Raw genomic sequence first — 60,948 nt, 5'->3', positions numbered from 1 at the left:
TCTCACTAAGTATAAAAATGACTTGAGAATTAATTTATAGTTTTTTGAATTATTAATTAATTAATTAATTGAAGTTTGAAAATGAATTTAAATTAATTGGTCATTTTGAATCTACTGAATGTAGAAAAATTAAATATATTTTCTCATAGATTCTTTTACGATAAAAGTTTCATGATTTTAACAAGACTAGAATTAGGCTGAGAAAATTATTTAATTGTGAAAATAATATTTATTTAAGGAAATAGAAAAGTCATGTACTCGGGTTGGATTAAATTATAAAGTTTTGGGTTAAAAGTTTAAGAAACACATATAATTAGACCCGGTAATGGAAAGGCTCAATTCCCTCTTGATGAAAATAAGGGGACGACAAACCTAGTATTTTTACCTAGAGTTGCCACCCCTCTCTCCTAAATATTAGGGAGTTAGGGTTTTTTCTATTAAATAAATATTATTTGGGTTCTACGAGTCCAATCAAGATTCTCCCAACTCACTATAAATAGATGACACTAATAGGTTTCAAAACACATCTCAAAAAAGAGAGAAACACAAGTCTCTCATAAGTTTTCAATTTTGTTATTCTGCTAGAAAGTAGTGGAAATTTATTTTATAGAATAAATTTTATTTTTTTGGGAATTACAATTCTACCTGTTTCTATTTTAGAGAAAGTTTTACTTTCCCACTAAAAGTACAAAAAATAATTTTTGATTTTGTGTTTGATTTAAAAGTGTTCGAGCCCACACTTGAAATAATTCATGGTACGAGAATAGCGGAGAAGGTAGTTAAGTTGAAAGTCGGGAATGTCTAGGATCTGTCTAGCCCAAAATGCAAGTGCGATTTTTGGAATAAAATTATTATTATAAATATCACAAACCAACTCAATTTTCAAAATTTTAATTTTTCGCTATGTAAGAAAACCATTTTCGAACTAGTTTTTTTTTTTCAACAATTTGTATTAGAGTCAAGTTGTGTTATGTTTTATAGTATAAACTAATGTCAAAATTTTCTATCTTCTTCATGTGTGATTACTTTTTGATAAGATATGATATTCTTGTAATTATCAACATGTTTAAGGATATGTATGTAAATGAATGTATGTTATTATTTTATTATTTATATAATAAAGTAATTTTGTCAATTCCTATAAATTTAGATGTAATTTTGCAAAAGTCATTATAAGTTTAATAGAATTAGAATGGGGTTGAGAAAATAATTTAATTAGGAAAATCAATGAAAATTATTTTAAATAAATAATATTTTAGGAAATAGAAAATTATTTATTGGGTTGGTTAAATTATATGAGTTGGTTAAAATTTCAGATAACACATATAATTGTACCCAATACATGAGACAGACTTGAGAACCCTTGGCAACTTTAGCTCTCGGAGAAAGGGTGTCGCCGCCCATACATATTTCCAATAAGGAATTATGTGTATTTTTTCTATAAAAATATTATTTTTGGCTTTTTCTTGTTCAATCAAGATTCTTGTGATTTTCTCTATAAATAGAGACCATAGACTCGGTCAAATATAGACGACACTGAGCGTCAGCATTATGTCAAAATTTAGTGAAATTTATTCTTCAAATAAATTCTAACTGTTGAAAAAGTTTCTTTTTGGTTTCTAGCAAAGAAAGATATTAATTTTCCCCACTAGAATATCAATCAAGTTTTCATTGATTTCTGAATTAGAACCCACACTCTAAGCGAGCCGAGGTTCAAGAATAGTGAAGAAGATCATATTGGTAGAAAATCAAGAAATGAGTTAGACCGCCTATTCCAAAACACAGGTATAAAATTTTGTAAAAAAATTATTATTATAAATATCACAATCATTTGTTTGTTTGTTTTAATTTTTGACTTTCCATTATGCAACAAAACTATTTTCTAAACTAAAATTTCCAACACATGCCCCAATAAAGAACAAAGGCCCTCCTTACGAGTTACCTTTTAAGGAACAAATGACTAAATGTAGTGGACGCGGGCCTATTTTGTTCGAACTCCCAGAAAAAGATATTCAACATATTTTTTAGGAATGTTAATTCATGAAACATTTCTAGGGTAGTATGCACTTCATATCTCAGTGTATGTTATTGGGCTTTTATTAGTTAGGAAGAGTAGGTTTTCTCAAATCTCTCTTAAAAACTTCAATCTAATAGTCCCAAACTACCTTGACGTGTTTTTTTATTTTACTTTATGAGAGATATGGCTATGTCAAAACTCATTGATATTTGGTAAGGTTCAACTAAATGAGAAGTTTGTAGAATGAGTTCTCTCAGTTGCAGGAGAACTTGTTACTCTTTCCCCTTTGTAAAAGGGAGAACTCTTATTTCATTTGTCGTTATAGCCTGGAAACCACCCATGAGAGATTGGTTTAAGCTCAATGTGGATGGATAGTCTATAGGTAATTCAAGGAAAGTGAGGGCAGGAGCTTTCATCCAAGGGCACGAGAGCAACTAGTGTGGAAACTGAGCTATGGGCTTTTAGGGACGAATTTTTGATGGCTAGAGATTTAAACATAGAGAACCTTGAGATTGGAGTTGGTGCTACCATTTTTATCCATGTTATGTTTAATGTTAATACTTCTAATTGATAGCAAAAATAAAGGTTTAAACATTAATATGCAATGGAAAAGATCGAACATAAATACCTTCGGTCATTGTCTGAATCAAATGTCAAAATCCTGACGTCGTAACACCATTGATCGAGCACGTCGAAGAATAGATGAGGGTGTTGAGTTTAGCTATACAAAAACACGAAAATCAAAAAACAAAAAAATTGTCAAGTCTTCTAAGCACTCGAAAACCTCACTAGATGGAACTGTTTTCAGAATTTGTTTTTGGTGCTTAGGGATTTTATGCTAGGGGATATTTATAATGGTGGTTCCCCATGAAAAAAATCACCAATTTATGCCCCACTATCACACAAACAACATGGAAGTGGTTGGCAACAAAAAGAGGAAACGTGAGAACAACCCACGAACCATGCACGTCCAACACTAATCACATTTTATCTCCTTTGATTGACAAGCGCATGAGTTGTAGATCCTTGCAGCATATTTTTTAGGAAGGAAACAAATAGGCTGATGCTTTAGCATGATTAGGAGCAATTTTCAATCTCTTCCTCCCTCGGATGTTAGTAATTTTTAAGACTTATTTTTATATTTGTTCTACTCTTTCTAGTTGTTTAAACCCCCTTGTTGTTGGATGATGCCTAGGAAGTTAGTTCTCTTTTCGACTAAAAAGAGAAAAACTTCATTTGCAATGGTAATTTTTGTGTTAGACATTCAACCGCACTATTTATTTCGTATTATTTTGATAAATAATTCTTAAGAACTAATTTATTTATAATTTAAATAAAAACCCATATAAATATTTATATAAAATAAAATTTTGATTTTTTTTCTTAAATAATAAAATTTGAATTCATTCAAATCTTAAAACTAGCCGGATCCAATAGGTTCAACTCATGAGTAATCTCTAAAATAAAAGAGGGGGAAAAAAAAAAAAGCTTCACGTGAGGCCTTAGATTAGCCAACCAACCCAAGAGCGAGAGGTGAGAACCAACCTAGCCTACGCCGCCAATGGCAATTTGTCTAAACCCAAAACCCACTTCCCCTTTCCGTCTTCCCCTTCGCTGTATCAATAACACCACCGCTTCCTTTACTTCTATTGCTGTCAACCACTTCTTAGATTGAAAGACACCGAGAGATAGAGAGAGAGAGAGAGAGAGGATTGGTAGTCTTGCGATACAACAATCACCTTATGTATCCTCGATGACCCTTTGCATAAAAAGAGCTTCAAAATCTTTGGCCACCATCGCCCCTCTCTCTCTCACTTGCAAGGTACGCTTCCTCTTTCCTTCCTCTTTCTCTCTTCTCCACAGTTTACCTTCCCCTTCCTCTCCCCCTGAACCCGACTCTTCTTCTTCCTCCTCCTCCTCCTCCGAAACCCATTACAAACAACTCATCTTTAACACCATTGATGAAAAGCCCTGGGCCTTTTGTAACAACAAGTGGGTTTCCAATAAATTCCATGCTATCATTGTTGATCCTCATTTGTTTATCAAAGTTCTTAATTTGATGAGAGAAAGACCCAGAATTGCTTTGAGGTTTTTTAGGTGGGTTGAGATGCAACCTGGTGTTAAAAGATCCGAGCTTGTGTTTTCCGTTATGCTCGATATTTTGGTTGAGAATAATTTGCTGAGATCAGCTTATTGGGTCATGGAAAGGGTCATTAAGTTTCATATGCATGGTATTGTCGATGTGTTGATTTGTGGCTACCTGAAATTTGAGGCTTCAGTTAAGTTGCTTGATCTTTTATTGTTGGTTTGTTCTAAGAAATTGATGGTTGATCATTGTTTGTGGATATTTGATAAAATGGTCCGGACGGGGTTGTTGCCAGATGTGAAGAACTGTAATAGGATTCTTACTATGCTTAGGGATAAATCTCTTGTAGCTAAAGCAAGCCAAGTGTATAGGATGATGAAGGAATTTGGGATTAAGCCAACTATTATTACCTATAATACCATGTTGGATTCTTTTTGCAAGGAAGGGGAAGTACAACAAGCTATTGAACTCTTATCAGAAATGCGCTGTTTTCCAAATGATGTGACCTATAATGTTTTAATTAATGGTTTAACAAAGAATTGCAAATTAGAGCAAGCCGAGGGACTTATTAGGGAGATGTTGAAATTGGGGATTAAAGTTTCTGCATACACATATAATCCTTTGATTTGTGGGTATTTCAAGAAAGGGTTGCTTGTTGAGGCCTTAAACCTTGGGGAACAGATGGTAAGTAATGGAGTTGTTCATACGGTGGCAACATATAATACATTCATGTATGGCCTTTGCAGGTGGGGGAGATTGGATGATGCCAGACAGCAGTTTAATGATATGCTGAAGAGGAATATGATACCAGATATTGTTTCGTATAATACTCTAATATATTGGTATTGTAGGATAGGGAACATTTCGGAGGCTTTTCTCTTGTTCAATGAGTTAAGATGTCGTCGCCTTGTTCCTACTGTTGTCACGTATAATACTCTCATTGATGGTCTATGCAGAGTGGGCGACCTGGACCTTGCTCGGTATCTTAAGGATACCATGATCACTCAGGGAATTTTCCCTGATGTTTATACCTATACGATTTTGGTAAATGGATCCTACAAGTTGGGCAATCTATCTGCAGCAAGGGATCTTTTCGATGAGATGTTGCATAATGGTTTGGAGCCTGATGGTTTTGCATATGCAACTCAAGTAGTAGGTGAATTGAAGCATGGTGATCCTGCAAGAGCATTTAGTATGGAAGAACAAATGATAGCAAAGGAATTACCTCCTGATTTGATCATCTATAATGTTTTTGTTCATTGGCATTCTAAATTGCGTGATTTCAAAGAAGCATGTAATTTGTTGCACAAGATGATTAGCATTGGTCTTATTCCAGATCATGTAACGTACACCACCATCATTCACGCTTACCTGGAAAATGGACATCTGAGGAAAGCTAGAGAAATGTTCCACGAGATGCTGAGCAAAGGCTTATCCCCATCAGTGGTAACTTACACTATATTAGTTCATGGACATGCAGCTAAGGGGTTTCTATCATTGGCATTTATGTATTTCTCAGAGATGCAGGAGAAAGGTGTTCAGCCAAATGTTATTACCTACAATGCTATGATAAATGGTCTTTGCAAAGTGAGGAGAATAGGTCAAGCTTACAAGTTTTTTGCTGAGATGGAAGCAAAAGGAATACTTCCTAATAAGTATAGCTACACAATTTTAATAAATGAGAACTGCGACGTGGGGAATTGGGAAGAGTCCTTGAGATTGTACCAAGAAATGCTAGATAGAGAAATTCTGCCTGATTCTTGTACACACAATGCACTCTTGAAGCAACTGAACAATGACTGTAATTTGAATGCAGTTCGTCAGCTAGAGACTTTAATTCTAGAATGTAAAGAATCTTGCGGTGCTGAGACTTGATATAGCCTTCAAGGGAGTTTTGGATTTCCCATGTAGATAGTGAGATTGACACATACTTGGTTTTGGAGAATTGTCACATTCAAATTAAAGCGACTCCAATGATCATAATCTAAATACCATTGGACAGTAAGCTTCATTTGCTTCTCTCTCATTATTATAATTGTTGTGATTTTTTTTTTTTGGTTTTGGGGGGGGGGGGGTTGGTTGTCGGCATATGATATGCCTTGGACATTTGCTGAGTTATTATTAAATTTACAATTTTACTTATGTTTATAGGTGGATTATGGAGCAGAGCTACGTCTTGTCAGTCAGCTGAGTATACAGATCTCCTTGCTATCCTCTTCTTGCGAATGCTTGGACCAGTCTTTGGATCTAATATTACACAGAGTCAACAACAGGTATACAGATGAAATTTGGTACTGTATAAAGTTGTTTCAAATAAAATCTCTGACTAAATGTATTTATTCATTCTTTCAACATTTTTGAGATAGGAGAAAAGTGTGATTGGAAATTTGGGGTGGGGGGCTCTTTTTTCTGTAATATTGTGATGGTTATTATATATGTTCGGGTCAAATTTTAGTAGTCACTTTTTTGCCCCAAATTTTCTACGGTTATGAATCATTAATAAGAAGTTTCTACATAGCCTTTATATTATACAACTTCCATTGTTTGATAGGTAAAAGCGGGATGAACAGGGTTGGGTTGAGGAACAGATACTAAAAATAATCAAAATTCTTATAAAATAAATAACAAGAAAGTAATGATGACAGCAATATTTATGCAAACCTGTTTCCACTTTCCACCTGTGTAACCATCCATGTAGTGCGTCTCACTTCTGTTTGCATTGATTGATTACCGGGAGCCCCTAGTGGAGCCCTTTTCATGTTCAATCTGGAGCTTCTCCGCTGAGGCCACCAAGGTATCCCCTGTTCTGAATTCTGGCATCCAGTCATGATGTGCTGAGTCTGACTAGCATTGCATTCCAATTTAAATGGAATGACACCTTACAGTAGTATTCTAGGAAACCCTTACGAGTTTCTGTTAATAGGTTGCATGGAAATAAGTTGGTTTGACTTTCATCTTTGTTAATTTAATGTGTTTTTATTCAACAGGAATCTTCGATACTAACTGTTAGTTTGTGTTGTTTTGTTTCAAAGTTAGTTTATATTTCCTACCATATTTCTAGCCATCTATCACAAGATCCAGACCCTAGAAGGATAACGTATTAATTAGAAGTATTGTCAATGCATGTGCCTAGTGCAAGGCGGAAAAAGCGCTTCAGTTTTTTTCTTTCTTTCTTCGGGCTGAGTTGTATTTGATTAGGCACAGGTTTGGGGTGCGTAAGTGTGTTATCCTTAAGGTGAAAGCTGCAAAACAAGGTTGCCTGATTGAAATTCAAGGAAAAGGTTTGCATGTTTAAATTGGATCGATCTTTAAGTTTATTATCATAGTTATATATCTTAAGCTTTCTTTTTCCTTTTTTTTTTATGTATAGACACGTAAGATAAGGGTATACACCTTGCATTTTACATTAGCATATAAGTGCACCTTCCGTCATTAACAGCATTAATAGTTAGAGCTGAAAGACTTAATCATGTTGATCTACAGTCTGATTCATCTTACGAAACTCAGATTTATGGAATGGTGGAAGCTGGTCTCTCATTGTTAGGCCAATATCATATGTAAAAATAAATAAAGACATCCCTAGCTCTCATTTCATAAAATTGATCATATGAGAAGTCTTCTAATGGAAACCTCCTAGCATTACAGTCAAACCATATTTTTAGAAGATGTTCTCAGCTCATATGCTTCGGTGGTGGCTCTAAAAGCAGCATTTTATTCGTTGACCTCGCCATTTCCTAATCTTTACAAGAGCAGAGCACAGTTACAGTAGCTTCAATTGTATGTATGTAATATACTAGCATTGTCAATAATGGGACCACCTTCTGAATGGTGACTGCAGCTGAAAATCTGTCCCCATTCACCAATGTTATGATAGTTTTGATATTTGGATGTGACGCAGATTCCATTCTTGCAGTAGAATGGACTGCCAAATCCAGCTACTAGATTCATGCAGCGTTGAAGTTTGAGATTGTGAAAGATATACATCTATACTAAGCTTTGTGGTGATGTTTATGCTGATGAAGGGCGGAGTCATGGGTATAGGATCCATATACAGATCAACTGGAAAAATGGTAGGATAGTTGCTAAGTTTCCCCCTTAATGCAGTTTTGTGAAAGCTGTTGCCTATATGTGAATAGAGAAATTATTAATTCCAGAAAAAAGTCTACCTTTCTTTCTTTAAAGAACAACGTGGAGCCTTGGCATTGCCCTTTGCTTTTGCAAGTTGCTTGTAGTGGAACTTAGAAGATCCACTAACCTTCCCTTCTCTCCTCCCCTTCTTTTTAACTGAATCATTTTAGAACTTAGTTATCATTTTCCCTTAGCAGCAAGTGGAGGCAGCATAGCTAGGTCGCTGTCATCAGTTTCCGAGTTGTTAGTGTAGGAGCACAAGCATTCATTGTCACCGTTGTTTATACAGGAAGCCAATCCATATCTGCTATGCCCTTTCACCCGCACCGTACAATTTGTGGATTGTTGCTGCCTTCAGTTCCAGTTTATCCTCTTTGAAGGACCGTCGCAAAGGGGATTTGCCACTCCGTTAGAACAAACTTTGTTTCGCTGGAGCCACATGCACCATAAATTGCTTGCAAGGTTGCTCACATGTCGCTCTTCCTCACCCAAGTGTATCATTGAGGGAGATCAGTAACTCTCAACAAAGCCTTTGTACAATGTAAATTGAATGTGTTTTGGATTTTCAATTTATCCTCGCTCAATTGTTCTTTTTTTTCCCCTATTAACCGGCCTTAGCTGTCATAAGAAAATCTTAAAGGATAAAAATATTTGGATTGATTCAGTTGTTCTCTTACGAGTAAATTAAGATTTTTTTTTATAAGTGAATGTATATCATAATGTACAATTTTTAATAATCTTATTTAAATTTTGATTAAGTTTGATGTTAGTTATTTTAAAAGAAAATTGAAAACAATTCTTTAAATAAAACTACCTATACTTTAACCACTTACCTTGTTAACCACCAGCTATAGCTTTTTCCTTTTCTAAGTATTTTAATAATTTTTTTATTTATTTTCACCAGTATGCCATTTCTGATTGAATTACTGATTGAAAAATATAATTAGAAATATTGAGGAATTCAATTAAATTTGTTGTTTTAAAACTACATAACCAAATCAATGGATAATCAAAATATTCTCCGATTATATTCCTAGAATTGATAGAAATAGTTTTGGAATACCCACCTATTAATGAAAGCCAAATAGGTATACCAATAAGTAACAAGTCCCTCACAAGTTGCATAGAAAATGTCAAACATTTGGTGCTGTTGATAATTGCTGAGAACCAGTATCATTGGTCTCGTAGTCGAAAGTTCCCCTCATTTGTTGTTTATTGTCTACTTAGCAATAATGGCATCAGAGTGTTGCTTGGCATTATTTGCTCCCTCGACACAAACCAGAACCACAATACTTGGCGTACTCGAAAACAACGGTACAGCCTTTTTTTTTTTAGTTAGTAGCATAAGAGCATAGAATGGCATGCCAAGTATAGTGTGTATCACTCCAAAAAACAATTCCAACATTTTCTCCTATCGAGCCATTCTAGGATGCATTGGTTATATAATTTTGTTGTACCTAAACCGCCCCATGTGATCAACAGAGAGAGACAAAGGTTGGTTTGTAATGAAAGTCACTATAACAAAGCTTCCTCGATATTGTCCACTGCAAGGAATTAACTGCCTTGGACAGGTCCGCCATGAAATCGCTATAAAAAATACCAATGATACTTACTTTGTTCCAAAATTTCCAGACCTACACTAGACTAGACTAGACTAGACTAGAGAAAGCAATGGCAGCTGCTTTCTCCTGTCCAGTCTTTCTTCCCTCTACATTTTCTTATAATGGAAATCGATATCATGGCAGAATCAAGATCAAAATCAATGCCACTAGTTCTACTAAGGTAAAGACGTTGAATGAAATTGCTGGAGCTGGAAAAGGTTCCTCTTCACTTGCTACTTCCACTGAAATCGGCCACTTAAGCCAAGAGCAGATTCGTCAGAGGATCCCCACGAAGAAGCAGCTAGTTGATCCTTACCGTCAAGGTCTCATCATCGAAAGGGGAGTTGGCTATAGACAGACGGTTGTGGTCCGCTCCTATGAAGTTGGCCCTTATAAAACAGCAACCCTGGAAAGCCTCCTTAATCTTTTCCAGGTTATAAAGCTTAGCCTCTTTCAGTGTAATTCTTGGGAATAATTAGTTTGTCACATATATGCAGACAAGTTTGTAATGTTGAACTACTCATGACCATGTAGGAAACAGCATTAAATCATGTATGGATGTCAGGACTTTTAAGCAATGGATTTGGAGCCACACATGGAATGGTGAGGAACAATCTCATATGGGTCGTCTCAAGAATGCAAGTCCAAGTGGATCACTATCCCATATGGTCAGTCTCGATCTCTTCAAATATAAAGCCTATTAGCTTATCATCAGACAATTTTAACAATCAAATAACCATCCGCTTCAAGGTTTTTTCAATTGCATAGTATCTCTAAGCATCTTAATGATCTGATCAACATATCGGAGAATCCAAGTGTCATTACGTCTTAGGCCCTTGGCCTACACTCCACAGTCTACAGTCTACACATATATGACATGAGTTGCAGCTGATTGCAGGGGCGAGGTACTGGAAATCGACACATGGGTTGGAGCATCAGGGAAGAATGGGATGAGACGAGACTGGCTAATCCGTAGCCAAGCCACAGGCATCACTTACACACGTGCAACTAGGTATTGTATTATGAATACCATCCCTTCTGTTTAAGTTTGTATCATATATTTCTCAGTTAATGAATCATGCATGAAACAGCACTTGGGTAATGATGAATGAGAAAACAAGGCGACTGTCAAAGATGCCGGAGGAAGTGAGAGATGAGATTTCTCCTTGGTTTATAGACAAACGAGCAATCAATGAAGATGTTCCCGAAAAGATCGTCAAGTTGGACGATAACGCAAGATATGTCAACTCTGACTTGAAGGTACTATGTTATAACAGCTAGATAATGGAATTAATGGCTGAAACAGCACAGACAAACTAATCTCCGATTTACCTTGTAGCCAAAGAGGAGTGATTTGGATATGAACCACCATGTGAATAATGTCAAGTATGTAAGATGGATGCTCGAGGTGAAAATCAAAGCTCTGCCATCAATCTATATTAACTCCCTCAAATTCCATATCAACCTTAAAATCATCACTTCTTTTTTTCTGCAGACAATCCCTGACAAATTTTTGGAGTCTCATCAGCTATCTGGTATTGTACTAGAATATAGAAGGGAATGTGGGAGTTCAGATAGAGTTCAATCACTTTGCCAACCAGATGAAGATGAAACTTTAACAAATGGAGTGGAACAAAGTCTACTTAAAAATATGATTTTGACTCCTGGAATCATGGAAGGAAATGGATACCTAGGCCCCCTGGATGTGAAGTCATACGGATATACTCATCTCCTCCAAATCAAAGGGGATAGTAAAAATGAAGAGATAGTTCGAGGAAGGACCAGATGGAGGAAAAAGCTTTCTACATTGCCATATTCCTCTTAGTAACATGTATTTGACAAGCACAAGGGATTGAACAAGCAGATCCTCTTTGAACATAAGTGAAAACAACCAGAAAATAATACCTGCACATGCTGCCATTAAGGAAAATAATTGAGTAAAAAGGCATAACACTTGGATTTGCTGTCCTATATCCTAGATGTTTGATTGTTGTGGCAATGTGATCATGGGATTTGGGAATTTGAATGTAGACCATGTTAATAACATGTCAGGAGCACTGACATGGTATATATTGAATACATGCAAAACTGAGAGACGACTGGAAGGCATCAAGCCCTGGGGAAGGTGTTGTATACAGTACCAGAGAATTTTTAGAAGGGTTGTGAATGATATAGTTTGTATACAGTACAAAGGTTCGAAATCATATAGTTTGCATTTGTATTGAAAATGAAGTTGTGCGATGACTAATAAGCCTTGTGAAATCATAAAACTGTATTTTATTACAATTTTGCCTAAAAGATGATAACACTTGAGGAAAGAATTTAAATCTATTGTAGGATAATTGTATTCACAATAGCTCTTATTTGCTATTAAGCTCTTATTTTACAACAGCATGTACGCTTTTGAAAGTAGGTTAATATAGTGGATTGTACTGTGTTCTCTCACTTCAGTGACTTAAGTTCAGATCCTAAACATATAATAGATTAATAGTACCAAAAAAAAAAAAAAAAAGTGGTAATGGGCCAAGATAAAAGGACTCATTACTAGAGATGAGCATAACCTGCCTAAGGAAGCCATTGACCTTGAAAGAGTTGCATTACTGTCTTCCCCATGATCCATTCTACCTCAGAAGATGACAAAGATGCCTGTCTGGCAATAAGACACGCGGCTTCTTTTGCTCCTTTATAACCACTTTCGGGAACAACATATGGGAAATCGCTGCAATCATACATTCAAAATCTCCATTATCTATACCCCACTCCAATCAACAAACCATCCTCCACCACTCTTTTAACCATTCTTGCAGAGTTACAAAACTCCACTTCTTGTGAGAATGTGTCAAAGATGAACCCTTTGAATGCTTAAACTTTAGGCTGAAACTTGGAAGTATGAAATAAAAACAATGATAGATTGACAGTTACCTTCCCCACATGACACGATTTGCTCCAAAGTTTGAGACAACTTCAGCTAGAAGTGGAACTAAATCCAGGTACGGGGATGACATTCTTGAAACCCTGAACAATGCACTGAATTTGACATATACCTGTACATTTAAAGTTACATCTGAATAAATCACAGTAAATCATACTTTAAATTGGGGTGGCTAACAACCTTGTGATCTATTGAAGAATGTAGGGCTTTTAGTTGTAGTGACCATTGTTCAATTCCTAGAAATCTCAAATACCAAAGGGAACAATCATCCACCATATAAGTGCAGATGATTAAAAAAACTTTTGAAACAAGGGTAAAGGAGCTGAAAAGCAGCAAGGTCATATTTTTGGAAATTGAGGAAATCTGATGCTCTCTCCACCATTGTTTAGACTAAAAAATCTTTGCAATAGCCATTGCATCTTCATGATGCCAGAATTGCTAAAAAGAAAAGGAATATCATTATGAATTGAGTAATATTGATGGTTATGTTATGCATAGCTCTTTATACCTGAGGGAATCTGGAAAGCTTTAAGAGCTCAGAGAAGGCAAGCTTTTCCTCATCATTTCTGCAAGTTAAATTGAAAATAATATTAAATAATAAACATGGTATTACCCAGCTAATGATTGAAATATTTCACAAAGGCTACAATGGTGGTTTGCAGAAAGCCAAATGATCAAGCAAAACTGCTGTTGAAGGAAATTCTGTGCATAGTTCCGTAATCTCTGAAATATGAAGATTGAGACCCTGAAAAAGTCCAATTTCATGAAGATGATGTAATCCTTATCAACCAAATATAGACTCAGACTTCAGAATAGCACTTCGCCACTGGAACAAAATAGATTATGGAAATTATCTAGTATAATTTTCAGTTTCAGAGTAGAACAATCCTTCCTTTAGAAAGAAAGACCGTATACCCCTATTCAGATAAAATAAAAACTACAAGAGCTTCTTCATTTCTGTTTGAGAGCCTAGGGGAACAGCAATACCTTCATGCACATGAAACCCACTGGTACTCCAAGCTCTCCTGCCCTAGAAAACATTGCCTTTCCAACTTCATTTGTCATCTGGGTATCATTAAGAATAATTGAAGTGTCAGCATAAGAAGGGTAAATATTAGGAATATATGATTCACATCAAAGAAAAAAAGAAGTAAAAACCCACCGCTTTATAGGAATACATGATTCATGTCTGAAGTTTACATGTCTATTTATGATAAGATATTTAGTTCATATGGACAGTCCACCTAAGATAATTCCCCTTGAAGTGTCACTACCATTTATGAACGAAATACTGAAAGAATAATTAACGAGGCAAAAGAAGAAAGAGAGAATGAAATTCTATTTATCATTCATCATCAAACAATACATATATATATACAAGTATGAGTCTACTCTCTCAGGAAAGTAAATAAAATCAAATCCTAATAATCAACTATATTATTCTATTTACATATCTTAACAAACCTTTCCTAACATTTTCAGTAAATACTTTAAGAAGGGGTTTGATGTAAAGAATTTTCTCAGCTAATTCGGCGAAAGCTCTGTTTCTTCAATCAGTTGTTTACCTGGCTTTATTCTACGGACAGAACAGTTACTCCAATTTAAACCACATATATGGATTGAATTTTTAATGAACACAGCTTAGATTTTAATAATTCAAATAGAAGAGACATCTTGTGGCCTAATAGCTGAAAAAGATTTTGCGATTGATACCTGTTGGCCAGAAGGCCATAGATAAGGATTAAAGCGAACAGCTCGATAACCATCCTAGCATGAAAAATCAGATCGTAAGCATGGTTCTCCCAATAAAATAGAACAAAAATAGAGTTATCTAATAAAAGAAAATAAATCAAAAACCTTCAAAATGAGATCTTCAAGCTGCTTAACTCCAGTTCCATTTTCTGCAGGATTTGCAAGGCAGCAACCAACAAATTTGGTAGGGTGTTTCTTTAGGACACTATCAATCATTCAAAATATTAGTATTCAGCATGCAATGCTTTCCTGATTTGTTCAAGAAATTAGGTAGTACAGAAAGTACATGAACCTTCGATAGCAATTGGATCATCCATTCATTTCTACCATGATATGAGGGCCAGTTCTTATAAGGAACTCAGCTAAAAAGGTGTAATTAAATGCTAAAATTTCTCAATCATCGGCTTCTCTATCTAAGAGAATTTATAGTTTTATGTATATATAACCAAAATGGTAACTTCTTAACCAAAATACTAGTCAACACCCTGAATGATTTATCCATTTCACACCAATACTTTCATATGGTTTTATAGCTTAATTCACAAAATGATAGTTACAGAAATGATCAGAAATTGGCAAATGTTAGTAATTTATCCTCAAACTCGAAGCAGACCTGGTCACCAATGAATGATCAAACTTGTGATTGATGGGCTGGACAATGAGTGCACCTTCTACACTTGCTTCTTCCATACACTGCGGGGAGAAAAAAAAATCAAGAATAGTTTATCAGAGAATAAATAAGCAAAAGCATAGTCTCTCTCTATCTCTCTCAGAGGCTACATCTTACCTGGAGCAAGAAATCCAAGTGTCCAGGCAAAGTAGGTTCTTGGCCAGGAAAGTAAGGATATTTATCAGCAGCCTGTACACCCAAACACAAAAAGGAAAAGGCGTGATTTGTGTTACTGTTTGTCCAATCCCATCCCCTAAACTTGGTTTTGCAAAGAAACAGTGGTGCAAGGAAGAGAGGATTTTACCTCTTGAGGGGATGCCCATATGTGCAAATGTGAATCGATAGTCTTGGGTCTGCCTTGGGCATTAGCTGACGCCATTTTTGTTGTAGAAGCTTTGTATTGTGTTCTCCTGTATAGGACAGAGGGGGCAGCGAAGGAGTATAGTCGAGCGTGGCAGCAATCCCCTAAGAAGATGGAACCTGATATCACTGACCTCACTGGCAATGCCATCACTAAATTAAAAGATAATGGGATTGGACAAACCAGAAGAAAGCCCACCAAAAGGTTAAAATATGTGATATTTACTTATAATCTTGGAATTTAATTTTCATATTTTTATTTTTTTAAAATTTAAAATTTGTGACATTTTGAAATAAAACAAAATTTTACTTGTAACTAAAAAGTAATGTTGTAATAAACCTAAATCTAATAAAATATATTTACAATGCTACTAATCTAAATCTAAAAAGTAGACAAATTAAATTCTTAAAAATAAAAGTAGAATCACTAAATTTTAAATATATTAAAATTACAGCCACTTATGGCAGGTTTTAACTTTTTAATTTTATATAAAATTAAAATTTAAATATATTAAAATATTTTATTCTCTTGTGTGATGGTTTAATCTGATTTAACTTTAAATTTAATTGAAATTAAAAGAATTTAGAGAAAAAACAATTATAGATCATTTGAAGATAAAGTAAAAATAAGTAATAAGTAAATGTTTGAACTTTTTTACATAGTCAAGTATGGATCCTAAATTAACCCAAAATGTTTAACACATCATTTAAAAATAAAGTGTCATCAACTTTTTTTCCATATCTTTGAGTGAATAGGATATATATACTGACAATTACAAAATGGTACATATTGTATGAAGTTATGAAGATTAATTGGTTTGGTCCAAAAATAATTATATTATCTTACTTTAGTAAATACTATACCAAAATATACACCGATGCACATGATTTGAACTTTATTTTTCTAAAATAATTGAAAACACAATAATAGTTCTGATTAAAAATTGTAATCAAATTAAATTTGGAGACACTCATAATATAGGGCATTTTGTTAAAAACTAAAAATAAAATGTATAAAACGAAACATTCTTATTCTTATTTCACGTTCTACCTAAAATGAGAAGACAAGAAATGGCTAACTATAAACATAAAGCTATTTGTAATTATTTAGTAAACCTATGGCTTAACTCGAATGCTTCTCACAGCCAAAATCCATCTCTTGATTACATTTGATTTCCATACAGACAGCAATGCTAATTCAGCCACCCTATTTGATACAATATATATGCCTCGTAAAGATCCAAAAAATGGTCAGCACTCTTGCTTGGAAATAGCAACGTTAGAGATGTAAAACCCTTACTGCTCTATATCAAGGTCACCCCACCGAACATTGTATCTCGCTGCAAGATAATGAGCACCGACAGGGCCACGGCTTCCATAAGGGTAGCTTTCGGGTATAATTTTTTTCTCTTCCAGCTCCTTCAATACTGGAGTGAAGAGTGCCCACGCCGCATCCAGCTCATCACTTCGGATAAACAGCCTCCTCTCACCCTCGATCGCATCCAGCAGTAGCCTCTCATATGCATCTGGGATCTCTTTTGAATATCTACAACCAACATCCCGATAAGTTCAGTTTGGAACTAAATCTATTAATCACTAAATTTATTGATGTAAGGACAGTTTGGTTTTGCTAAAATTGTGTTGTCAAATTAAATAATAAGAAATGTACAAACATCTTTAAACAGTAAAGAGCAACTTCAGAAACAGTGAAAACATGGTTCATTTTAAAGTTTACCTAGCAGCATAATGAAGGTTTAGATTGCTGCGGTCCAACCTCATACCCAATCCAGGAACCTTGTTATTGATCTTCAAAAAAATAGCTTCATCTGGCTGCACTCGAATGACAAGCTCATTTGTAGCACGATCAAGATCAGTCCCAAAATTTCGGTTATATAAATTGCCAGGCACATGCCTGAACTGCACCCTTATCTCTGCCCTGGAAAGGTGAAAGAGATTATAGCGGCATGCATTTATTAAATAACCAACGCTATATAAATCTACTATATGAATTCAAATTTCTTTATAGATTTCATTTACCCCTTATTATGTAATGCTTTTCCTGCTTTCATTAGAAAAGGCACCCCATCCCATCTTGCATTGTCTATGAACAAAGCAGCAGCTGCAAAAGTTGGGGTCAAGCTATCTTTGGGCACAGTCTTGTCATCAGTGTAGGAGGGGTAAGTAACCCCTCCTTTACTGTGGCTCTTGTACTGTCCTATAACTACATCTTCAAGTCGCAATGGCCTCATTGACCGCAATACTTTAACCTGGCACACAGAAAGCAGTTTAGTCTATACAAGCACATATACAAGATCATACTAAAGCATCCTAAAATAGCCAACATCAGTTTACCACTTTACCTTCTCATTCCTTATATCCTCGGCATCCAAACTTACAGGTGTTTCCATAGCAAAGAGAGCAAGTATTTGAAGTAGATGATTCTGCATTATATCTCTAATTATTCCGTAATTGTCAAAATACCTAGATAGTCAAAAAACAGAAGCAAAAAGTTGTAAGTGTTACACAGAGTTTTAGCTAAATAGTACAAACCATAAAAGAAGGAAAATTACCCTCCACGTCCTTCAGTTCCAAAATCTTCAGAGAATATTATCTGTACATTTCTAATATACTGTCTTGTCCACAAGGGTTCAAAAATAAGATTGGCAAACCGAAGAACAGAAAGATTTTCCACAAGTTCCTTTCCCAGATAGTGATCTATCCTGTAGAAAGAATATCATCTGATCAGATTGCAGTTCACAAACACAAGTACCAACATGAGCGGCAAAACTCCACCTAAATATTTGATCCTCCGTTAGGTACTGCTTCAGAGATTTTGTCAGCACAGCCGAAGATTCTGAATCTCGACCAAAAGGTTTCTCAACAATTACCCTGGTCCAGCCATTACCAGATGAAGCTGATGAGCTGGCACATTTGACAGCCTCAACAAAAATATTTGGAGGGATAGACAGATAAAAGAGGCGATTAGAAACCCTCCCACCCTGCATGAGCAATTTCATATCATCAAACACAAGTGAATTCTCAATTTATGAGAAAAGTTAAAGGGAATTCTATCCACCATCAAACACAAATGAATTCTCAATTTATGAGAACAGTTAAGGGAATTCTATCCACCAAAAGTAAAAGTACACTAAGGAACAAGAAAATCCTTCCACACTACAAGATCTTAAAGAAGACAAAAATAAATAAATGAAACATGTAAAAGGGTTTACGTGATTCCATGCTTGGAGTGCGTTAACTAAATAGTCTCTGGTGATAATCTTACAATGACACCATTTTCACAAGCCTAGATAAGATAATGATTCTCCGGTCATTGATTCCCAGATAAAGATTAGTGATAGATCATGAATAGTTATTAATCAAATATGGATACCGACTTATGTAAACATACAATCCTTAAATCATTCAATTCACAAAATAAACTTAAATTTGAGAAAGTGTTGATTGCTTTGCCACAAATCCAACTCGTCTGTATAAATATGGAGAAATAGGTGAAGATTGTGTCCAATCTCCAATGCATAAAAAAATTTGGTCAAAACTAGCAATATCTCAGCAACACATTCAGCCGAGCAAAGATCACAAACAAGCAGCCACAAATTACTCACCAGCCCCACCCTAGCCACCCCTAAAAATGGTAGGAAATTCTAATAAAATGGATCACAAATCACAAACTCATTACCTCATGCCTCTTAAGCTTCTTGTCTAGCTGAGCAAAATTTTCCTCGGAATCATACTGGCCAGAGTGGTAAAAACATCTTTTAAGAAATTGATCCATTTTTTCACTGCAGTTCTCCCTGGATTTGCATATCACATAACCTTAAGTTGAAGCAATTAAAAGCCACAATCCAATCCACTTGTGGCTGCATTCAAGCTTCAAATGACAAACAGAAGGTAAAAAAAAAAATAGTTCACCTTTTATCAATTCTGCAGGTAAGGGTCTTGCTTACCATATTCCTTAGTTCTGCATCGGTCATCTTACTCCTCGCATAACCATAGATAGTAAAGTGCTAAAACAAATATAAATGCACACTCAGACATTAATGATTAACCAGATTAGGTTGCAAGCAGTTTAGAAGGCAATAGTAAAGTGAAACTTTCAAAGAAAAATCTAAACCTTAGGAAGACAATCTTCATAATAAAGTGCAAAAAGTGCAGGAAATATCTTCTTTTTGGCAAGGTCCCCAGAAGCTCCGACCACTGTGATACTAACAGTTGACTCATTTTCGTTGCTATCAAAGCCTGCTTTCTCATCCCATTCCTTTGTAGATGTAACTGACAACAACTCATCTTTCAATTTCTCCTTAGGTGTTTCTTTTTCCACAGGGGTCACTTTTGTGGCCACTACACCTATGCATCAAAAACCATTCATAAATTATAAATATGTTTATATATCAACCATGTATTTGTATTAAGCAAATTGATAGTCAAGGATTTTTCCCAATTCCAAACAGAATAAAGATTTCCCAGAATTGAAAATTCTTTTCTCCAATATCTTTGCTTGTATTCCCTTGCAACAAGAAAAAAACAACAAACTGAAAATGTACTGAAACTAAAAGAACTGAGAAATTAGAAATAATAAATAAACAAACAAAAACTAACCATCTTGCATGAGAACAACAGTTTGATGGGAATTTCTTATAGCTTTAGCTGGAACAGACAATCTCGAAAAAGAAGAGAAAGAAAAGCGTTGATTTTGGCCTCCATTTATCGATGAAGAATGAGAGTATGAATATGAACGGCAATGCGTTGCGGAAAAGGCTGCCATCTCTCTATTAAAAAGTTAAAAGCTCTTTCCTCTGTTGAATCAAGGAAAACCAAAACGACAGCGAAAGAATGAGAATTTATGTAAAAGGAGAAAGGGGAGGAGTAGGGTGCTTGAAGAAGAAAAGAAACAGAGAGGTTAAGACAGCTTCGGAAACATCGAAGGGTCAGACCCTTGAGATCTCCGAAAGGGTACTTTCCATTTTGCCTAATACTTCTCCCCTGAGTGAGTCTCACACCAAGACAAGTGAGAATTTGCCCGCTGTCACTAAATTTTGATTAAAATAATATTTGAATAAATAAATTTTTAAAAATATATGAAAAAGTAATAAATTGATTGTCCGAGTAAATTTTTGCTTATTAGGGTGCCAAGTTAGACATGATCGAATGTCTATATCAGATCATTTTATCAATTTATAAGGATTATTGGCTAAATAGAAGAACTCTAACTAGAAGAAGAAAAAGAAGAAAAGAGATAAAAAAAATAGAGATACCTATTATGATTTTGTTGTGCTACTTTGGAACCTAGCCAATTTAAGGATTTTTTTATCCAATGAGAACCCAGGTAAGAGGTTTTTGGGGTTTAAGAAATATGGGAGTGAATTTCAAAATGCATGTTATATTTTTACCTGATTTGATCCACCAATGAAGTTGTTGGGTCTAATGATAATCCCGTTCACGAATTGTGTTGATGAGTGTTTTGAAAGAAGTAAGGACAATGGAGGATGCAAGAAGGAGGGAGAGAAAAATATGGTTGATGGAGTTGTTATTTATAATTTTGTTGTGGTTGTTGAAATGAAAAACCAACTTATGATTTTATTTTTTTTTATCAATGGTACGAGGGACATTGGTGGAGGCAATGTTAAATGTAAAAAGGTTTATGATTTGAGTTAAAAGTATGTTATCTATAATTTGTTTTATGTAATAGATGTTGGAAAGTTTAATTTATGGAATCTTTGATTTTGCTTTATGGGATGGACTAAAAATAGCAAAGATATTTTATTCAGACGAAATATAAGCATAAAACATTGTAATTCATTTATTAATTAAGGTAAACTGTTTACCAAAAAACAATATCATCCTATATGACTTGTAGTATATGCTAAGAAGGTCAAGTTGTTTCAAAATATAAGCATAAACCAACTTGTTTTCCGCTCTCCAGTTTCTTCTCATGTTTTAATTGGTTTTTTTTAGCACATTAAGTTAATTTTTTTCTAGGGCACACAGTGGAAATTGATTACCATTAAATGGATCTTCGGTCATGTCCAACGTGACACCCTAACAAGCCATATCAGCTATCCCGTTAGGTTTGTTACGGAAAATGGGTTCGAATGATTGCTTTGTCACTTTTCATAAACATTAGTGACTGATTTATTACTTTTCATAAATTTAATAACTGAAGTATCATTTTAATAAAAATTTAGTGATTACTAGTCTAATTTTCCCTTTGCAATTTGATTTATTCTTTTTCTTTTTAATTTCATTTAACTTTGGTTGGGTTGTGTTTACCAACGCATTATTTTGATTACATAAACATTTTAATAACTTAGAGTGGATTATTTTTTATATTTTAAAAAAATTAATTTATTGCTAATGATATATAATAATTTTTCATATGATGTCTGTCGAAACCATTTTTCTGAAAACAAAAATTTAGTTGTCGACTTTAAAAAAATAAAAATTGGGAGTCGCCACCAATCTTTTATTAAGGTGTGATTGAATCACCTAAAAAAATGACTTTGGTCTACAAGTTTCAGAAAAACGGATTCGGGAGTCAGTTACGTACGAGGAAGAATTAGCACCCTCGTAACGCCCAAAAATTGGTACCAAATTGATTAATTAATGTCTTAAAGTCAAGAGTTAAAAAAATGTGATCCTTAATTAAATTAAATTATTTATTAAGACTTTCTCATTTAAAAAAAGAAAAACATCACACCCAATGCGTTAGGGCACAACATTTTATTCTCTTCAAGATGAGTTAGTCCAAAAAACTTGTGTAATAAAATTTAAGAAAATCTGATTGTTTAAAATTTATGAAGAAATCGCAGCCCAATACGTTAGTGCACAATTTCCTAAAATCCCAAACATTCAATATTTCCTTTATTTTTTAAAAAATCTTTGTCTCGAGAAATCAACGTGTCCCATTTAATATGTTAGGACACAACATATTGAATTCCCGATGACAAGTTTTATTTTGTTTGATTAAAGAGCAATCCTCGATTGTTAGATTTTACGAAGAAAATCGGAACCCAATACGTTAGGGCTCAATTTTCTTGAAAATCCTAAATATGAGTATTATCTATTTTGAAAAACTCTATTTTTAAATTCGAGTAAAAAGATGACGTAATGTTATATTGTATGTATGAATGTCACAATAATAAGTACAACAATGGCATATAAATAATATAAAATAAATAAACGAAATGAATATATAAAAAATAATCCATGACATGCAAAATATCAATTAAATAAAGAATATAAATGTAAACACAATTAAATAGCGAATGAAAAAAGCAAGCAAAATAAATGAAGAAAGCAAACACATAAAAATTATGAAGATTAAAATATACATGTGATTTATAAAACTTTGGATTATAAAAATTATATAACTAAATATATAATGCAAAGAAAAATATAAACGTATAAAACATGTGTTAAAAATATATGTATTTGAGCATTTTAAAAAAGAATAAATATACACATTTATATATATAAATGTAAAAAAACATTCGTTAAAAAATATAAATATATACACACGTACATATATACAAATATATAAAAAATCAAAATTAATAAAAATAAATACGTATATATATATAAGAGAAAAATGTACATAAAAGAAAAATAAGTACACATATATATGGATAAAAAAATAATTACATATAAAAAAATAATTAAATTATTGAGATTAATTAAAAAATGAAATAAAATAAAAAAAACTAAATTGAACTGTAGGTGACAAATCTGGGGTAAATCCGCAAATAAATAAATCCTAAAGGACTGTATTGAACGCGCATATAATCATGGAGGGACTGGAATGGAAATTTTCCCTTTCCATCTAAACAGCATCATTCAATAGGGACCAATTTGAAATTTAAAATAAATTAAAAGCGAATTTAAAAAAATAAAATAAACTTAATTGCAAAAATATTAAAAGGCGGAAGGGCTAAAAGCGCAATTTACCCCTCCACTCAAAACACGCGGATCCTAGGCCGGGTCGGGTCGGATTTGGGTCGGCCTCCCCAAAACGACGCCGTTTTGGGCGTCTGGGGGCTCTCCAAAACGGTACCGTTTTAGTACCCTATATAAGCCCCTATTCTTCCAAAAAAAATCACTTCAAACCATTTTTTTAAAAAAAAAAACCAAAATCCTTTCAAAAAACTCTCAGCCCCCTGTTCTCCGGCCAGGCACGGTCATCGGTCCACACCGCCACCGCGCCACCGCCGATCTCGAGATCTCAAGCACCGCTTCATGCGGTGGCCGAAAAAGGAGAAAATCTCCTATTAAAACCTTTTGAAGCCTCTGAGCCCAAATCTGGGTTTAAATTTTCCAAAAAACGACAAAAGCACCATCAAAAAACCTAGAAACCTTTCGGCTTCTAACCGTCTGTCCTCGGAGACGAACCTCGACCATGCCAACGGTGTTCTGGAGGTAAGCGAAAGTAAGTTCTTTCCTTTTTGTTTTATTGTATTTTAGCAAAGTAAAAAATAAAAAAAGAAAAGAAAATATAGAAGAGGACGATGCTAAAATATCAACCTTTTGATTTCTTGATAGATTTTGTGCACTCTTGGTATTCTGTTGTTTGTGAAAATACTCGTGTTTTTTTTTATTGCTTTTCTTCCTATTACAATATGTTTAATGGCTTTTTATAGCCATTCTCAAAATATATGAAGAAACGAATCTGCTTGTATTGATTTGATTTGCAAATCTTCGATTTTGCTTTCTATATATTGTTTGTTTCTTTTTTTCCTTGCAGGTGAAGATTCGGCTCTTGGCTGCGGCACGAACGGGCTACGACGCTGATGAACTCCATAGAAACCTTAGGGTTTCTTCCTTTGTTTTGGGCCACTGTATTTGGGTCATTATTGGGCTATGTATTTTTGTCTTATTAATTAGGCCATACAGGCCTGCTTGTAATTCAGGCCTTTTAGACCCGGGCAAAATTGGGTATTTACAGCTGCCCCTCTTTGCTCGTTATTGTGTAACAGGAACAGAGCAAAGATTTTAAAAATGCCCAATTTTGCCCGGTCGTGCTGGACCTTAGAACTTTTCTTCTTCAAGTAGCCTCATTCCTTCCTACTGCATCTTCAGATGTGTAGGAACTAGTGCTTCAATCTACCCCACTACAATGCCAGAGAGATAGAATTTGTACATCGTAGTTTCTCAAGAGAACAATATTTGCTATCTTTTATCTGCTCCACTGCAATTTCAGGGAGATAAGACTTATAGCTTCAACTTGTTACAACCTAAAGATGAATTTGATGCAATCTGCTCCACTGTAATTTCGGAGAGACAAGATCCATCATTCTAATCCACTCCACTACAACTTTAGGAAGATAGGATTTGTTTATTTAATTTGCCCCACTGCAACTTCAGAGGGATAAGAATTTCTTACTCAATCTGCCTCACTGCCAATATAAGAAGACAGGATCTACTATTTTCGATCCACTTTACGCCAATACATGAAGACAAGATATGCTTTCTTCGATCTACTCCGCCACCAATATGGGAAGACAAGATATGCATCTTCGATCCACTTCGCTACCAATATAGGAAGACAGGATCTGTTATCTTCGATCCACTTCATGACAATACATGAAGACAAGATCTGCTTTCTTCGATCTACTTTGCCACTAGTATGGGAAGACAAGATCTGCATCTTCGATCCACTTCACTACCAATATAGGAAGACAGAATCTGTTATCTTCGATCTACTTCACGCCAAGACATGAAGACAAGATCTGCTTTCTTCAATCTACTTCGCCACCAATATGGGAAGACAAGATCTGCATATTCGATTCACTTCGCTACCAATATAGAAAGACAGGATCTGCTATCTGTGAAACATGACCATTATAATGAACCCAATTATGCCTAAGATGAGGATAGCATGATCAAAATGCATCAAATGCTCTTAATCAGACATGTGTGAATAGTGTTTGCATGAGTGTAGAATGCTTATTTTTTTGTGAGAATGTTCCTTATTTATCACTTAGGTTATCATTGTTCGAATTTTATTAAGGCTTTATCACTGACGTGCTACCACGCCTTCCTATTCAGTTGGTGTTTTCAAAGAAACACTTAGTCATATTGCCCCCACTATAAACCTCGAGGTTCGATCCACTGGGATACAAAATTGGTACCATTTTTCTTTCGTTGTAACTCAAAGGTAAAAAGATCTGTCCCTTTTCTCAATCCTCTGCTATCACAATTCAAGGATACAGCATGCGAAATTTCTTTTGGTCTTTTACACCATTCCCAGGCTGTCATACCCAATTATCTTGCATAAACGAAAAATTTTCTTTCTTAAAGGGAAATTCTTCTTATCCATTGGTGATTAAAACTTTGTCACCAACAAGATATCTCGACAAAATTTTAAACTTGACGTGTTCTAAACAATAGACCTGTTTCAGGTTACTGTATTATTTAGAATCTTCCAGAGTAATATTCAAAACTTCCTTTGTGAAAGTTTATTAGTCCATTAATCATTATTCTAACGCAACATGCTCACATCAAGATAATACTGACCCGGAAATGAATTATCAAATATGAATAAAAGAAAAGGAATTTATTGAGAGCTAGTTTCTTGAAAAGAAAAAGATATTCAAGAACAACAAAGAATGAAGTATTACAAGAACAAACAAATTCGGTACAAGTAATATGAAGGCTAGGTGCTTTGGATATCACAGCTTGAACTTCTCCGTACAAACTAATGACCATTTTGAATTTAACATATGTTTAGAAGATCTACAGTACATTGCCGATGCCCTAAGATGTCGCATACCCTTTCCCTATTGATTTAGGTATAGCAAGATCACCATATGCCCCAATCTGATCAATGTTTGAGCTGCCCTTTTTGGGTTTTCAACTCAAATCCCCTTTGGTCTAAAGGCGCTCTTTGCGGGTTTTCACCTTGGCCTCTCCTTTTTTTTTTATTCAAAGCGCCTTTTGCGGGTTTTCACTTTGATTCCTTCTTTTCCTTCAAGTGAAATATTTCTTGACTGAATCTGAATTTACAAGATTCGGTAAGTTTTTACAATCCATTTCACCCAAAATCAAAGCACCTCCAGAAAAAAGCCTTTTTTACAACATAAGGTCCTTCCCAGTTTGGCATCCATTTCCCTCTGAAATCCTTTTGTAAAGGGAGGATCTTTTTCAACACCAAGTCCTCATCATAAAATTCTCTGGGACGAACCTTTTTGTTATAAGCTCGCAACATTCGCTGCTGATACATTTGCCCATAACAAATAGCTTTCAGTCTTTTCTCTTCTATCAGGTTCAATTGGTCATACCGAGATTGGAGCCATTCAGCCTCGTCGAATTTTAATTCAGCTAATACCCGGAGAGAAGGAATTTCGACTTCAATGGGTAGGACTGCTTCCATCCCATAAACCAAAGAAAAAGGTGTTGCTCCAGTAGAAGTCCTAATAGATGTTCGGTAAGCAAGAAGAGCGAATGGTAACTTCTCATGCCAATCCTTGTAAGTTTCAACCATTTTCGCCACAATTTTCTTAATATTTTTGTTGGCCGCCTCCACTGCACCATTCATTTTTGGTCGGTATGGCGATGAATTATGGTGTCTAATATTGAACTGACTGCAGACCTCCACTATTGTGCTGTTATTTAGATTCAGCGCATTATCAGATATGATTCTTTCAAGCATTCCTTATCGACATATGATCTCTTTCTTCAAAAACTTACTGACTACTGACTTCGTGACGTTAGCATATGAGGCTGCTTCTACCCACTTAGTGAAATAGTCAATAACCACAAAAATGAAACGATGTCCATTAGAAGCCTTCGGTGATATTGGTCCAATGACGTCCATACCCCACATAGAGAAAGGCCATGGAGAAGTCATAACATGAAGAGGTGAAGGAGGCGCATGCATTTTATCCCCATAAATTTGGCATTTATGGCATTTCTTGGCATGATTGATGGAATCTCTTTCCATGGTGGACCAGTAATATTCGAATCTCATGATCTGCCTAGCCATGGTGAATCCGTTGGCATGCATTCCACAAACACCCTTATGGACTTCTTCTAAAATTTTCTTAGCCTCTACAGCATCCACGCATCTCAATAGTACTCGATCCTTTCCCTTTTTATATAGAATCTCTCCATCTAGGACATAGTCAATAGCTAACCTCCTCAATGTCCTCTTATCATTTTTCGTTGCCTGATCAGGATATTCGTAATTCTTCACATATAGTAATATATCTTGGTACCAGGGGCGATTATCATTCTCCACTTCTTCGATACTGTAGCAGTGAGCCGTGATTTCATAAATACTAATTTGAATGGGCTTCATATTCTCTAATTTATTCACTTCAATCATGGAGGCTAAAGTAGCAAGAGCATCAGCCATCTGATTTTCTTCCCGCGGGAGATAGTAAAAAGTAATATTGTCAAACTCTTCAATCAAATCCAGAACCAATCTCCGATAACAAATCAACTTAGGGCCTCTTGTCTCTCATTCCCCTTTTAGTTGGTATATTACCAATGCTGAATCTCCGTATACTTCTAGTGTCTTAATTTTTCGCTCTATGGCTGCCCGGATACCCATGATGCAAGCTTCGTACTCAGCCATGTTATTAGTATAATCAAATTCCAATTTTCTAGTGAAAGGATGATAATCTTCATTTGGAGATACCAGGACTGCCCCAATCCCATTGCCTAACACATTCGAAGCTCCATCAAAGTTTAATCTCCAAGAATGATTTTCTTGGGGATTCTCTTCAGCATTTGCCACATACATCAAGTCTTCATTCGAGAAATCAAAGTCCAGATATTCATAATCTTCTAAAGCTCTGCTAGCCAAGAAATCTGCTATCACACTCCCTTTTATGGCTTTCTGACTTACATATACTATATTGAACTCGAAGAGCAAGATTTGCCATCTAGCCATTCTTCCATTCAACGTCGTTGACTCCATCATATACTTTAAAGGTCTAAATTTGAAATCAGCTAAGTCGTATGATAAAGCAAGTATTGCCTCAATCTCTTCGTCGTCCAAATCAAAACACAACACAATTTTTTGATAGACGAATATCTCATTTCACAATCAGTGAATTTCTTATTGAGATAGTATATCACCTTTTTTTCTTTCCAGTCACATCATGTTGACTCAACACACATCCCACGGAATTTTCGAACACCGTTAAATACAAAATTAATGGTCTATCTGGGCTAGGCGGTGACAGCACTGGAGTATTGGATAGGTATTGCTTTATCTTTTCAAAAGCTTCCTGGCATTCTTCATTCCAAACACCTGGATTATGTTTCTTCAGAAGCCAAAATATGGGATCACATTTCTTAGTCAATTGTGAAATGAACCGAGCAATATAATTCAGACGTCCTAAAAAACCTCGAACCTCTTTCTGAGTATGTAGTGGCAGTAAATCCCGTATTGCCCTAACTTTGTCTGGGTCAATCTCGATTCCTTTCTCACTGACCACGAAGCCCAACAACTTTCCTGATCTGGCTCAAAAAGTGCATTTTGTTGGATTGAGTTTAGGCTGAAATTTTCTTAGTCTTAGAAATAACTTCCTCAGGACCTGCACATGTTTCTCCTCTGTTCTGGATTTGGCAATCATATCATCAACGTAAACCTCAATCTCCTTGTGCATCATGTCATAGAATAAGTCTACCATGGCTCTTTGATATGTTGCTCTTGCATTCTTTAACCTAAAGGGCATCACTTTATAACAGAATGTTCCCCACAAAGCAATGAACGTGGTCTTTCCCACATCTTTAGGATGCATCTTTATTTGATTATATCTTGAGAAACCATCCATGAAAGAAAACAGTGAATATCTTGTCGTATTGTCTACCAACGTGTCAATATGCGGTAATGGGAAGTTGTCCTTTGGGCTAGCCTTGTTCAAATCTCTGTAATCCACGCACATTCGTACTTTTCCATCTTTTCTAGGGACTGGAACGATGTTGGCTACCCATTCAGAATATTTTACCTCTTGTAAAAACCCAACATCAAACTGCTTCTTGACTTCCTCTTTTATTTTAAGTACAATATCAGGCCTCATCCTTCTGAGCTTCTGCTGAACTGGCTTGCAATCCTCCCTTATGAGCAAGTGATGTACCACAATGTCAGTGCTCAATCCGGGCATATCCTGATATGACCATGCGAAGACATCTTTGAATTCTTAGAGTAATTCAATGAGGTCTCGTCTTGTCTTTGGGGAGATTTCAGTTCCAATTTTCACCTCATTTCCTTCTTCCAGGCTCACAACTTCTACTGTTTCCTTGTGAGGTAGAATTTGTTTTTCCTCCTGTTCTACCATCTTTAACAAGTCCAAGGATAAACCACAATTTACGTCACCTTCAAAGTCATGCGATCCCTCTAAACACATGTTTTGTTCAAAAGGAGACTCTAAGTTTGCAGCGGCGTCATTCACGTCATTGATATAAAATGACCTAATATGGTTACAAAAGAATGTATGAATTTATGTACAATTATTTGTGCAATATGATTATAAATGAAAGAATAATTATATAATATTTACTCGTATGGAAAGAATATTTGCTCGAAGAATTGCAAAGATGTGTTTTATTAAAATAATGATGCTTGAACATAAGTCTTTTTCACAAAAGAGTTCTTATTATTTCTAGGCTAAAACAACAAGTTTGTTCTGAATATTACTCTGAGACAATTCTAAAGACTTCAGGTATTTCTTCCGCAGTCCAATTATGTAGAACACTCCCAGGCTCAAAAGGACAAATGTCTGACAAACTTCCTTCTTCTTTTGTACCCTCACAAATGGCATTGATGTGCACATTTTCCAGTGTCTCCTCGATGCTTTCCTCAGTTGATATCCTTCTCTCAAAGTGAATAATACCCCCAGACACGAAGGTTTTGGATATGTGGAGAATTATCATTGGCTCCCATTTGATTTCCTCCCCATTTAAACGCGCAATTCTTCTCTCTTGCCTTCTTTCCAGCTCATTCCTTCTCTATCCTCTATCTAGCTTGTATCCTAAGCCAAAGTTGTCTTGTTTCTCTTTAAGCACTGGAGTCTCAATTCTTCCTTGAAGATATCTCCGTAATCCTCTTCTGGGTGAAGCTCCCTTTCCTACCAACAATCGCAAACCCATCTTTGTAGTTTTGGATATTTTAGGCACCAAAATTTTACTCCCTTTAGGAATAAATGTTGCATTTACAAACTCCAGAAATCGAAAAGAGCATTCCATTGACTCATCATTGGTCTCAACATACGGCGCCTCATTGGATACAGCCGCTATAATATCCTCTTCGGCATTTATTGTCACTAGCCGACCTTCTGACACTACCTTCAATTTCTGATGTAATGATGACGGTACGACCCCGCCGAATGTATCCATGGTCTCCCTAATAAGCAATTGTAGGAGGGTTTAATGTCCATCACAAGAAAATCCACCTCATAAATCGTTGGGCCAATCAATAAAGGTATCTCAATTCTTCCCATGACTTTTCTTTCTGTACCATCAAACGCCCTCACTATATTTTGGCATGTTTTCATGTGCGAGCTGTCTATGGGAAGCCTGTTAAGTATGGATAATGGCAACACATTCAAAGCCGATCCATTGTCAATTAACACTCCTAGCAAAGTGGTATCTCATCATCGTTGAAGAATATGAAGTTATCAGCACTGATATTATTGACCAACCGATCCAATTTATTGACATACATATCATTGGCTACATAGGTTTCGTTCAACACCTTCATCAACGCACTACGGTGTACTTCGAAATTCAAAAGCAAGACTAGTACGGAGGTGCGAGTCGGTTGTTTATGCAACTGTTCGATCACATTATACTCACTATGCTTCAAAAATTTGAGAAATTCCACGGCTTCTTCTTTCTTCACTGGCTAATTGATAGATAGAACAGGCTCAGCTACTTTCCTTTTTTGTTCCACTACTATGGCCTTCATTTCACAGGTTCTGGATCAGCACTCACACATTGGTCCTTTGCAGTCTCCTTTCCAGAGACAGTTGTATTGCACTCATAGTTCCACGGAACCCTCCTACTATCTTGGTAAGAAAAGGTTGCAGGTTTCTTTATTATGATCCTTGGCATTACTGGCGTTCTTACTTCATTATTCTTTGGTCACGAAATGATGACCACCGGCTGCGTTACTCTTGGCACCTTCGTGGATTCTGATGTGCAGATTCTCCCTTCCTCCTTAACTTCTTCGTAAAACTCCATTTCCTTGTTGTCCATCATGCATTAAACTAAGGCTCTGAATTCTGTACATTCTTGAATTTCATGTCCCTCCTTATTATGGAATTCACAGTAGTTTTCCACCCCTTCAAAGCTTCTCTCTAAAACAAATAATCTCCTTTCTACCATCTTCCTCCAGACCCATCTTAAAGGAATTTTCACTTCTGCAATATCTTCCTTGATTTTTCTACCCATACTCCCACCTATCATGTTCACTCCATTATGATCAGGTAAAGGATTCTATGTCTTAAGCGAATCATTCAATTTAACAACGTCCATACTTATGAGTTTTTCAACCAGCTTTTTGAACGCCGTACAATGTTCTATGGAATGCCCCACGATTCCCGCATGATAATCGCATTGTGCGTTTCCATCGTACCACTTGGGGTACAGAGGTTGTAGAGGTTCTAAATAAAAGGGAGAAACTACGTGTGCATTGAATAACTTTTGATACAACTCCTTATACGACATTGGAATGGGCTTAAATTGCGGCTTTTCCTTGTTTTGCTTTGTGTCGGCTCCTTATTTGTCAACAGCCACCTTTCTCGGCTGATTCACCGTAATCGTCTTTGAATAACTGGCATTATTGACCTCGTTTTCCTTTTTCTTCGAGGCTGACCTTCTACTACTTTCTCCCACATCTATCTTTTCGCTTCTGATAGCATTTTTTATTTTTTCACCATTCATAATTATGTCGGAAAAGCTTTTAGTAGCACTTCCCAACATGTGAGTAATAAATGAGGTATTTAATGTGTTAGCAAAAAGAATTGTCATCTCTCATTCTAGAAGAGACGGCTAAACTTGGACATCAACCTCCCTCCACCTCTATGCATATTGCCTAAAACTCTCACCGGGTTTCTTCTCCATATTTTGTAGAGTGATTCTATCAGGTACCATGTCAGTCACATGACTGTATTGTTTTATGAATGCCTGTGCTAAATCTCTCCACGAATTAATCTTGGCATGGCTTAATTGATTATACCACTTGGACGCTGCTCCTGTGAGGCTGTCCTGGAAGCAATGTATCAGTAGTGAGTCGTTATTAACATGCCCAGTCATTCGCCTACAAAACATGGTAATATGAGCTTCGGGACTACTAGTTCCGTTGTACTTCTCAAACTCTGGCATTTTGAACTTGTAAGGGAGTACTAAATCTGGAACCAAGCTTAATTCTTTAGCATCCATCCCATATTAGTTCTCGGCACATTCTATCGCTCTAAATTTCTCTTCCAGCCACTTGTACTTTTTCTCTAGCTGTTTTGGCAATTCATCATTCATTTTCTCCTTTTCAGTTGTTTCATCGAAATCAGGGACAGCAGGATTAACAAGGTTGTCTCTGGGGTTAGAGCCTGATCCAGCCTGAAAATTCATTGGCGTTGCCATGCCGGCCTGAAATTGCTGAGGCTTAATGGTGACAGAGGATTTGTACGGATATACCTCAACTTGCTGAAGGGTAAAGCCTGGAGGATAGACAAGTCCCTCACTGTCTCCTTCTTCAACATTAAGCACAGAGCTTTTCTCTTTATCAACTCATCCAGTCAACAACTGAGTCAACTTAGCCATTATATTCCTCTGATATTTCGTTATTTTATCCATCATTTTTTGTTGAATCTTCTCAAGCTGCCCATTCATTTGTTGTTGAAGCTGATCTTGCATTTCCTTTTGGAATTGTTCTAGCCTCTGGTCCATGTCTTTAGTTTTTGATCGAGTACCGTAGCGGTGTTTGGTAGGTTGGTTGGTTTCTAGATTAACTGAGGAATAGTTTAAATTAATTAGAATCTTTTTTTAATACATTTTTAATGCATATGAAGTAATGCAATGCATGAAATGAATACAAAAAGGCGTCAACTTTGATTCAATTCCATTTAAGAAAACTTTACTAGAAATTAAATTTCTTTACATAAAGTGAATTACAAATAAGACTTTGCCCTAGTACCGAGAACTCTAATCTTTCTAAGTAACAAAGCTAATTCTTGCCCCCGATCCGATTCTAATTCATACTTCACACTCAGCATGCCAGTCTGTACTGCTAAAGTCTGTATGTGATCAGCTACTCCTCGAATCTTGACCACAGCTTCCTCCATAAGATGATCTCTGCTCCTAACTTGACTCTGAAAGTAGTGGAGCTGTTCATTATTACGACTTTCATTTGCTTTCAAGTATTTGATCTGGATCTCACAATTTCACAGCGTTGTTTCTAGCTCTTCGATTCTTTTCTTCATTTCTTCAATCTTGCTCAAGTTTGCTTTCAACTCTATTGCAGAATTTCGATTTCGATACTGATGAAGAGATCTTTCCAACTCGGTCACCCTATCCTTTAATTCACATTTTTCTCTTTGGCTATCTGATAAACTCCTTTCTAAAACCTCGTTTCGCATTTGTATCTCTTGGAATTTTCGTTCCCATCTATCGGCTTTGTCCTTTTCTTCTCGAATTTCTTCCCACCATTGTTCTGAAGTTTTTCCCAGCCCGGCAGCTCTCATTGACAGACGCAACTTTTTATAATTCGTCTTCAGACTACCCAACTTCTCCTCAGCCTTGTTTTTCTTTTTCCTTAATTTATCAGTTTCGAGCTTCTGAACATCTATGTCTAATCTCAAGTTCATCTTTTCCTCCTCCATCTGTTCTATCTTCTTTTCTAAATCCGCATTTCTTCTTTCAAAATCCTGTCTTATAATTTCCAACTCAGAAGGGACGACTCGCAAAGATTCCTCTATTGACTGGTTGTTTTCCTGATTTAACTTATGTGTATTATCGTTAATCCTCCTAATCCACCATTCATGATACTCAGGAGTTGTCATCGGACCCACAGCTAACCTCTTCATTCGGCGAGTCTGTTTACACGCACTAGACATCTCTTGAATCTTCTTTCTATAACCATCATCCCTATATGAAAATTCACAATCAGCTATCCCTTGGGTCGTATGTATAAATTGCCTTGACCTATATTGCCTTAGCACCAAAAATGGAGCATATCCAACAGCTCCCCAAATACCAAGTTTTGAAACCGTTTTTTTTTTAAATTTAATTATCGAATTATTAAAAATGGAAATGGGGAGTCGCCACCGATCTTTTATTGCGGTGTGATCGGCTCACCTTGAAAATGATTTTGGTCTGCGAAATTTGAGAAAACAGGTTCGGGAGTCGGTTACGCACGAGGAAGGGTTAGCACCCTCGTAACGCCTAAAATTGGTACCAAATCGATTGTTTAATGTCTTAATGTCGAAATTTTGAAGAGATTTTGAAATACGATCCTTTTATTCTGAATAAAATGAATTAGACGATGAGATTCACTTATTTCAAAGAAATAAATCGTCACACTCAGTAAGTTAGAGTGCAACATTTTAAATCCTCAAAATTAAATTTATCTCTTGACTTTTAAAACCTATGCATTTCGAGAAGAATATCCGATTATTTGGGTTAAATGAGAAAATCAAGACCCAGTAAGTTAGGGCTCGATTTCACAATATTCCTAAATATCAAATATTGCCTTTATTTTTATTAAAATCCTCGTCTCGAGAAAATAACATGTCATATCCAATGTGTTAGGACACAACGTGTCGAATTCCCGAGAATGGATTTTTATTTGAAATTTGTATGTTTAAAAAAATATTCGATTATTTAGATTCGACGAGGAAAATTGGAACCCAATACGTTAGGGCTCAATTCTCTCGAGGATTCCAAACTTCGAGTATTTTTGAAGACTTTTGAATAAATTGGTTTTGATACTTAAATGATATTAAGCATAACTTTTTAAACGAATAAAGTATGATGGAGCAATAATGTACATCGTGAAGTGATAATTCTTAACTTTAAATATACACTAATGTATGAAGTATAACCAAGTAAGTAAGCAATACAATACATAGGAGCGATAATTTCATATCCCACATTGTACAACATTCAAAGATTAAACGAATCATCAACCAATTTCAAAGATCTACTACATGAATAATAATATTTAGATGAATTTTGAAACAAATGTTATGAAAATTAAGGTACGTAATAATATACATGTATTGATTTAAATAAGTAATGCATAGGGATTGAAAAACTTTATAAAAATAATAATCTATATAATAATATGTAAAATTTGAAATATACAAAATATTAAAAGGTAAATTTTAAAATAAAACATCAAATATATATATATATATATATATATATATAAATTTTATCAAATCTTCACAAAAATGCAAATTAATAATAGATAAATTAAGTAATAATATATTAAATTTTTCTTGAAAACGTATAACGAATAAAAAAACTAATGTATAATGCATTTAAATAATATAATTAACAATTTAAATAATATATTTTATATTTTAAAATCATACTAATAACAAGTTTAACAATAATAACAAACCTAAATATTAAAGTAATGTTTAAATATTAGAAATAACAATGTCAAAATAAGAATTAAATGTGTTTATCATCAATAAATAAAAATAAATAAATTGCAACCGAAATTAAGAAAGAAAAGCTAAATTTTTAGTTGATTCAAAGTTGAGGGATTTAAACAGCAATTAAACGCACGAATTTGGATGCCCAAATCCAATAAATGAAAACGTGGATCTAAATGAAATTAAAACCAAGTATGCAGTTCAAATTAAAAGAATAAAATCAAATTGAAGCTATGCAAAACATCGAGGGACCAAAACAACAAATAAATGCACGGGTCTGGGCATTCAAACAATAGAAACGACACCGCATAACTGTGGATTAAATTGAAATCAAAATAAAAATGTGATAACAAATTAAAAAAATTAAAAGGAAACCGTATTGAAATGAAAGCCAATGCAGAGGGACTTGTTGCGTAATAAGCCCATCAGACCCATGACGCGCGGATCCTTCCTCGGGTCGGGTCACCGCGCGGGTCGAGGACTATCAAACGGTGTCGTTTTGATATCGAAATAAATCTAAAAAAATAAACCCTGAATAAGATTCATTCAGGCATAAATGAAAAAGGAAAAAAAGAAATAAACCCTAAGCTCTTCTAAAAAACAGAAAAAAGGATCCCCTTTTCTCTCCGCCGTTTCAAATCCCAGGCCGTTCAAAAGCCTCTGGATTCTCTACCCTATTCCGATCGCGACGGAGTGGGAGGAGACTCGGCTACCAGGTAAACGTTTCTACTCTGAACTTTCTCCTCTACTTCTCACTATTAATGAACAAAAGAAAAAAAACAGAAAAATATGAAGAAACATTCGAAAATCACCTCTCGAAACACTGTTTCCGTCTTTTTCTTTTTGAATCTTTTTTGTTTCTTGTATTTTTTGTATTTCAATCTGTAAATTGAATGTGTAACCCCTTTTACATTGTTTGTATTGGCTTTTTATAGCCAAAGCGAAAAAGAAAAGAAAAAAAAGAAAATACATAAATCCGAAATACATCTCTTCTCTGCCCTTTTTCTATTTTTCTTTTTCTATTGCCTTTTGTTTGCTATTCGTTCTTGTTTTTTTTTTCCTGGGTACTGTCTGTTTCTGTTGCGTTTTTGCTTGTTATTTGTATGTAGGTACGGGCGTACGGGGCAGTGGACGTGGAGGTTCACATAGATTTGGCGGGGAGGTGCTACACGCGCACGGGCACAACACGCGCGAGGGGGAAGCCTGGCTTTGTTACGGCGGCTGGGGCTGAAGGGGAGTTAGAAACCCTAGGGTTTCTGTTTCCTGAAACATAGTGGGCTATTGGGTGTTGGGCTTATGCAACCGGGCTAGGTTAAGTTGGGCCATACAGGTTTAGTATGTATTGGGGCTGGAGGGTTAGGCTAAGTGTAATTGGGTTTGAGCCATGTTGGGCCTATTGTTTTTGTAATTTGGACTGCTATTTCATTGGACCCTTTTTTTTAATTTGGTTTATTTTATTGTGTGGGCCCGGGCAAAAATGGGCTCTTACACCAAGGAGCCCAATCAAAATTACCACACCTATACAATATCTCATCTGGAAGCAACCAATGAGCTCTCCACTCAACGTCCTCCTCCTGAAGATTTTGAAGAATTACCATCCACTTCTCCTCCGAAATGTCGTCTCTCCTCGGCGTAACTACTATCTCCTTTAGTGGTGAATAATTTTCAGAGAAAACCCGATACGAAACCTTATCCACCTTCCAAAAGTAACTGTGAAACCATGCGAGTAGAAGCTGTGCACACCCAATGAATCTTCCCTTTCCCGCTTTTCGGCATGCACTCAATGACCTGAAAGTTTCTGCCAAAATTGTCGGAATTAGTGTAACCCTCTTATCAAGCCGGTCGAATAAGTCGGTGACTGCTTATCAACATGCCCCAAGGCTTTGGGGAAAACAAACAAGCCATATATACTTAGCGCAAAGACATCTAACCTCTTTCTCACGTTTGGGTGCGTTAAAATTGCATCTTTCAAACTCCTCCAAGGAACGCACTTACTATCCCTCTTTTGCTTAATCCGTGCAGCAACCCACTGCTCACTCATCCCTGTTATACTCATCAGCTTCTTCGAAAAGGTTGGCACATTTATCGCTCTCGAGTAGACCCTGTCCACTTGAAACTTTGAACATCAGAGTAAAGCCACATATGCTTCTATCGTAGGCACCAAATCGACCTTCCCAAATGTGAAGCAACTGTAAGCAGGATTCCAAAACTGGACGAGGGCCCGGAACAAACGCTTATCTACCTTCACGTCAAGCAAATAAGGCAAATAACATAATTATCATAAAATAGCTGTCTAACCTCGTCATTCCACTGATCCTAGATTTCCTTCAACTCTTGCAAACTATTTTGAGTTACACTGATGCGAGTAAAGTCCCACAATTTCGATACATATCCATCGGCCAAGCTATCGCCTTTCTCTTCCTGCGTTGTTTCAGACCAAGTTCGGACAGCCGCATTATCCTCCACTTTATCAAGAAACCTTTTTTCCATGATAAGCTTTCTATCTAGCAACTAAATATGAACCGACGCCTTTTATGATGAAATGAAATTCCATGTCATGCAATCAAAATAAAACACAAAAAGTTAGTATCATATAAAACCATAGAATATAATCAAGAAATAGTGAAAACACCTATTCAGGTATCTATTAGGGTTTAGTGTAGCTTTACCTAGGGTGGATTCCTAAGGTTCACTATATGAGGCTCGGCTTCTAGGGCAAAGGTACCAGAACCAGCAGATTCCTCGATCTTCACCCTTTATAGGCTCATATAGATCAAGTTCGGTTCAGGGGAACACAATTTCCCTATGACTATAAGGAGATGATAATCTCACGAAGGCATAGGTACCGATGTATTCCGAAAGCAATCCACTATCCTATACGGAGGTGAAAATCTCACGAAGGAATAGTTTCTCACTCCCACTTAAAAGGGTAAAATCATTCAACTCATGTAATGTATAATGCAAAGATCAATCAAGCAAGAAAACAATGAATGCAAAAAGGATCTTATGATTTTTTAAAAAAAATATTTTCTCGACCGTAAGATAAAAATTAATCAACTTTGTGGCTCGACTCTCTTATTTTTTTAAAAAAAGTCCCCAGCGGAGTCGCCAAGCTGTCGAAACCATTTTTCTGAAAACAAAAATTTAGTTGTCGACTTTAAAAAAAACCAAAAATTGGGAGTTGCCACCAATCTTTTATTAAGGTGTGATTGGATCACCTAAAAAAACGACTTTAGTCTACAAGTTTCAGAAAAACGGATTCGGGAGTCAGTTACGTACGAGGAAGGATTAGCACCCTCGTAACGCCCAAAAATTGGTACCAAATTGATTAATTAATGTCTTAAAGTCGAGAGTTAAAAAAATGTGATCCTTAATTAAATTAAATTATTTATTAAGACTTCCTCATTTAAAAAAAGAAAAACATCACACACAATACGTTAGGGCACAACATTTTATTCTCTTCAAGATGAGTTAGTCCAAAAAACTCGTGTAATAAAATTTAAGAAAATCTAATTGTTTAAAATTTATGAAGAAATCGCAGCCCAATACGTTAAGACACAATTTCCTAAAATCCCAAACATTCAATATTTCCTTTATTTTTTAAAAAATCTTTGTCTCGAGAAATTAACGTGTCACATCCAACACGTTAGGACACAACATATTGAATTCCCGATGACAAGTTTTATTTTGTTTGATTAAAGAGCAATCCTCGATTGTTAGATTTTACGAAGAAAATCGGAACCCAATACGTTAGGGCTCAATTTTCTTGAAAATCCTAAATATGAGTATTATCTCTATTTTGAAAAACTCTATTTTTAAATTCGAGTAAAAGATGACGTAATGTTATATTGTATGTATGAATGTCACAATAACAAGTACAACAATGGCATATAAATAATATAAAATAAATAAACGAAATGAATATGTAAAAAAATAATCCATGACATGCAAAAATATCAAATAAATAAAGAATATAAATGTAACACAATTAAATAGCGAATGAAGAAAGCAAGCAAAATAAATAAAGAAAAGAAGGTATATAGTATACACATAAAAATTATGAAGATTAAAATATACATGTGATTTATAAAACTTTGGATTATAAAATTATATAACAAAATATATAATGTAAAGAAAAATATAAACGTATAAAACATGTGTTAAAAATATATGAGCATTTTTAAAAAAGAAAAATATACACATTTATATATATAAATGTAAAAAACATTCGTTAAAAATATAAATATATACACACGTACACATATACAAATATATAAAAAATCAAATTAATAAAAAATAAATACGTATATATATAAGAGAAAAATGTACATAAAAGAAAAATAAATACACATATATATGGATCAAAAAATAGTTACATATAAAAATAATAATAATAATTACATTATTGAGATTAATTAAAAAATGAAATAAAATAAAATAAAAAACTAAATTGAATTGTAGGTGACAAATCTGGGGTAAATCCGCAAATAAATAAATCCCAAAGGACTGTATTGAACGCGCATATAATCATGGAGGGAATGGAATGGAAATTTTCCCTTTCCCTTTAAACGGCGTCGTTCAATAGGGACCAATTTGAAATTTTAAATAAATTAAAAGCGAATTTAAAAAACAAAATAAACTTAATTGCAAAAATATTAAAAGGCAGAGGGGCTAAAAGCACAATTTACCCCTCCGCTTAAAAACATGCGGATCCTAGGCCGGGTCGGGTCGTATTCGGGCCGGCCTCCCCAAAACGACGCCGTTTTGGGCGTCTGGGGGCTCTCCAAAACGGTACCGTTTTGGTACCCTATATATGCCCCTATTCTTCCAAAAAAAATCACTTCAAACCATTTAAAAAAAAAAAACCAAAATCCTTTCAAAAACTCTCATTGTTTCTTGATTGGGGCAGGTCATTTGCCGGTCACCGCCACCGCCACGGCCACGATCTCGGCGTGGCAGCACCATGATCTGATGGCGAAAAAGGAGAAAATCTCCTATTCAAACCTTTCAAAGCCCCTGAGCCCAAATCTGGGTTTAAATTTTCCAAAAACCGACAAAAGCACCCTCAAAAAATCTAGAAACCTTTCGGCTTCTAACTGTCGTCTCGAAGCGAACATCGGCCAGTCCCAGCAGCGTTCGGAGGTAAGCGAAAGTAAGTTCTTTCCTTTTTGTTTTATTGTATTTTAGCAAATTAAAAAATAAAAAAATAAAAGAAAATATAGAAGAGGACGATGCTAAAATATCAACCTTTTGATTTCTTGATAGATTTTGTGCACTCTTGGTATTCTGTTGTTTGTGAAAATACTCGTGTTTTTTTATTGCTTTTCTTCCTATTACAATATGTTTAATGGCTTTTTATAGCCATTCTCAAAATATATGAAGAAACGAATCTGCTTGTATTGATTTGATTTGCAAATCTTCGATTTTGCTTTCCATATACTGTTTGTTTCTTTTTTTCCTTGCAGGTGAAGATTCGGCTCTTGGCTGCAGCGCGAACGGGCTACGGCGCTGATGAACTCCATAGAAACCCTAGGGTTTCTTCCTTTATTTTGGGCCACTGTATTTGGGTCATTATTGGGCCATGTATTTTTGTCTTATTAATTAGGCCATACAGGCCTGCTTGTAATTCGAGCCTTTTAGACCCGGGCAAAATCGGGTATTTACAATGTCATATCAATAAACTTAATAGAATTTGTTATTATTTTAAACTAATTTGATAAATAATCTAAATCCAAAAATTAAAAGATGGCGAAAATTAAATGAAGGGATTGTATTATTTTAGTTGGCCTAGGGGCAAATCTGATCATGAGTTGGACTGAGTCGGTGTGAAATTTTAGGCTCGTTTTTTAAGTCTATCCTGGCTCGACCTTAAAATGGGTATAAAATTATGCTCCAAGCCTGGCCCAGATTAAAAATACTAAGTTCGAGCTTGAACCGGCCCACTCATTATTTTTTTTAGATTTTTTATACAAAAAACTAATTTAAAAATATAATACATCAAATACACTAAAAACATTAAAATAGATGTTTCCAATAAATTGAAAATAAATTAAAAAAAGTCTTTATACTTAAATAAAACTAAGATAATTATAACTTAGCAAGTAAATATCTCTAAAATAGTAGTAAAATTAACAAGAAAACAAGAACTATATAGTATCCAAACAATAGTAACAAAATATTAATAATATAATAGCAAAATGACAACAAAATAACAGTAAAACAATTTATTCGGGCCAAGCTAGACCTGGGCAAAAAACCTATCAAGGTCCAACCCATTTAAAAAAATGATCTTATTTTTTATCTAAGCCCATTTTTAAGTTTATATTTTTATTCAAACTCTCTCACTTTTCGAATAGACTTTTAAACTTAAACAATTAACTCAATACATAATCAAAGTTGATTTGAAATAGAAATAAACATAACCCATTTGTAATTACAAAGTAACTTATGAGAAGCCTACTGTGAACTTTCCCTAAAATTTTCCAACTATTATATATTAATTTAACATGTAGCCGGGGAAATATCGGTACCAACAACCATGATGCAAACGTATCACTAATATTTCCTTACCCACTAAAGTCACTATTAGTAGTCAAATTCGACCCAAAAATTATTAGTAGCCAAAAACTCTGACCATATTTTGGTCTTTACAAATACAAAAGAGAATGACTACCGACAAAGTTAGTTTTTCCCATGGCTTAAATAATAAATAGTATTATCAATTTTGGAACCCCCACTACTCCACTCCCACGTACCTTCCTGCACTCACTTTCAATTTATGAAAGGGACGAGGCGTCTCCCCCTTGCCTTGGCCCCATCTACGTTGAATTTTCAAGCACGCGGCTTATTGACTTATGACCTATATAATCATAGGCCTTCGTCCATTACCATTTTATCTTTAAAATACAAGCTTAATTCGTCTTATCTTATCCACACAATTCTCTCGTACTAGAACAAGATATGAGAATAGAAGCTTCAGCAGCTTTCACAAGTTCAAGACCTCTGTTTCCTCTATTCATCTTCCTCTTCTTTATTCCAGGTTTCCACGCAAGAAATCTGCAACAATGCTCTTCTTCATGCGGAGATTTGACAAATATCAGCTACCCTTTTCGTCTCCAGGGAGATCCCGCTGGTTGTGGTGATGTTGATTTTCAACTATCTTGCCAGAACAACACCGCCATCCTGAATTTTCGCGGAGGAAAGTACTACGTTAAAGGAATCTCTTACGATAAGCGTACCATCCGTGTTGTTGATGTTAACTTAGCCCATGGAACCTGCGGTCTTCCTTACAAGTCTCTTTCAATGAGTGAAGCCACCGATGATGGTCGATTCCCTTCATTAATTACGTTCTGGCAAGCCAATTTTGTGAACTGTTCCAACACAATCCCTGAGCTGACAGATAGCAAAGTACCTTGTTTGAATGGAGATACTTCTCATATTTATGTCAATTTCAGTAACAGGAACTTGTTTGGTTATGAGATTCCAAGGAATTGCAAGGTCATTTCAAGGATTCCTACGAGCTCGGAGAACGAGATGAATTACCCTTACAATGAAACCACCTTGAAGTTGCTTGCAACAGGGTTTGATCTTAGATGGTCAGTTGAGTGTAGGAATTGCCATACATTTGGTCTTTCCTGTGTCTACGAGTCTAAGAACGATCCAAGAATCTTTCGGTGCGAAACGATGTATGAAGAAGGTTTGTAATTGTAATTGTATGCCTATCTCTGAATTGGCTTATTTATCTTTCGGGTCCTAATATTGCCTTATGTACTTTTTGCAGATTACAAAACCCTACTAACGGCTGCCATTGCATATCTTGTTTCACGCTCTCTGATTGGTATAAATTCCACTCGTTCCTTGCTGAAATCTCAATTGTTTTGGCATATGGTCTAAAATTCTGTTCAATATTCTGGCTTTGTAGATAAGGCATTGCTCGTCAGATTCATCTTAGCTCCCTTGGTTGTGTTTGTTTTCCTTCTCCACAAATGCTTAACTACGCGAAAGAAGGTTGGTAATGCAGAACATGTTGGTGACTTACAAATGCTTCCTAAGCCTATTCCATGTTCTCCACAAGGTCATACAAGGAACCTTCCATCGGATTCTCCAAAACAAGTGCTAATAGCTGCGTCAATAGAGAGAAGCACGTAAGAATTCTTCACTAGTTTAAGGGGTTTGATAGCCCTCATGCAAGACATTAGAATGCATTTATTTTGGTACAATGTCAGTGAAAACTTATATGGATATGGTATTAAAAGCGATTGCTCGTAAGACCGACTGGATGACGGCAGTCTTGGTTGGACTCGGAAGATGCCCTGTTTCTAAAAAACTTGAAATGTAAGAATTATGAGCGCAACCAAAGCTGAAAGCTCCATTGGTTTTTGTTGTATGTATAAACATGAAAACTTCCAATTCCAAACTGAAGGCAGTTATCAGTCATTACATTGATTCTTTGTCTAGTCAGTCTCTAACCATACAGTAGGAAATTCTAAGAATAACAAAAAACCATTAGCTGTTTCGTTTGCTCAGTTGGTCTTCCTATCCATAGCTATAATCCAAGCAAAAAAACCTTCGAAGCTCCAGCCTCTAAAGCTACGTTTTAACTACACAGTTTTCCGTAGGACAATGAATCTTGCTTCTCTCAAATGGTTCAGCATCTTTGTGTGCATATGGCCATCTAGGTCGGGCAGGATGTCTAATAACACTCAAATCTACAATTGGCTATATTATTTTTCTTGGTGATTCACCCATTTCTTGGCAATGCAAGAACCAATCTTTACATTCTCATTCTTTTGGTGGAGCTGAATACCGAGCCATGGCAACTACTGCTAGTGAGATCATTTGGCACCTAAGGCTCTTACATGATCTTAAAGTAAGATGCACTTCTTTGGTTCCCTTCTTTTGTGACAATCAGATAGCCCTTCATATTGTGGCACATTGAAATAGATTATCATTTTATTTGGCAACACATTCAACTTATTACTTGCTCCATTTCCTCACAAAACCAATACGCTATCTTGGCATGATTGGTTTCATGAATTGTTAGAAAAGTTGGGCATTTCAGTGCTTCATACTCCCACTTGAATGGGGAGGATTCTTTTTATATATACTTACGAGGGTATTCTACTTACTCCTAAGACCTGTCACTCGATTCAATTACACAAGATTTGTAAAATCAAATATTTAAATAGTTTTAAAAATTTTTAATTTTTTGTTTATTTATTAAATAGAGTTAGATTATAGATTAAATTGTTAATGTCACATTTTATATTATTTTATTAAGAATTTATATATATATATATATATTTAAAAACATTATTATGTAACAACCTATATAAAGGAAGCCTGACTAGTCATATTTTATAGGTTGAATAAAGTTGAAGTGTTATTTTTACTTTGCGTGAAGTAAGTTTTATTTGAGAGTTGAGTGATTCCTCTCTTATTTATTTTTAGAATTTGTTACTTTAGGTCTTTCAAGGAATTATAAGTCTTCAAGTTTAAAGCCCCATTGATGTTTTTAGAAATCCTTTTAAGAGTTTCACAAGGAGCTCATTCAAATGTTGATGTTTTTAATCACAAATTGATTAAGGATTCCATAAGGCAAATCTAATTTTGTATGCGTCAAGGAAAATGTTAAGTTTGATAATCACTAAGAGGGGGTGAATCAATGTTTAAAAAACTTTAAAAACATATGGCAAACAAAGGAAACTCAAGAGTTTATAATGGTTCGGCCCCAATTGCCTACCTTCACTACCTTAGCTTAACACAACTAAGGATTTCCCAAATTCACTATATTTGAAACCTTTTAAGAAAAAAAGGTTTAACCTTTACAAAACACTATCCTCTCACTAGGCGAGATAAAGTCACTTCCCTTAAGATTTTCTACCAAAAAACCCTTAACCAATCCCTTACAAAGATGAGAAATAAGAATAAGAATTAAAGACTCCTCTCAAAGGAAGATATTGCAATGATTAAGCTCACTCAATAACAATACAACACTTGAAAAAAAAAAAAAAGAGATGGTTACTCAAGCGTGTGTATGAAGAATAAGGAGAATATCAATGAAAAGACTGAATTTTTGTGTAATTGACTTTACAAGCTTGTTTCTTAACTTCATATAGAGTTATTGACTTGTATTTATGCCTTCTAACAACCTTGGGGGCATTTGGAGATGTTGAAAGTCAATTACAGCTATTGTTACAATTAATTCGAGCATTAATTGCATATTGTAGACAACTTGTATCGATACAAGTGGACTTGTGCCGGTAGTAATCTTTAAAATTATGATTGTTGGAGCCCAATGTATCAATAAAAGTTTGAGGGTTTCAAGGGTTCAGACTTGTATCGATAGTTGTATTGGTAGAAGGTGTTGGGAAACCTAAAAATTACTTGTTAACTTATTTGTATCGGTAAAAGCCCCCCTAAGTATCAATGTAAATCTGAGACTTTGCTTGGAATGCTATCTAACTTACTTTTACCGGTAGAACTCCTCCTCAATATCGACACAACTAGGGATGTATCAACAATAGAAGGGCCCCCAAGTATCGGTAGAAGTCTAAATGATTTCTTGAGGTGCTCTCTGACTTGGTTCTACCGATACTTCTATACACTTCTATTGGTAGAAGTGTCCAAAAGTTGTAAATTTTGACTTGAACCATTATTTTTCAAAGGCATTTTATAAATTTTATCATTTGATCAGTTTGTAAACACTTAAAAATAATTTTACAAAAGCTTATTACAATTGATTGCAAATTTGAATAAGGAGAATTTCCATGACTTTATTATATCAAAACTTTTGAAAAACTAGTACTAACAATCCTCCTTTTCGGATATAACAAAATCATTGAAAAAATTTGCTAACTCCCCTTACTCAAACATTCCTCAAAATATTTGATGAAAACATTTTACAAAAGTTTTGAATAGATTTTCAACTCTAATAGTGAAAGCATTTTTAGAATTAGTTGAAAAACTATTATTTTATGTTTTAGTCCATATAGCTTGTATAAAGATATTTTCACTTGCAAATTTTACTTTTTCTTCTCCCTATTTCATAATATAAAAAGAATTATACATTTGAAAAAGTAAGGAGATTTAAAAGAGTAGATAGACCATGAGAAAAGGATATAAAATATAATAAAATAAAGCAAATAAGCACATGAAATGAGAAATAAGTGAAGTAAAAACACAAGACACAACCAAAGCATATTAGCAAATAAGAGGCACCCAAAGGATCATGTTTCAAACATTAAAAACATAAAAAAAAATATCATCCAAAGTATAAATAAAAGAAGACAAAAGCAAGTTAAGTAGCAAATATCTCAATCAAACAACTAGGACAGTTTTAAGCCAATAAAATAAATTAGGCGTTCGGAGGCAAAGGGAATCAAGAGGCAAGATTTGAGATGCGCTCATCCAAAAGATTGTACCAATTATTAACATGGGTTGTTAATGCATCAAAATAAGCATCAACACATAAAGATAGCTCATGTATCGCATCAAGAAGAACAGGGATACGAGGGGACGAATGAGGTGCCAAAGAAGGAATATCCGCTTGTTGAGGAGCATTTTCTTGTGGCGCATCTTTCCCCTGATGACCAGCAGCTACTTGTTGAGCTTGATGAGTCTGCTTAGGATTGCAAATTCTTTCATCATCGCATTTGATCCAACCACAACTATGAGCGACCGACATATCGAGATAAGAAGAAATGGCTCGACTGGGGTCAACATTAATGTTTAACTTAAGGGCTTGAAAATATGAGAGAGGAGAGTTTTGTTGCTAGACACCGAAAGACAGACAATCTCGACAATGTTAAGGAAAATGATTGAGACAAGTTTAAGGTGATGGTTTGTACGAAATCAATGCCACATCCAATCATCCAAATTACGAAATCTGAAGTGCTTGTTGGTAGGAGACACTATCCAAGTAAAAATAAGGTGGAGGATCCTATCATGCAAGTTGAGGTCACCTACATAGTTGTGAGGGGTGATAAGGTCGTGAGGGAACAAACCACGATTGTTTTCATTACCCTTGTTTGGGATGGGGAGATGTCTTCTAAGGGAAGAGATAAAGACCTCAACCTCTTCACCCATGACATAAGAAGTGACGAAAATGACGGTTCAACCATTGCCACCATAGGATAAAGTATAAGAATAGTCATCCAATTATTTAATTCATTCTATTTTGGTTACTCAATTATTATTTTATTTTTTTGTTTCAATCACTCAACTTTTCAAAGTTAAATATTTTAATCATTCTTCCATTAATTATCTAACATAATTCTAACGTGAGCTTTGTTTTATTAGCCTAATAATAAATTTTCCCTCTAATACTTTCATATACAATCAATTTAATCTTAAATCTAAAAAAACCAACAAATTTAGCTCTCAATGTTTACAAGATTTGTCATTTTAGTCCTAATTATAAATTTATAAAAAATTAAAAATGTAACAGCTCGATTTTCAGTGGCGTTGGAAACAGTGGTTCGAGACCACCAAATTCGATAAGGAAGCTCGTGAATTTTATTAATAGTACTTCCGAGCCAAATGTGATTTTAGGAGAATTTTTGAAATAGTAATTAGTATGTTATAAGAAATTATTAAGTTATGTGATTTAAAAAATGAGGTATCGAGACCTCAATTTTATAAACAGAGCTATAAATATTTTTATAAATATTTAAAGAGTGTCATTAAGGTGGTATTAAAGTTTCGTTAGAAAATTTTAACGCTTTGATAGTTAATTAAATAAAAAGAACTAAATTGAAAAAGGTGTAAAACTTGTTAATTAAAGAAGTAGTGATTAAATAGTTTAAGTGCTAAATAAGGGAGGACCAAAAAGAAAATTAAACACTTATTAGAAGGTTGAGACGGCATGTGCAGGAAAAAATCTTGAAATTTGATGACTTAGGGGCAAAATGGTCATTTGGGAATTAAGATAAAAATTAAAACAAAGACTAAATTGAAAATCTAGACATTTCTTCATCAATCTTAAGCCATAGTAGAGCTCCTTAAGCTGGTTTTTCATATTTTTACTTCAAGTGAGTTCAATTCTTGCTTATTTCTTGTAAATTTATGTTTTTGAGGCTTTTACAATTAGGTCCAATTATCTATTTCATTAGTTTTTGATTTTATGGGTAATCTTGAAAGCTACCATTAATGAATATTGGATGTTTTTATGAATTAACATAGATTTAGAGCTTTAATTTTGTTGTATGATGATTTTATCAAGTGATTTTGATAGATATTGATTTTAAGACCAAATTATGGAAAGATTAAATATTAGGGTTTGGTATTAAATTATATTGATCAAGGGTTGTATTATAGCTTATAACATTTAGATAAATTATCAATTGAGAAAAAATAGTTCATTTGATGGACAAATTAATAAGGAACTAAATTGCAAAAGTTGTAAAAATTAGGGTAATAGTGTAATTTTGAAAATTGAGGGTATTAATTGTGAAGTGAATTGAAACTGAAATATGTGCTAATGAATAAATAATTTTATATTTTAGATCAAGAGCCTATAAATAATCGTAAAAAGGAAATTGGCGAGAATAGTCCTTAAATTGCTACCAAATTTACAAATTTACCTCGGGTAAGTTCATATGATTAAAGTTTAATAATTATATGGAAATTGATAAATGATGTTACGTATTTAATATATTATTGAAAATGGAATGTTTTTAAATTTATTATGTACTTAATATATTATTGAATTAAAATGAAATATTGTTGTATTATGAATTGGAATGAGTATCCAGGTAAAGTGGAACGCGAGATTGAGTACAGTCGTTCTATGCAAAGGAGGAATTAACGGAAAATTACCCAAGTAAATTGAGGTTTAGCATTTGTTACGAACTTTCGTGTTTGCTTTCCGTTTAGCTCTTATGAGCTTCAGTTAACTCATATGAGTTTTAGTTTAACCCTATTGGGTTTCTGTTTAGCTCTTATGAGCTTCCGTTCAACCTTTACGGGTTTCTGTTTAGCACTTATGTGCTTCTGTGCAGCCTTTGGTCTTCTGTATACGATGTACTCATATCCATAAGACGTTTTTCGATTTGGTAAGGGATGGTAAGTGACATATGAAATTGATATAAAAAGATTTAAAGTTATTGATAGAATTGATGTGAAATAAGTGAATTCATAAATTGAAGTTGTGATTGGCAAGAAATGTAATTTGAATGATTTACTTACTTGATTTGGTTATAGTATGTTCAATGTTCGGTAAGATTTATGTTTAAAACCATTGAACTTACTAAGCTTCCTTAAGCTTACTTGTGTTGTTTAATGTCCTTGTAGATTAACGTGAGGTCGGAAGATCGGATCAACACATCAAGTCACACTATCCAACTTAATCCGGTAGCTTTTGCAACGTATACTTTGGTTTATATGGCATGTATAGGGTTGAATTAAAAATGAAATATATTTTGAAATGTGGCTGTGAATGATACATGTTTGAATGTGATTAGTAGTGGATTTTGATAATTCAATGAAATAGGTTGAATAGGTAAGTTTAAGTAATTGAGTATTTGTGATGTTATATCATACTTAAAACATGATTTTTGTTTGTGTTGATTGCTTGCTTGGGATGTATTGAGGTATTAAAATGTTGTGTATAGGTTGATATCAAAATGGGTGAGAAAAGTGGCCTTAAAATGGCCTATTTTCATCTACACAAGTAGAGACACGGGCGTGTGTCTCAGCAGTGTGTGACACACGGCCTTGCATATGGGCATGTGATCCGGCCGTGTGTCCCATGCATCTTAAAATTTTGAAATAGAATGCCCAGGTTTTTGCACATGGCCTAGCACACGGGCATGTGGTTAGCTGTGTGACCCAAGTTAAAGAGTTACACGGGTATGGACACGGGCTGGGACACGACCATATGCTTCACATCGAATGCCCACATGGCCTACGACACAGGCGTGTCTCCTACTCACACGGGCATGTGTCCCCTGCTCCTAAGAAAATTTTTGAAATTTTGGGATAAATTTTCTGAGTTTCCGGTTAAGTCCCAATGTAACACCTCTAACCCGAATCTGTCGCCGGAATAGGGTTACGAAGCATTACTGGAGTTTACAAATTAATTATCAGACATTTCATTTCATCTAACATTCATATTAGAAACCAATAAAAATCATACATATTGTCCCTTAAACGAGCCCTCGAGGCCCAAATTTTGTATTAGAAACAAATAGGGACTAAATTGAAGAGTCAAAAAAAATTTCAAAAAATATTTAAAATTTTCAACATTGCAGGTGTCACATGGCCGTGTGGCCAGGCCATGTGACTCACACGGTTTGGAGACACGTCCGTGTCTCAGGTCGTGTCGGTATTCTGTTTTGTTCAAATTTAAGATACAAGGGATACACGACCGTGTCACCTAGCCATGTGTCACACACGGTTGAGACACACGGCCGTGTCTTTGCCCGTGTGGACGAAAATAGATCATTTCAAGCCATATTTCTCACCCAATTTGTTACTAACCTAGCCCCACCAATTCACAAATCTACAAACTATAACATGGCATTCAACACAAGCTAAAATAAGTGGCTAATGTCAACAATTTACATAAAAACCAACATTAAACAAAATACATATACATACCATTATGACTAAAATTAAAACATTCAAAAATACCAATAGAACCAATGGATAGTGTGATATATCTCCAACAAGCTTCCAACCTAATCGAGCTTTTGATAATCTGAAAAGTAAAGGAAAATAATTACGTAAGCAATGAGTGCTTAGTAGGCTCGTATAAACTTTAATCATATCAATTCATTTTAAATAAGAAATTTATACATATCCATAATAATCCAATATTGATGCCCCAATATTCATAAAGTATATTCAACAACTTTAACTATTCCAAATTTCTAAGTTTTCATTTGCATTTCTTTACTTTCCCCACTCATTCCATATGCATAACTTACCAGTCATAAACATGCCATACCACCATAACCATAAGCTAATGCATTTGAACATAGCCCTTTTTAAAATTAATCACATGATAAACCATTTCATAAGAAATTGCATAACTTAAAACTTATCACTCTTTCATGAGTACAAACATATTTTCATTTGAGCACTTCCGTTTTAACGCATCATACAAATAAATATATTACCATTTAACCAATAGCTTGGAACTTGTCTAAGTATCAACAACAACATTTGTTAGCATACTTGAACATATTTAATATAAATTCAACATTGATAAACTTATTATCTCAACATGTCACACTTGAATTTATACTCGTCTCAACTTACATAATTTTCATGTATCACATATCAATATATTAATATATATACACATTTCATGATACATATCATCTTTTACTGTTTCTTCATATATCATCCTTTACATTTTCCGTCAATTCATCCTTTACATTCGTAGTGCCATAACCCAGTTATGGTCTTATTATTAGAATGCCATAGCCCAGCTATGGTCTTACATATAAAAATTACCATGGTCCAACCATGGTCTTACGTTCATAGTGCCATAGCCCAGTTATGGTCTTATGATCAGAATGTCATAGCCCAGTTATGGTCTTACATATAAACACTCTCATGGTTCAACCATGGTCTTACGTTCATAGTGTCATAACCCAGTTATGGTCTTTTCATTAAAATGCCACAGCTCAACCATGGTCTTACAGTTAAACATTTCCATGGTCCAACCATGGTCTTATCCGTCAATTCATTCTTTGCCACGGAACGCTCGTACTTAATCCCGCGTTCTACTCATTTTAAACATTCAATTCAATTTTCATACTTTTACAATAATCTTAATTTCAACAAAAAAATAGGAATAAATATATTATACCATTCCTAAATTAACATATAATCATGAAAGTTTAAACATATGAACTTATCTGAATTGAATTGTAATAATTGCAGGAGTTTAGGGACTATTCCATTATTTTTCCTTTTTACAAGTAACTACGGATTCTTAATCTAAAATACAAAATTACTCATTCATTAGCATATATTTCAGTTTCAATTTATTTCACATTTTATACCCTTCAACTTTTCAAATTTACACAATTACTGACTTTTTCAACTTTTACAATTTAGTCTCTTAACTAATAAATCTATCAACTCAACTAATTTTTCTCAATTAATAATTTATCCAAATATTCTAGGCTATCATACAACCCTTAATAAAATATAAATTTAATACCAAACCCTAATATTTTAACTATTTTCACAACTTGATACTAACATTAATATTTACAAAATCACTTTATAATATCATCATACAACAAAATTAAAGCTCTAAACACACTTGATATTAATAATTTCTTTCAATATATATTAATTTAGACAATAAAATAATTCATTTCATACAATTTGGTCATTTTTACATTTTACAAAATTACCCTTAAAATTTTACTTTTATTCAATTTAGCCCCTGAGCCTAAAACATGCAAATTAGCCATTTTTAATGTAAACCCATGCTAGCTGAATATTCATATATTTTCCTCCTCCTCCTCTCCATTCCACATCCTTAATGTATATAACATGCTTATATGTAATATTATCTATAATTTCACTATTTACTTATATTCATATCAAAGCTGTCCACTTAAGTCATAGTCACTAAATTATTTATATCTTGAGCTACAGAATTCTAAATTAAGATCCGCTTGATATTTTTGAAACTAGACTCAAATATATTTTTACCATAAAAATTTTAGAATTTAATATTTAGCCAATAAGTACAGTAAAATCTTCAAATTTATCTCTGTTACTCGTTGTTTAACAGCTTCGACCTTTCTTTACTAAAAATAATTATCTCTTAGTACGAAATTTGGATGATGTTTCTATTTGTTTCTCTTGAAAATATACTCATTAATAATTTAAAATATAAATTTAAACCTATAATTATTTTTTACAATTTTGATGATTTTCTAAAGTCGAATAGGGAACCCAAAATCAATCTAACATTGTCTCACAAAATTCATATATCTCATAATATGAATTTTTTTGCTTCAACGTTTCTTGTATGTAAAACTAGACTCAATAGGATTTAATTTAATACTTTACTTAACCTCTAATTCAATTTTTACAATTTTTGGTAAATTTTCAAAGGCAGACTATTGCTACTGTCCAAAACTGTTTTAGTGTAAAATGTTGATAACTAACTTTATAACACCCTCATTTCCTTTCTCTACAATATTTCCTATCACTTCCTCTTATTTCCCTTCGCTAACATATCAAGAACATAGAATCTTATATAATAAAACTCTACTTTAACACCATTTTCATGCTTTTTCAATAATATCAAACTTAAAAATATATTAAAATCTTGATGTTCTTACCTTATTCTATTGATTTCAATCTTTAACTTGATTTTCTCTCTCCTTCAGCTTCTATTTCTTGAATCTAACTTGATATTGTAACTCCCCATAGTCTCCTTATTATTTTACTCTTTTGGCAACTATGGAAATTCTTTTGATTTCTAAGTGAAAATGGTGAATTTTTGGTAAAAGAACCAAATTGTAAAGAAAAGAAATTTTCTTTCTTCTCTTCTCTTCTAACATGGGTGCATGGAAAGATGAAGAGAATTCTTCATCTTTCTTTCCTTATATACTAAATAAAATATTAATAAAATATTTTATTAAAATATTAATAAAATAATATTTATCTAATTAAATAATTATAAAATATCATCAAAATATCTCTAACATCATCATTGCCTTTTAGAGTTCTCTCTTTCTAATTGACCATTTTGTCCTTTATGATCTTTTAAAATTCTATCCTTCAGTCATCACTTAATTTGGTAAAATTATGATTTAGTCCCTCATAATTTTTCACCTATTCAATTTGGTCTTAATTCATCCATTTTCCTTAGTTTCTAGATCATTCCACCCTTAAAATATTTGCACTATTGGTCCTTCAACTTTTTCATATTTACACTTTAACCCTTCAAATTTTGAGTGTTTACTCTTGGGCCACAAAACTTTTCTTACTTTTGCGATTTAGTCATTTCTTGAATTAATATATCATAATATACTTCCTAATGTTGACATAACTCAAAATTTCCCTTTTTGTCACTTTATTTCCTTACTTAACTATATTAAGGATAATACCTTACTTTCTTACTGTAGTAATTTTCAGGGTATTACACCTGATTTATTTCAAATGCATATTTTGGGCCTCAAAGGCTCATAAAAGGGACAATGTGAGTAATTTATGATTGGTTTCAGATATGTTTATTAAATATTGTGAAATATTCGTATTTAATCCGTAAAGCCCGATAATGCTCCATAACCTTGTTCCAGTGACGGATAAGGGTTAGGAGTGTTATAAAAAAAATCTTAAATTTTTTTAAAAATAAATGTAATTTTTAAAATTTTTAAAAAGTAAATCTAAAAATATTTTTAAGATTTGTACCCAAAACGACTTTCCAGATTATCTTTCACTTTGTTCTTTCTTTCATTTAATTGAAGAAGCTAGAAATATCAAATGTTATAACCATGACCTACAATCTCTCTCCAACGTTTGAGCTAGAAATGATAAAGGCACGAGAGCACTAAAGTCTAACCGGTACTATCTCTGTAGCAAAGAATAAGGCACTAAGAATAAGGCCATTAGTGCTGATGTCGTCAACCCCAACCATTTTTTTGGGTTTATAAATTTGTTAATTTTAAGCATCTTTCTTGTTTTTAATTAGACATTTGAGACAAATAATATAGCAAAATAAAAGGGACTAAATCAAAAGAGATTAAATAAAAATAACTTTAATTTCTAGGTTTTTCGTATGTTTGGTTGATGAGAAAATAAGCATTGTTTATGAGAAAAGTAAAAATAAGTTATACAAAAAAGAAAGCAAATATAAATTTTAAAATTTTAAAAGTAAATATAAAATTATTTTAATATATTTTATAAAATTTTATAAGCATTGAAAGTTAAATTTGTTTAATTCTTTTAGATTTAGGATCAAATTGATAGATTGTGTAAGCATTGAACAACTAAGTTAATGATAAGAGTGACTAAAATATTAAATTTCAAAAATTAAGTGATTACATAAAAGAAATTATAGTTGGAGGTTCAAAATAGAACCAACTAAATGAGTGATGACTATTCTTGTGCTTTATCCTTTAAAAAAATGAAAAACACATTTGTTAAATATAAATTAAAAAATGTTTTAATGAACTAAATATCAAATTGAATATTTGAAAACAGTTGAAAATTTTATTATTGTATTTATAAAAGTCTGATCTAGTATCAATGTATTTTAGTGAAAACAAATTTTTCACATTTTAAAATTTTCAACCAAATACTTTTCATTTTGTAAAAAAAAATGAAAATGACTTTTATTTCTTAAAACCAAACGAAACCTAATTTTTCAAAATAAAATACTAATCTAACAATCTTTTCTATAACCACATATATTCTCATTCATTTTGCATTTTGAATAAAACACTCTAAACAATAATGAATTATTTTCCTTTAATTTTTTTTTATCTCTCAATAGTATCGTCTAGAGCTGTTTGGATAGGCCACCAGTCGATATGAACTCACCACACTCCCAAATTCAACAAGAATAGGAGTGTAAGTAAGATGTTGGTGCTTGCAAGTTACCCGAGCTCAACTCAGAAAAAATTAAACCCGATTTGATAATTATCGAGTCGAACTTTAGCTATCGATCGAGTCGAATTTGAATTTAGTAATACTTGACTCGAACAACTTGCAAGCCTTATCAAGCTTTTCATATTTTTTATATTATTAAATTAGCTATTACCCTTAATATATATTATTAACCCTAAGCTTAATTATCGAGCCGAGCTCAAGAACAAAAATTGGTAAATGAGCTTAATTGAGTTCGAACTCGAGTAACTCGATTATTAAAATAATTTTAATATATTTTATTAATCAATATTAATATAATTGAATTTTTTTATATTTTACTTTTAATATGAATATAGTTTTAGTAACTTTAAACAATTATTTAACATTATATCATTTTAATTTTAATTTTATTATTTAAATTAGACATGATTTAATATTTCTATTTATTATATATATATATATATATATATATATATATATATATATACTCATTTTAATATTATGTCTTTAAATGTCATTTTCTATTTTTACCTTACCACGATTCAAACATATATTCTATCATTGATTTTAATTTCACTATTACAATATTCAATATCATCATCACCATTATTTTTAATCTTACCAAAATTAATCTTACCACCCATCCAAATAGAAACTAAAGGCCCCTTTAGATAGGTGTTTACTTCCAATGCGGTGTGTTTAGATTTTTTTTTTGTCTCACATTAAAATATTACTACAATACCTAATATCATCTTCACCGTTGTTTTTACACTAACTCTAGGTAGACACTCGTCCATCTAAAAATACCCTAAAATTCCAACTTAATCTTAAATTCATGGAAAAAAAAATCCGCTTCCATTTTCTACCGCAATTTGTTAAAGTTAATTTTAGAAAAGTACTAATTTATAGGTGAGCAAAATTTGATTCGATTCGAAAAAATCGAAAAAATTTTAAATTTCGAGTTAATCGAATTGAGTTATTTGAATTATTCGAGTCAACTCGAATAAGAAATTTCGGATTTCGATTTCGAGTCAGTTGAATTTTTACAATTCGCATAACTCGAATAATTCGAATAACAGATTAGTATAAATATCGTTTTGGTCATTGACAATTTTGAAAATGAGCAAATTGGTCTCTCTTAACAAAAATTAAAAAAAATCAAAGTAATTTTCAAAATTTGAAAATAATTTTAAAATTCAAAATATTTATAAAAATTATAAAATTTGTATTTTAAAAATTATAAATTTTATAAAAACAAAAAATATAAAAATTTTATAAAATAATAAATTTGGAATCTAAATCGGTGATTAAGGATTTAAGTTTATCATACTAAAATATCTTCTTCTTTTTTCGCTTTAAATTTTTTTCAAATATATATCGTTTCAAATTTATGTGTTCTAACATGAAAATAGTTATATTGTACAATATTTTAATTTAACATTATTAATTTTTCTAATTTAACTCAAACGGTTTCACTCAATTCCATCGAACGCTCACTCTTAATTCGAGTTATCCGAAAATCTAAATAAAAAAATACAAAACTACGTCGTTTTAATAAATATTTACCTTTTCTAAAGTTAAAAGGTAAAACAACGTTGTTTTGATAAATATTTACCCATTAATCTTACTTTCTTTCCCGAATTGCCCCACTCTCCTTTTTCCCTTTACTCAAATTTAATTTAAAAACTTGTACTTTGTCTACTAGTAAAATAATCAGTTCATGTAAACAGAACATTAAATATAAATAATAAGATTCGTTAATTCGACTCGACTCAACTCAAAATTTTTTGACTTGATTCGAAAAATATTTAAAATGAGTTCAATTGCTAAAATAAGATTTGTCAACTCAACTAACTCAAAATTTTTTAACTTGATTCAACTCGACCGAATACTCATCCTTATACTAATTTATTCCCATTGACTTTATTTGACTAACAAGCATCCTACGTCGTTGATCTATCCTATCGTCAAACATATCACATGTGGCATCTGTAGCTCTTTTTACTTATTTATGGAAAGCATCTATAGCCGTCGACTTCTTTGAGAACACAGCGACAAAATAATAAACACCCAATATTACAGATCTTGAAATTGATGGAGACATCTCTGTCCAAGAATTAATACAACTCCAATAAATTACATATAAAAAAAATCCTTAATTTTTAAATTTAGCTCTTAATATTTATATTTTTTTATCAATTTAATTTTTATCTTTTTTAATTAAATTTAACCCTTAATTTTTTTAAAAATTGACCATAAAGAAAAAAGTTAAAGTATTATTTTATTTAACAAAATACTATCTAAAATATTAAATTTTTAAACATGCATCTCGAATGACAATCTAACATGTAATTATTTATGCTAATTTTTAAATTTTTATAAACTTTTTTATAATTTATAATTTATTATATTTTTAAGATTATTTGTTAACGTGTTATGTCAATATAAAATATACATGAATTATTATTATGCAGGTTGTTAAACTAATATCGTTACAAAAAATTAATTGTTTAATCAACAGTTTTTATAAGAAAAACGATTTAATTCTTTTTTTTTAAAATTTTTGGACAAATTTAACTTAAAAGATAAAAATATATATATATATCAAAATAATTAAAGATGTAAATATTGAGGTTGGATATTATGCAAAATAATAATTATAAGATGTGAATAAGAAGATAGAGTAAAAGGAAAAGCAAACCTGAAAAAGGGTAGGGAAGGGGAGCAACGGTTGGAAATGAAGGGTATGGGAGGTGTTGGGAAGAATTGTGCCTTAAAAAAACACAAACCTGCCCATACCCCCCATACCTATTACTCCCAACACCACTCTCTCCCTTTCCCTCTTCCTCCTTTTTATTTTCACTCAACCCAAGTATTTATTGGATGAGAGACACAAGGGACAGAGAGAAGCAGCGGAAATGTTTGGAATGGGCGGAGCTGGCAAAATCAACTTCATTGCATATATTATTACAAATACAATAGATGGGAAAGAGGAAGGGAGCGTTTTGCCAATCCACCCATCTCCAAAAACTTCCATCACCCGTCTCTACCCCTCTCTCTCACGTCGGATTGGTGAGCAAGGGCTTTGGCACTGAATATATAAAGGGAGAGAAGAAAAGGAGCGAGAAGAGGAGAAAAGCAAAGACATTGGTTGTCTTTCTTTTTCGTAGAAACCGCGTTGGGTTGAAGTCACGTGGAAAAAGCAAATGAAAGTGAAAAAGAGGGGCACTGCAGGGTTGTTTGCAGCTTAAGTTTTGAATAATGGACCATTAACTCACCCATCACCCCACTTTGCTTTTCTTTTTCGCCTTTATTTACCATTATCATTTTATTTTCACAGGATTTTATTTTTGACATTGGAAGTAACAAAAATTGCAAAAAGGGCACCTCCGTTATAAATCATTTTTATTTTGGTTAATTTGGGGTTAGATAATGTTATTATTCACTCGATTTTAGTAAATTTGAATTTTTATTATTCATTTTATCTTTTAATTTCCTTTAATAACCTGGATTTTATAAAGAAAAACTTGAGTTTTTATATAAAAATTCATTTTATCTGTTTATTTTCCTTTCTTTTTCCTTTTTAAGAATTAGTTTTAATGCTTTCCCGTACGGGAGAAAATTTTGGGGTTCTAAAAAATTGTCTGAGTTTTTATAAGGAAAAGCTTTTGATCTTTAAAAAACATTTTGTCTTTTAATTTCCCATATTTTTCCAAAATAATTTAGTTTTTCAGTAAAAAAACTTGTGTTTTTATATGAGAAATCGATGTTTTACAAGAAATCAAATTACAGGAAAAAACTTGGTTAAGTTATGGAAACTTACTAAAATTGAGTGATTAAAACGAGTATACAATAACACTGTTTAACCTCAAATTAACGGTAGGCGATCAAAATGAAAATGATTCGTAATGGAAATGTTCTTTTTACAATTTTTAAAATTTTTATGTCCAAATAAAAATTTATGAAAATTGGATGATCAATTCTGTAGTATACCCAACAAATTAATGGCATTTTTAAAAAGTAATTGTTTTTAGAATAAAGATATAAATAAGATACGTAAATTACACAATTCCCGAGGTTTTAGAACAGACAAAGTGGTCCGCCTTGCAAATAAAGTGGTACCTTTTCTCGTATTTGTAATTCGTTTGAAGGCAAACAAATAACAAAATAAAAGGTCATCTTAAAAATAAAATATAATTATATAATCATT

The 60,948-nt window shown here is 33.7% G+C and overlaps 7 protein-coding genes and 1 long non-coding RNA gene across 9 annotated transcripts; 3 read left to right on the top strand and 5 right to left on the bottom strand.

Moving 5' to 3' along the window:
• The first annotated feature begins 3,511 nt into the window (after window positions 1–3,511).
• LOC105794783 (pentatricopeptide repeat-containing protein At1g22960, mitochondrial) lies at window positions 3,512–8,888 on the top strand. Of its 2 annotated transcripts, XM_052628549.1 has the most exons (3): window positions 3,512–6,104; window positions 6,255–6,376; window positions 8,521–8,888. In XM_052628549.1, exon 1 carries the CDS (start codon window positions 3,771–3,773, stop codon window positions 5,976–5,978), a length of 2,208 nt encoding a protein of 735 aa, XP_052484509.1. In that variant the 5' UTR covers window positions 3,512–3,770; the 3' UTR covers window positions 5,979–6,104; window positions 6,255–6,376; window positions 8,521–8,888. The 2 variants fall into 2 exon arrangements, with proteins under 2 accessions (XP_052484509.1, XP_012479550.1); XM_012624096.2 differs by lacking the exon at window positions 8,521–8,888 and having other exon boundaries at window positions 6,255–6,637.
• A 1,014-nt stretch (window positions 8,889–9,902) lies between these two features.
• LOC105794781 (palmitoyl-acyl carrier protein thioesterase, chloroplastic) lies at window positions 9,903–12,138 on the top strand. Its single transcript, XM_012624091.2, has 6 exons — window positions 9,903–10,265; window positions 10,367–10,500; window positions 10,731–10,844; window positions 10,924–11,092; window positions 11,172–11,240; window positions 11,328–12,138. The coding sequence occupies exons 1-6, from the start codon at window positions 9,903–9,905 to the stop codon at window positions 11,655–11,657; spliced, it is 1,179 nt and encodes a 392-aa protein (XP_012479545.1). The 3' UTR covers window positions 11,658–12,138.
• Window positions 12,139–12,141: 3 nt separating this feature from the next.
• Window positions 12,142–15,738, bottom strand: LOC105794782 (uncharacterized). Its single transcript, XM_012624092.2, has 10 exons — window positions 15,491–15,738; window positions 15,304–15,375; window positions 15,130–15,209; window positions 14,622–14,721; window positions 14,478–14,531; window positions 13,752–13,829; window positions 13,412–13,509; window positions 13,273–13,330; window positions 12,755–12,876; window positions 12,142–12,551 (listed from the first exon to the last, which is right to left on the bottom strand). The coding sequence occupies exons 1-10, from the start codon at window positions 15,695–15,697 to the stop codon at window positions 12,398–12,400; spliced, it is 1,023 nt and encodes a 340-aa protein (XP_012479546.1). The 5' UTR covers window positions 15,698–15,738; the 3' UTR covers window positions 12,142–12,397.
• An 820-nt stretch (window positions 15,739–16,558) lies between these two features.
• On the bottom strand, window positions 16,559–20,563 carry LOC105794780 (glucose-6-phosphate 1-dehydrogenase, chloroplastic). The gene is made up of 10 exons (XM_012624090.2): window positions 20,164–20,563; window positions 19,679–19,911; window positions 19,477–19,571; window positions 19,244–19,358; window positions 18,340–18,545; window positions 18,117–18,266; window positions 17,907–18,027; window positions 17,584–17,813; window positions 17,282–17,482; window positions 16,559–17,092 (listed from the first exon to the last, which is right to left on the bottom strand). Exons 1-10 carry the CDS (start codon window positions 20,327–20,329, stop codon window positions 16,843–16,845), a joined length of 1,767 nt encoding a protein of 588 aa, XP_012479544.1. The 5' UTR covers window positions 20,330–20,563; the 3' UTR covers window positions 16,559–16,842.
• Window positions 20,564–23,709: 3,146 nt separating this feature from the next.
• On the bottom strand, window positions 23,710–27,040 carry LOC128039983 (uncharacterized). The gene is made up of 2 exons (XM_052628939.1): window positions 26,741–27,040; window positions 23,710–23,859 (listed from the first exon to the last, which is right to left on the bottom strand). Exons 1-2 carry the CDS (start codon window positions 27,038–27,040, stop codon window positions 23,710–23,712), a joined length of 450 nt encoding a protein of 149 aa, XP_052484899.1.
• A 5,915-nt stretch (window positions 27,041–32,955) lies between these two features.
• LOC105795971 (uncharacterized) lies at window positions 32,956–34,565 on the bottom strand. The gene is made up of 3 exons (XM_012625619.1): window positions 34,074–34,565; window positions 33,782–33,932; window positions 32,956–33,284 (listed from the first exon to the last, which is right to left on the bottom strand). Exons 1-3 carry the CDS (start codon window positions 34,563–34,565, stop codon window positions 32,956–32,958), a joined length of 972 nt encoding a protein of 323 aa, XP_012481073.1.
• An 8,492-nt stretch (window positions 34,566–43,057) lies between these two features.
• On the top strand, window positions 43,058–44,606 carry LOC105794777 (uncharacterized). Its single transcript, XM_012624089.2, has 3 exons — window positions 43,058–43,863; window positions 43,948–44,004; window positions 44,089–44,606. The coding sequence occupies exons 1-3, from the start codon at window positions 43,128–43,130 to the stop codon at window positions 44,313–44,315; spliced, it is 1,020 nt and encodes a 339-aa protein (XP_012479543.1). The 5' UTR covers window positions 43,058–43,127; the 3' UTR covers window positions 44,316–44,606.
• Window positions 44,607–58,431: 13,825 nt separating this feature from the next.
• LOC105794778 (uncharacterized) lies at window positions 58,432–59,921 on the bottom strand. Its single transcript, XR_001134122.2, has 2 exons — window positions 59,440–59,921; window positions 58,432–58,844 (listed from the first exon to the last, which is right to left on the bottom strand). It is a non-coding gene; the product is annotated as an uncharacterized LOC105794778 (long non-coding RNA).
• Window positions 59,922–60,948: the final 1,027 nt, after the last annotated feature.

The sequence above is a fragment of the Gossypium raimondii genome, chromosome 3 (genome assembly GCF_025698545.1).
Source record: "Gossypium raimondii isolate GPD5lz chromosome 3, ASM2569854v1, whole genome shotgun sequence".
Classification (NCBI taxonomy): domain Eukaryota; kingdom Viridiplantae; phylum Streptophyta; class Magnoliopsida; order Malvales; family Malvaceae; genus Gossypium; species Gossypium raimondii.
The sequence above is the reverse complement of the archived record's forward strand: the minus strand, read 5'-3'. Positions and strand labels throughout refer to the sequence as shown.

Coding starts and splice junctions, on each gene's coding strand:
- LOC105794783 (XM_052628549.1), top strand. CDS start 3,771: ATGACCCTTTGCATAAAAAGAGCTTCAAAATCTTTGGCCACCATCGCC.
- LOC105794781 (XM_012624091.2), top strand. CDS start 9,903: ATGGCAGCTGCTTTCTCCTGTCCAGTCTTTCTTCCCTCTACATTTTCT. Junction 10,845..10,923: donor ACTTACACACGTGCAACTAG/GTATTGTATTAT, acceptor TGCATGAAACAG/CACTTGGGTAATGATGAATG. Junction 11,241..11,327: donor ATGTAAGATGGATGCTCGAG/GTGAAAATCAAA, acceptor TTTTTTCTGCAG/ACAATCCCTGACAAATTTTT.
- LOC105794782 (XM_012624092.2), bottom strand. CDS start 15,697: ATGGCATTGCCAGTGAGGTCAGTGATATCAGGTTCCATCTTCTTAGGG. Junction 14,532..14,621: donor TTGAAGATCTCATTTTGAAG/GTTTTTGATTTA, acceptor TTTTCATGCTAG/GATGGTTATCGAGCTGTTCG. Junction 12,877..13,272: donor AGCTTTCCAGATTCCCTCAG/GTATAAAGAGCT, acceptor TTAAATGTACAG/GTATATGTCAAATTCAGTGC.
- LOC105794780 (XM_012624090.2), bottom strand. CDS start 20,329: ATGGCAGCCTTTTCCGCAACGCATTGCCGTTCATATTCATACTCTCAT. Junction 19,912..20,163: donor TGTTGTTCTCATGCAAGATG/GTTAGTTTTTGT, acceptor TTTGATGCATAG/GTGTAGTGGCCACAAAAGTG. Junction 19,572..19,678: donor ATGAAGATTGTCTTCCTAAG/GTTTAGATTTTT, acceptor TATTTGTTTTAG/CACTTTACTATCTATGGTTA.
- LOC128039983 (XM_052628939.1), bottom strand. CDS start 27,040: ATGGTTGAAACTTACAAGGATTGGCATGAGAAGTTACCATTCGCTCTT. Junction 23,860..26,740: donor TGCGAGCTTATAACAAAAAG/GTTCGTCCCAGA, acceptor ATTTAAACCCAG/ATTTGGGCTCAGAGGCTTCA.
- LOC105795971 (XM_012625619.1), bottom strand. CDS start 34,565: ATGACAACTCCTGAGTATCATGAATGGTGGATTAGGAGGATTAACGAT. Junction 33,933..34,073: donor AATGTGAATTAAAGGATAGG/GTGACCGAGTTG, acceptor TGTGAGATCCAG/ATCAAATACTTGAAAGCAAA. Junction 33,285..33,781: donor GACTTTAGCAGTACAGACTG/GCATGCTGAGTG, acceptor GAGTTGATAAAG/AGAAAAGCTCTGTGCTTAAT.
- LOC105794777 (XM_012624089.2), top strand. CDS start 43,128: ATGAGAATAGAAGCTTCAGCAGCTTTCACAAGTTCAAGACCTCTGTTT. Junction 43,864..43,947: donor CGAAACGATGTATGAAGAAG/GTTTGTAATTGT, acceptor TACTTTTTGCAG/ATTACAAAACCCTACTAACG. Junction 44,005..44,088: donor TGTTTCACGCTCTCTGATTG/GTATAAATTCCA, acceptor CTGGCTTTGTAG/ATAAGGCATTGCTCGTCAGA.